The 72,089-nt window shown below is 37.6% G+C and overlaps 3 protein-coding genes across 4 annotated transcripts; 1 reads left to right on the top strand and 2 right to left on the bottom strand.

The window, feature by feature from the left end:
• Positions 1-17,167: 17,167 nt before the first annotated feature.
• LOC145767176 (lys-63-specific deubiquitinase BRCC36-like) lies at positions 17,168-23,491 on the top strand. The gene is made up of 8 exons (XM_082578949.1): positions 17,168-17,310; positions 17,789-17,905; positions 18,195-18,282; positions 18,504-18,592; positions 21,414-21,472; positions 21,653-21,784; positions 22,099-22,346; positions 23,193-23,491. Exons 1-7 carry the CDS (start codon positions 17,191-17,193, stop codon positions 22,334-22,336), a joined length of 843 nt encoding a protein of 280 aa, XP_082435075.1. The 5' UTR covers positions 17,168-17,190; the 3' UTR covers positions 22,337-22,346; positions 23,193-23,491.
• A 10,649-nt stretch (positions 23,492-34,140) lies between these two features.
• LOC145767249 (claudin-1-like) lies at positions 34,141-48,992 on the bottom strand. Of its 2 annotated transcripts, none has more exons than XM_082579039.1 (4): positions 48,921-48,992; positions 38,971-39,135; positions 37,005-37,250; positions 34,141-35,161 (listed from the first exon to the last, which is right to left on the bottom strand). In XM_082579039.1, exons 1-4 carry the CDS (start codon positions 48,982-48,984, stop codon positions 34,935-34,937), a joined length of 702 nt encoding a protein of 233 aa, XP_082435165.1. In that variant the 5' UTR covers positions 48,985-48,992; the 3' UTR covers positions 34,141-34,934. The 2 variants fall into 2 exon arrangements, with proteins under 2 accessions (XP_082435165.1, XP_082435164.1); XM_082579038.1 differs by lacking the exon at positions 48,921-48,992 and adding an exon at positions 39,904-40,047.
• Positions 48,993-52,613: 3,621 nt separating this feature from the next.
• On the bottom strand, positions 52,614-68,283 carry LOC145766347 (sodium- and chloride-dependent neutral and basic amino acid transporter B(0+)-like). The gene is made up of 13 exons (XM_082578042.1): positions 68,160-68,283; positions 64,817-64,973; positions 63,347-63,478; positions 62,942-63,106; positions 61,890-62,000; positions 59,961-60,072; positions 57,730-57,862; positions 57,086-57,226; positions 56,170-56,398; positions 54,638-54,882; positions 53,977-54,186; positions 53,277-53,444; positions 52,614-53,166 (listed from the first exon to the last, which is right to left on the bottom strand). Exons 1-13 carry the CDS (start codon positions 68,181-68,183, stop codon positions 52,996-52,998), a joined length of 1,998 nt encoding a protein of 665 aa, XP_082434168.1. The 5' UTR covers positions 68,184-68,283; the 3' UTR covers positions 52,614-52,995.
• Positions 68,284-72,089: the final 3,806 nt, after the last annotated feature.

Below are 72,089 nucleotides of genomic sequence, written 5' to 3'. Positions count from 1 at the left end.
ACATTGGTTCTGTTCACAAGAATTGCAATGTCTCAACGGACAAAATTGTCTCAGAACACAGCCCGCTAGCAAAAGAGGCGTTGAAGGCTTATCAACGTACCCTCACTTCCAAGTAGGCCTAGCCTAAGTCTGGTAAAATGCCGTACGTTTTCCTGCTGAAGTGTGGTCAAACTATGTTTCTGATTTCAACTTTGTTTTAGCTTAGCCTTGTTGCTAACAAATATTTTTTAGTCTGTGCCGAACCATCATTTTCTGCCCCGAAGCGCAAACTGTTTTTTTGAACAGGACAAACTCAGAGAAACAAGACAATTTATGTAACATTCACGAATTTTACAGTAATATAATAACTCGACGAGAGAGAAGAGAGAGAAACCTTTTATTTCGTCTGTTGCGACAATAGTACGGTACAATTATAAACAATACGAATAAAATAGTACCATAGCTATCTAAATACCACAACAGACAGGAAGCAGCGTAAGACTATATCAGTCATCGAGTCAGCTGCTTCCCAGTTCTTAATGTGACAAATGTCAAGCATCGGCAAATTACGTTGAAATAAGATAGGCTGATGTTCAGTAATATTAATAAAAGAAAAAAAAAATCATGTGCTGCTGCGATCCTTAAGTGAAGTCCTGTGGTTTTATTCAAATATAAACTTTATTCCGGGTGATTAAAAACAGGAAAAACTTTTGAAATCAATAAACTCTTGTAGCAAGGGCGTTTAAACTTCAGTGCAACCAAGAAAAGTTCAAGCCAATAAATAGTTCAAGGCTACGAGTAAAAACATTACCAACGACCAACGTATAACTGTAACTTATAGATTTATAGAATGTATCTTGTATAACTTAATAGTAGGCTATAATGATAACAACTTTTTAGAAGATTGATTAGGCTACATGTCGCGGCTGATTCGGTTAATGATTTCGTGTCTACTTCCACTTTTTAGGAAAGTAACAAACCCGAAAACAGCAACATGCAACATCCAAATCCAATCTGGCATTCATTGATTTATCGAAATCACCAACGAAACCACTAAAGAAGTTACCACCGCCTGATTCAAACAACATGGATGATGCCTACCAGGATTTATCGATGCAAAACATGAATAGCCTACCCTGCCGCCTTCATATCTGGCTCTTGAGTGTTTAAATAACATTAGACATAAATTTTTTGCTATTATTGTGGTCTCCCTGTGTACAGACTGTAGGCTACTAATTTTATTACCGTACTATACTCTACCAGTTAGCCTACAATTACAGTGTAACCAGACGCAGTAAGTTATAATATGATGAAGATGATATTTAACAGTGCATTTATGTAAATATAAATTTGCAAGTTATAATGCCAAAGTTTGAAGTACAGATGCCAAGCAAAATTTGTCTCCCCCGAACATTTTGACTATTTTTGACCAAAAATAGCCCTTTTTGGTAGTCATTTTTGAACCAACAACGTCAAAATTTTTCCTCAAAATTGGCATGATCAGTGGCGTACGCAGGGGGGGGGCCATTATGCCCCCCCCCCCCCCCCGTTAAAAATGTTTTAGTAGTTAACGACGTAGATTAAGGCGTTTAATATGTTTTGCATTGCTCTGTCAAAGCAATTACTGTAACAATGTTGTTTTATAGACTAAGCCAATACGAAATACATAGCCCAATCCACCTACCCCACCCCAGGTATGCCAATGTAGCATAGTGTTTTGTAAGCTTATTATAGTGATTAGTCAAAGATAAATGGATAAAGTCTAAACTAGGGATATCAATGGCCAGTGGCATAGCCAAGGGGGGGTTGGGCCTTGGGGGTTGAAACCCCACTTTGGCACGCGTGTGACGTCACGACATTCAGAATGATGCTTTCAGTCTCTTTATGCTTGGGAATGATTGTTTCAGTCTAAGAAAAACTTGCCTAATTTTAAACAAAACTGCATTAAAAGAGCGAGTTTTGCCAATACCAAACATCTCAGCCAGGAATTAACAACAAGAAAACATAGAGACTTAGCTTTATTTCCGAAAAATGCCGAAGAAAACATGATCTTATCCTTTTGCTATGCCACCTGACAGCACCATTTTACAGAAATATTCATACCCACATTTTTGTTGAAAATGCTCTCAGAATGCACCAAATTCAAAGTAATTTTTCAAAATTTTCTGAGGGAGGCCCCCCAGACCCCCCGCCGCTGGGTGTCGTCTTAAGAGAAAATGCCGTCGGGCTTCGCCCGCCGGGCGTCGAAACCCCCCCTTGAGAAAATCCTGCGTACGCCACTGGGCATGATGTTAAATAATATTGCTTTTACTTCGTAATCAGCTAAATTATTGTTAAAGTGAATTCAATTAGCCGCAATTTATTGAAAAATTTGTCCAAAATGTACAAAAGTTGCAATATATCGCTCATAAAGTTGTTGGATTGGGGGGTGGGCCCCCTATAGCTATGCCCTTACACACTGCTCAATATTTAAAAAAACTGTAAGTTACTGTGCACGCCATTCTTAATATTTTTATGTAGCCCCATGTCTTGCGCACTGGTCGAATCATGCAAGAGCGCTGCAGCACATTTAAATTACCGAACCGCAATGAAATTACGTGCGAAGTAATGTTTTCTACTGCAACGCCTAACGGTCGTCGGTCGCGTTGTTAAAAAAAACAGGAAAAATTTCATTGTTTTCAAGAAACAAAATTTAGTTTTGGATAGAAAGTTCAGTTCAGTTGTTTTTATTTCTGACCATCATATCAAAATTTTACGCATTTAAGTTAAAAATTGTTTTGTGCCATGATACGTAGCCTAGATTAAAAATAAATGATGGAATGATGATGGAAGACCTTCTTCCATCCCATCATCCAAATCTTCCATTCCATCCTTGGATCTTCCATCCCAAAATATGCCTCCCATCCCATGCCTTGCTCCTATGGCACGTTAAATCAAGTCACAGCTTATGTTATACTAGTGGTTCTCAAACTGGGGTCCGCGGTCCTTTTGGGGTCCGCGAGACAATTTTCTAGGACCGCGAAGCACTTTCCAAAAAAATAACACAATCCCGAAGAAAAAATTTTTGTGGAAGGTAAAAATTTTCAGGCAACTTGTTTTCCAAACCAAACTTAAAAGATATATTTTAGTAGCCTAAGCTGGCTTGGCATCCCTCACACAGTTTTTTAAGCCTGGCCTTTTGTTTGCTTGTGATAGCCTTTGTTTCGTTTCTATCCATCGCCTTTGTGACATCAAGGAGTGCAAAGTAGTGACGTGCTCCTACAACACTCGTGTTTACCAGATCAAGAACAGAATTACGAAATATACTTGACTAAAAGGAAGTAGCCTACGGTAGGCGAAGTTGATTAAGGCTGGTTATTTTTATTGATTTAAGGTTTGAATTGAATGCTTTTCCGAACTTTTAGCTTTTTTAGCCTTATTCAGATATCAAAAAATGTCGTAGTAACCTATGAGAAAATCAAAAAATGCACCTACACAACAAGTTGTCACAGTAGCCTCCGCAAAAATCAGTGATGTCACGCATGATAGCGCTACCAACATCAGTGATGTCATATGTCACGCATGATTGCGTCGACCAGTGGATTATGTTAAAGCAGGGTTAAAGTGCCTACCGTGGTCCGTGGGATCATAGATACTGTGGTCAAGATTAGCGCAGTTATTGAGCTGTTATGCTATTTCCAAAAGAAGCTCAGCGAGGCAGGACAGCATTGCAATTGCAAAGTTAAGGTTTCAGTAAGCGTTTTCCTTACGTTTTTGTGAATAATTTTCAAACGCGCAATTTCCAGCGTTTGATATTGACAACCGCGCAATTTCTAGCCTTTGATGTTGACAGCCGCGCAAATGCAGCAGCTGAAAGTCTTCTCCCCCGCGCGATGTTCAAACTTTCCAATCTGGTTGTCGTTTTTAGCAATAGTTGCAACGTTCATCTAATATAAGTGAAAGTAGAAGCAATAACAAACAGGTTGATTTATTGCTTCACTGACGTTTCGCGTACCATGACAATGCGCATCCTCAGAGCGAATATTTGAATATCTTGTATGTTATTCTCTCTGAGGATGCGCATTGCCATGGTACGCGAAACGTCAGTGAAGCAATAAATCAACTTGTTTGTTGATGTTTTTACTTTCACTTTCATCAAATGAACGTTGCAACTAGTGCTAGAAACAAATGGGAGGTTTGTCGAGCATTGGAAACAAAAATTTAAGGTAAGTTAAATTTTTCAAAACTGGCAGAAAATTGGCAAACACTGTCTAAAAAGCAAAATTTAATTGATTTATGTATTTCGATAACGCCATATAAATCGATACAAATTAATACATTGTGTGATATTATGCCGAATCATGGCGCAACAAAAGATGGCAACAATAAATGCCAACGATCATCAAGAATAAAAAAAGGTTTGTGGAAAAACACCCTGAAAGAGGATGTATTCTTCTTTCCGGTGAGACGTTGTTGCTCAAGTCAAGTCAAGTCAATTTATTTTGTTTTAACAGCGCCATATATTAACATATAATCAGAGTAAAATGTAATTGTCAAAACAATGCATTGTACAACTGTTGGTTAGATTATGGCGCAATCAGGATGGTAGCGAAAGACCATAAGCAGTCATCTAGTCAGCCACCACCCCATCACAGTAAATCTAACTACACATTCATACACACTAGTGTGCAGAGGCAGGCACACTACTTCATTGAATAAAAAGGGTTCGCCACTGAGATTGAAAAACAACTACTGTTGGTTTGAATCTGCATTCTCAGACTGAGTAAGCCGAGGATGAAGATTTAAACCAACGACCAAGAATTGACCAACCACCAATAATTAGTGATTGTGTGCTATAATAGGCTACAGCACTTGCGAAAGTTTTCCTGAAATAACGAGGAAAAACGTGGATACCACCACCGAATTGCAACAATTTTTTCAAATTTTATAGCAAGACATAAAAAACCAAGTTAGTGCCCAATAGATAGATAAATTTACGCTGGTTGAAAGTAGCCTACTGGTTTTAGGCATTCACTGCATTCAGTTTAACCTCTAGGTATCTTGTTGCGTGTTTTAATTCTGATTCTTGCTGCTTTACTTTATTCATTTTATCAGTATGTTTTTGTGTTGTGCCATCTTTGCTGAACAGGTTGTGTTAACCTGTTTTAGCCACCTTGATAAAGTCAGTCGTGCTGACTGACGAAACGTCGGAAATACAAAAGCTAGTTATCATCTTTAACATCAGGAGGTAACCTAGTAAATAGTCACCAGAAGAACGCAAATTACTTTTATTATCAAATGCCAGGTGAACAGTCTCTCTCTGTTTTTGCTTCGTCCATTGTTGCCAATTTCTTTTTGCCATGCATTCCATTTGGTGCCTCATAAGAAGAAGACGTTCTTTTATTTTGCATCATAAATGAAATTTAAGAACGACATGGTCAGCGGTTTCTTTCTCCACACCGCATTCGCGGGCCAATAAACGCTTGAAACCCTACGTAAAATGCATATTATAATCGAAGTGGCCAGCTCCTGCTCGAATTGTGTTTAGTTTGACCCAAGTGGGCCGGGCAGCGAAAAATTTTTTCCCACCAGATTTCTGTCTCATTTACATATTTTGGTAAAAGTTTGTATTAAAACCGTGTGGATGCAACATTTTCTCGTTGGCACGGTTGGTTCAGTGGTTTCATCCTCTGCCTACTGATCGGGACTCTCTCCTCGGACTACTACCTTAACGTGGTGAGAGAGTTTCCGCACTTCAATGACCTCTAGAGCTGTACTGGCGGGAGCTAACTACTCCCAGAAGGGTCACCCATGCCAGGTTGGTCAAAAGGTAGAGGTCAGACAAAACGTAGTCCAAAGTCCCCAACGGCGGAACAGGCGGATGAAGCCAGCCAGGCTCAACGACTGTGAAGGCGGATGAAGGCTGCAGCATGCCACCAGCTCCAATCGTCTTGGTTTGCCTTGCCATTGGATAAAGCTGATGGCCTTGTCAAGTTTATGTGTGCTTGTTGAGTGTGCGCCAGCAAGTCCACGCTAATCAATTCACGCACAGGCGTCTTCGCAAGACACTCTGCGAAGGCCATCATCCTCGAAAACGAGGGATAGCCATCATCATCACTGATCGGGAGAACGGGGGTTCGACGCCCGTCGTAGTCAAACTTTTTTTTTCTTTAAATAAATTTTGCGGAGCACAAGAGCTTTTCAAAAGAGTAGGGTTAGGGAAAGCTTATATTTTATTATCATTGCACAATTTCATTGGCAAATAGTTATTTCGCAATCTGAATCAACCAATCTCTCAAAACACTTTCGAAAAATCCTACTTTTAGAGTGACTAGAATCAATGAGACAAAAATCTCGTGGGAAAAAAATTTCGCGGCCGGGCAAGCCAACACAAGAGGGTGTAGAATGGTTATTAACTTGTCAGATGGCGTCTGGCAACACGATAGTTAAAAATTATTTTTTAGTTAGCAGCTGAGTGCTGAAGCCAGAGGAACGTAGGAAAATACATTCCTTTTCACTGACATTCAATGTCAAATTTGGCCGCGAAATAATTACGGATGGTAGAAATAGGAGATTGCTCGCTTAAAAAGTAGGTGGAAAACTGGGGAGTCATAGTGTTATGATAAAATTTGATGCACCTACAGCTTGAGATCTTCCGCCTCAGATGCAGGGTACGGTACATCCAGATTGGAAAGTTTGAACATCGCGCGGGGGAGAAGACTTTCAGCTGCTGCATTTGCGCGGCTGTCAACATCAAAGGCTAGAAATTGCGCGGTTGTCAATATCAAACGCTGGAAATTGCGCGTTTGAAAATTATTCACAAAAACGTAAGGAAAACGCTTACTGAAACCTTAACTTTGCAATTGCAATGCTGTCCTGCCTCGCTGAGCTTCTTTTGGAAATAGCATAACAGCTCAATAACTGCGCTAATCTTGACCACAGTATCTATGATCCCACGGACCACGGTAGGCACTTTAACCCTGCTTTAACATAATCCACTGGTCGACGCAATCATGCGTGACATATGACATCACTGATGTTGGTAGCGCTATCATGCGTGACATCACTGATTTTTGCGGAGGCTACTGTGACAACTTGTTGTGTAGGTGCATTTTTTGATTTTCTCATAGGTTACTACGACATTTTTTGATATCTGAATAAGGCTAAAAAAGCTAAAAGTTCGGAAAAGCATTCCATTCAAACCTTAAATCAATAAAAATAACCAGCCTTAATCAACTTCGCCTACCGTAGGCTACTTCCTTTTAGTCAAGTATATTTCGTAATTCTGTTCTTGATCTGGTAAACACGAGTGTTGTAGGAGCACGTCACTACTTTGCACTCCTTGATGTCACAAAGGCGATGGATAGAAACGAAACAAAGGCTATCACAAGCAAACAAAAGGCCAGGCTTAAAAAACTGTGTGAGGGATGCCAAGCCAGCTTAGGCTACTAAAATATATCTTTTAAGTTTGGTTTGGAAAACAAGTTGCCTGAAAATTTTTACCTTCCACAAAAATTTTTTCTTCGGGATTGTGTTATTTTTTTGGAAAGTGCTTCGCGGTCCTAGAAAATTGTCTCGCGGACCCCAAAAGGACCGCGGACCCCAGTTTGAGAACCACTAGTATAACATAAGCTGTGACTTGATTTAACGTGCCATAGGAGCAAGGCATGGGATGGGAGGCATATTTTGGGATGGAAGATCCAAGGATGGAATGGAAGATTTGGATGATGGGATAGAAGAAGGTCTTCCATCATCATTCCATCATTTATTTTTAATCTAGGCTACGTATCATGGCACAAAACAATTTTTAACTTAAATGCGTAAAATTTTGATATGATGGTCAGAAATAAAAACAACTGAACTGAACTTTCTATCCAAAACTAAATTTTGTTTCTTGAAAACAATGAAATTTTTCCTGTTTTTTTTAACAACGCGACCGACGACCGTTAGGCGTTGCAGTAGAAAACATTACTTCGCACGTAATTTCATTGCGGTTCGGTAATTTAAATGTGCTGCAGCGCTCTTGCATGATTCGACCAGTGCGCAAGACATGGGGCTACATAAAAATATTAAGAATGGCGTGCACAGTAACTTACAGTTTTTTTAAATATTGAGCAGTGTGTAAGGGCATAGCTATAGGGGGCCCACCCCCCAATCCAACAACTTTATGAGCGATATATTGCAACTTTTGTACATTTTGGACAAATTTTTCAATAAATTGCGGCTAATTGAATTCACTTTAACAATAATTTAGCTGATTACGAAGTAAAAGCAATATTATTTAACATCATGCCCAGTGGCGTACGCAGGATTTTCTCAAGGGGGGGTTTCGACGCCCGGCGGGCGAAGCCCGACGGCATTTTCTCTTAAGACGACACCCAGCGGCGGGGGGTCTGGGGGGCCTCCCTCAGAAAATTTTGAAAAATTACTTTGAATTTGGTGCATTCTGAGAGCATTTTCAACAAAAATGTGGGTATGAATATTTCTGTAAAATGGTGCTGTCAGGTGGCATAGCAAAAGGATAAGATCATGTTTTCTTCGGCATTTTTCGGAAATAAAGCTAAGTCTCTATGTTTTCTTGTTGTTAATTCCTGGCTGAGATGTTTGGTATTGGCAAAACTCGCTCTTTTAATGCAGTTTTGTTTAAAATTAGGCAAGTTTTTCTTAGACTGAAACAATCATTCCCAAGCATAAAGAGACTGAAAGCATCATTCTGAATGTCGTGACGTCACACGCGTGCCAAAGTGGGGTTTCAACCCCCAAGGCCCAACCCCCCCTTGGCTATGCCACTGGCCATTGATATCCCTAGTTTAGACTTTATCCATTTATCTTTGACTAATCACTATAATAAGCTTACAAAACACTATGCTACATTGGCATACCTGGGGTGGGGTAGGTGGATTGGGCTATGTATTTCGTATTGGCTTAGTCTATAAAACAACATTGTTACAGTAATTGCTTTGACAGAGCAATGCAAAACATATTAAACGCCTTAATCTACGTCGTTAACTACTAAAACATTTTTAACAGGGGGGGGGGGGCATAATGGCCCCCCCCTGCGTACGCCACTGATCATGCCAATTTTGAGGAAAAATTTTGACGTTGTTGGTTCAAAAATGACTACCAAAAAGGGCTATTTTTGGTCAAAAATAGTCAAAATGTTCGGGGGAGACAAATTTTGCTTGGCATCTGTACTTCAAACTTTGGCATTATAACTTGCAAATTTATATTTACATAAATGCACTGTTAAATATCATCTTCATCATATTATAACTTACTGCGTCTGGTTACACTGTAATTGTAGGCTAACTGGTAGAGTATAGTACGGTAATAAAATTAGTAGCCTACAGTCTGTACACAGGGAGACCACAATAATAGCAAAAAATTTATGTCTATAATGTTATTTAAACACTCAAGAGCCAGATATGAAGGCGGCAGGGTAGGCTATTCATGTTTTGCATCGATAAATCCTGGTAGGCATCATCCATGTTGTTTGAATCAGGCGGTGGTAACTTCTTTAGTGGTTTCGTTGGTGATTTCGATAAATCAATGAATGCCAGATTGGATTTGGATGTTGCATGTTGCTGTTTTCGGGTTTGTTACTTTCCTAAAAAGTGGAAGTAGACACGAAATCATTAACCGAATCAGCCGCGACATGTAATCAATCTTCTAAAAAGTTGTTATCATTATAGCCTACTATTAAGTTATACAAGATACATTCTATAAATCTATAAGTTACAGTTATACGTTGGTCGTTGGTAATGTTTTTACTCGTAGCCTTGAACTATTTATTGGCTTGAACTTTTCTTGGTTGCACTGAAGTTTAAACGCCCTTGCTACAAGAGTTTATTGATTTCAAAAGTTTTTCCTGTTTTTAATCACCCGGAATAAAGTTTATATTTGAATAAAACCACAGGACTTCACTTAAGGATCGCAGCAGCACATGATTTTTTTTTTCTTTTATTAATATTACTGAACATCAGCCTATCTTATTTCAACGTAATTTGCCGATGCTTGACATTTGTCACATTAAGAACTGGGAAGCAGCTGACTCGATGACTGATATAGTCTTACGCTGCTTCCTGTCTGTTGTGGTATTTAGATAGCTATGGTACTATTTTATTCGTATTGTTTATAATTGTACCGTACTATTGTCGCAACAGACGAAATAAAAGGTTTCTCTCTCTTCTCTCTCGTCGAGTTATTATATTACTGTAAAATTCGTGAATGTTACATAAATTGTCTTGTTTCTCTGAGTTTGTCCTGTTCAAAAAAACAGTTTGCGCTTCGGGGCAGAAAATGATGGTTCGGCACAGACTAAAAAATATTTGTTAGCAACAAGGCTAAGCTAAAACAAAGTTGAAATCAGAAACATAGTTTGACCACACTTCAGCAGGAAAACGTACGGCATTTTACCAGACTTAGGCTAGGCCTACTTGGAAGTGAGGGTACGTTGATAAGCCTTCAACGCCTCTTTTGCTAGCGGGCTGTGTTCTGAGACAATTTTGTCCGTTGAGACATTGCAATTCTTGTGAACAGAACCAATGTGTGCTTTTGATGTTGAAGTATTGAATCTTCCAAACCAAAATTTACTTTTGTTTTGCTCAAAGCAAACTAAGCAAAAGGACATCAACGTTTTTTCATGTCCGCTTTTCGTTCTTTTTTTACTTACTCCTCCACAAATATCCTGTTTTGATCGCCGTTTAAGAATAAGTATTAAGTACGTCAAAAAAATATGAAAATCATTAAATAACGACACCAGTTTGTCAATGAGTAGCCATCATAGGCGTAAATCCCGGAGAGAGGAGAATTATTCCCCCTAACAGTTTGGCGGGGGGATGCAAATATTCCCCAAAATTTTCTCTTTGTCAGCAACGTCTTCACAATGATCTGAGACTGGTGAAAAACTTCAAGATACTAGGCCTATTCATGATACTGACTCAGTCTGTGTAGCCTACAGTATCTATGCTGTAGGCCTAGGCTATAGGCCTACACATACACAGCCTAGCTAGCTCTATTATTATGACAGCATAATAGGTTAGCATAGGCTAGGCTATAACTAACTTTTCTAAACCGGAAGGATACCACTAGCCTAAGCTTATCATGCCTAACTGTAGCCTACGTCGAAGCTCAGTGAACTTTGTCATTGCTATACTCAAGTTCAACTGTAAATCAACGGATTAGCCTACCTAATTTTAACTAAAAGAATTGAGAACTAACTCACTCACTGCACTCACGTCCAATTCCCAAAGTGGCGAAAATAGAAATCAAGCGACAGAAAGGCGAGAATGGGAAAGGGAGTGAGAGGGGGTTCCTGGTGGCGAGTGACGACGGAAACCAGCTGATCATCGTTATTCCAATCATTTTTAGAACTTTTGAAAGGGAATGTTAATAATATTTTCTTTAAAAGTGCTAAAAACAACAATTCCCTTTTTAAGACAAAATTTCCTTGTAAAATTGTTAAAAATCCTTCCGATCTTCATTTCCTTTTTTTATCCTTCGAAGCGTTGAAAAATCCCAATTTCGGGATAAAATTCTTCAAAGTGGAAGCACTGCGAGGGTGGGCAATTTTTGTTGTTACGTCACATAAGGTGAAACAATGGAACATAAATTGTTGATTTTCTCAATTCAACAAAAACTCACGAGTGGTTTTTGCATAAAACGATAGAATTGTTGCGATTATTTAGTTGCATTCTCGCGACTGGCCGAAGCGATTTTGCGCGGCTGAGGTTGTGATTTTTAGTGAATTGCGCGGCTGCGTTTGTGATTTTTCGTGAATTGCGCAGCTGACACCGCGGCTGGAAATTGAACTGCGCGGGGGATTTATCCCCCGCGCAGGCCAAACTTTCCAATGTGGCGGTACATGACCTGTACAAAGTTTCTATTGCCAAAATAAATGTATGGAAATACGTGATATGTTATTCACAAGTCATGATCATGCATAGACTTCATGTTACAGTGGTAACGGTACTAGGTAGCTTCACACCGTTACCGTAAGATTCTGCCTGCCAATGTTCTAGCAAGTAAAATATAGCATTTCATTTGATGAGAATGAATTTATGTAAAGGCAAAGAAAACATTTTGCAGTTGACAGTTTCTCATTGACAACTCCAGTGCTCTGACCAAATTGTTGAATTCTGGTAATGAGATTTCGTGGTGGTCACATGGTCTGGGTTCAAAGCAGTCAGACAAAGAAGCATGAGAATCTGATGCAATGTTTGAGTCACTATCACTCTGTTCAGTCACTGGATATACAGGAATGGATAAGTCAGGGTCATCAGCATAATGCTGCACAGGTCGTATTGCAGTGGGAACATGATACGGTATTCAATAGCAGCCCGATTTGCCTTATTCAATAGCCTACTTGGGCAGTTTGGGTGGCGCCGATATCGTCCCTTGCCGATATCGTCCCCTCATTTATCGGTATGCGCAATTATTTACGCCGCCAGAAAAAGCGTCAAATGCGGCGGGCTGTTGGATTTCAACTCGAGCGTTAATGCCGATATTGTCTCTCAACGAGATTCGCAATTATTTACGCCGCCAAATAAAGCTTTATATGCGGCGGGCTGTTGGATTTCAGCTGGAGCGTTAATGCTCATGTGTACCAACGACGACGTTTCCTTTTGTCGGTGATTTTTTTCAGATACTTGCTAGGCTGGGTTAAGATCATTTTATTTGCGATGAGAGCACAGTATACGCTTACTGCACCACTAAGTATAGGCTATAAACTTGTTTACTTTCATTTAATTGTGTGTCTGAAAATACGCTATCGTGTAATAAACCAAATACAAAGAAGTATGCTTTGAATGATGATCAAGACATGAAAATAGCCCAGCCTAGTCTAAGCTACCGGTAGCCTACTAGGCCTAAGTCTGGCCTGGGCTATATCCCTGATAGCGTGTACGCTACAAACAATCTTTTCTGTAAAGCCACACCAAATTCACAAATCAAACATCCAAATAGGCTACACTAAATTTCTCTTTTCAAATTATAACAAATCCAGTTTTATATTAAAAAAAAAAAATCCTAAACTACAGGCCTACAGAAAAATCAAGCTAATTAGCCTACTTTTGCTTGGTGTTGGTCTGGATTTAGGTAAGATAAAAAGCAGACTAGTTTTGGCATAAAAGATTAAGTATTGTTGTTTAAATGTGCAAATTGGTGCCAATGAAATGGCCCTTCAGGTAGGCTATTAAGTGCTTCTCCAAATAAAAACACTGTCACGCAGTTGGTGGTTTGGCTTTTTGATAGTCACACTACGTTGCCCAGACAATACAAACGGTCACCCATAGCGCAGTGAAATTCGGAAACCACAGTTTGAAGCAGTGGCGGCCAGTGGTGTAGCTACCCATTGGATCTTGTTGCTAAATCCAGGGGCGGCATGTTGCTGGAGGGTGGCAAAATGTGATAATGTTTTAAACGAACAAAGACAGTCACCTTAATTTATTCTCAGACTTAAACGGCCTAAGTTAACACTGATCTAAGTGCAGCCAAAAAATTACACAAGTTATGCCTCTAATCTAAACTACTTTGCAACTTTTTTAGATTGTGACTCAATGAAAATGATAAATAAATTGAATTGAATTATGTGATATTTGTGACTGTATAATGATAGGACTCATGCTGTTGAAGTCATAATAGAATGTCGGTTGTAACTTGTGAGCTATAACAATGCTCTGTCAATTTAGCTTCGGTAGTTAAGTTTAGATAAGTTACCATCTGTCTGTGGTAGATTAATGGGATTCCTTCATCTTCATGTGTGACCTCACCGTTGCCGTTTATATCGCAAGCTGTGAAAGAAGTTTTTTAAAACCTAAGTTGATGAAATCTTACTTGAGATCGACTATGGGAGAAAGCAGGCTATCTGCGCTAGCAATAGGGCTACTGTCCATTGAAAGTGATTTAGTCGAGACATTATCTTTTATCTTTTGACGATATAATTTGTGGATTCGCTTCAATGAGAGCTAGACGTATTGAACTTTGAACTTTAAATAAAATTTAACAAACACTGCTTTAATTCTTCTATGCATTGAGGAGCAACACATTCTGCGATGGATACAGCGCTATATAAAAACAAATATTATTATTATTATGTGGAATTTTAATCAGCTCTTACGACGGTGTTAAAGGAGGGCGGCATTTCTACAACAGGCGTAAGCAAAGGCCAAGGGATCCAGATTCTAAACTTTTCGAATTGTTAGTCGAACACTTGCCAGACGACTTTCTTTTGAACCAACAATGACGTTGACTCGTTGAGGGATGGCATAACAAAGTGAAGCGGAAATGCCGACCCGCAAGCACATCGTTTTATTTGTTGGTTTCTATTTTGCACCACAAATCCTTGAAAATTCCCTAAGGTTTAGAATCACTTGATCAAGGAAAACTAAAGAGGCGGCAGAGAAAAGTATACAAGCACTTGCACAAGCGTGTATTCCACTACTGGAATCAGTACAAACGTGGTGAAAAAAGTGCAAAACAGCTTTTATCTGCTTGGCATTTCCTGAAGGTGAGGGGTTATTTCATCAAGATCTTGCTCCATGCCATACATCCAAGCAAATGAAGAGAGTTTTTCATCAACTTAAGATAAACGTTCTAGATTGGCCTGGAAACTCTCCTGACCTCAACCCTATAAAAAACCTTAGGTCAATTTTGAAATCTCTTTTGCAAAACTCGATTGAACCACAAAAACCAAACTCATAAAGGCCATTATTCAAGTATGGTATAGAGACCCAGAAATTCAAAAAAAAAAATGCAAAAAGCTTGTTGAATCGATGCCAAAGCGTGTGAAAGAGGTGCTGAAGAATCAAGGGGTCCACGTCTATTAGGCGCTGACAGTTAGGCGCTGGTCTAATAGGCGCGCACACTGTGGCGTCTGGATATTTAGGTGCGGAGCACTGTGGCGCCCGGTCATTTAGGTGCTATTCCTAGTAAAGTCTGCAGATTGTATCAATGTATCAGCTTGGCAGGTAGGGGCGTAGGGCAATGCTTTTCAAACAAAATATTATATGGAACAAAAAAATATGTTGTTTTGTTAATGCGTGTGCGTTCGGAATGGCCCGTTTCGGTGAGTCCGATTCGGTGAGTCCGATCCCTTAAAGGCAATTTTTTTAATTTTTTTTTTTAATTATTGGGTACCGTAGCCTAATATCATTGTCGTTTTAGGGTTAGGGTTAAGGGTTAGAGGTTAGGAACTCACTGAATCGGACTCACCGAATAGTAGCAGACCCGTGTGCGTTGTTGGTCATGGCTTCAGTGAGTGAAGTTGCTTAAACCGGCAATGCTTTTTCACACAAAATGTTAAATTGAACAGAAAAATATGTCATGGCTTCCGTGAGTGAAGCTGCTTAAACCGGCAATGCGTTTTCACACAAAATATTATATTAAACAGAAAAATATATGGGTGAAGCTGCTTGAACCGGCAATGATTTTTACACAAAATATTATATTATTACCGTAGCCAAAAAAGGACAGGCAAAGACTATGGATCTGCCATGATTTACGACGTAGGAATACTTCCGTAAAACAACAATATATTTTTCTGTTCAATATAACATTTTATGTGAAAAGCATTGCCGGTTTAAGCAGCTTCACTCACGGAAGCCATGATATAATTTTCTGGCAAGCTGCCAAGCTGTTACAATCTACAGACTTTACTAGGAATAGCACCTAAATGACCGGGCGCCACAGTGCTCCGCACCTAAATATCCAGACGCCACAGTGTGCTCGCCTATTAGACCAGCGCCTAATTGTCAGCGCCTAAAAGAATTGCTCCCGAATCAAGGTGGTCACACAAGTTATTAACACCGGGTTTTGAAATGTATTAGGTAAAATAAATAATAAAAACGTTGAATAACTAAAATTGTATGATTTTTCCTGCTTGAGTCAATCAAAATGGACACGACTGTACCAGCACGTTAACGAACGGGAAAAGGTGGCAAAACCTTGAAAGGTTTAAAACGTGCCAAAAAGTTGACGTTTTTTGGCTGTTTCTGTGCTTTTTACTCTTATAGCCTAGCTAGGCCTACTAGGATAGATATATGTGCTTTCAGTTCAGTGGGTAACGTTGGACTTCTCAAAATAAATGTTCACGAAAACAAACTTAGTGGTGACTAGAGGAACATGATTGATTGATTGATTTTATTTCGTTGTAGGTAAATATAGTGCAATAAATACAGCAATAAAAAAGGAATTTCCAGCAACGGGAATCTGCGAAGAGACCATGGGTCTTCGAGTCAAGCAGATACCCCATGAAACATATATTCCTCGGACGAAAGAGCAGTGCAAAATTCATTTGTAGTCAGCACGCAGCACAAGGCAAGGCTATATTGAAATAAACGCTAAGTTTTTAATGTTGCCAGATAGCCTAACATCAAATCAACTTGTTCGATCCTACTCCTGTTTCGAAAAAAATTCTAATCACACTTTCATTTGGCTTTTCATTGCAGCCCGACTTCAAAAATACGCCTGGTATCTCAAGCGCCAGTGTTTTCTCTTCGCTTTCTTCCTTGCTTAGAACTATTTGAAAGCTATACATTTGAATACAATGAAGGGAATTTCTAATATGGGGGATTTTTACCTACATTGACTGCATTGTTAAATAGGCAAAAAGCTGAGCTTCTGGCAACACTGCTCTCAAGGGACGATATCGACATGGGGACGACATCGACCTGGGACGATGTGTTCAGGGGACGATATCGGTGGCATTCGGGCAGTTTGGTGAGGCAAAAGCAACAGTCAGATGCATGATTAAAGGGTTCACGCTACACCATGGAGATGGGGACGGCAAGCAAACTTCTCTTCTGTCCTACTTTCATTGCAGCTAGCTTTGATGAACTAACTGCACTGTAAATGATGTGAGGAGCCCAGTTTCTAGGTCTTCACTGCAGGAAAAAATCATCATTACACAGTTAGAATGGCCCATATACACTGGCATCACCTTGCATTTCAGCTTTACTTAATGTAGTGCAGTGTATCAAACAAAAATTCAATTTTTCACAAAACCTGTACACAGGAGCATCTTTTAATGGCCATATTCACGAACACTCAGCGACCTCAAATTAGCTAGAAACGGCGCTTCTCTCCCCAGTGACATTTCAGTGTTCACACTGTGTTATAATATAATTAAATTTATGACGAGTGTTGTTGTACTAATAAGAAAACATTCAGCATTGCTGGCTGGTCATCTATTTTTCATTCTTTGCAGGCAAAGTTTATATACTTTTGATATAAAGAATGACACCCGTTGCGTATGTATCACTTAATGCTGATGCTTATCTTGCCTGCTTAACACATGCATTGTCAAATGAAACTGAAGAAGTTATGGGTCTTTGCATAGGACAAACTACAGAAAAGGTGAAACTGCATACTGTGATAACTAGAACTAATCCTAGTTGATGTAGTTTGATTTGTGTTTGCATTTTAACTTTTTGTGTCAATTATACAAACTCTTCATACTGTGGGCTAATAGTTTTATTCAGTCCTGTTTGGTTTCTTACAAGATTAAAATGCTTTGATCCAGAAATAGTTATGCCAACAATGTCAATTTTCCTAAAAAATTGTTCACTAACAAGATCCAGCAGCACTGGAATAAAACTTAAACAGATTTCAAAGACTGTTCTTCAGTTAGAAACCTTGGGGATGAATAATGTAGACCACAACACTTCAACAATAATTGAAAACTTTACTCAATCAAACTCTGTAATTGAGTTTGCATCAGCTGTTCAAAGCCTCTACATACAAGTGTGCAAAACTTTCAGGTTAAGCTTGCAAAGAGGCTTTCTCAGTCCGAAGATGGAGATTTTTACAATCAATTGTTGAACTTATATTTCAGGACATTGGGTGTGAAATTCATATACAGTCAGTCATGCTTCTACGAAGGATGGATAAGCGAAAAGACAGAGTTGAAATTTCTGTTGAACAACTGTCAAATGCATCTACCGTAGCAGAAATATCCTTTTTTGTCACTTAGCATAAATTCAAAGTTTAAAATTAGCTAAACCATAATTTGTTACAATATGAAGAGCCTTTTACCAATTAATTGTAGACTGGCTTTTTAAAAAAAAACTTATGCATGTTTGATATGCTTTTGTTGTGTTTGTGCTAAAATGATGTGATACACACCTCACTCAGCGCTAGATACAAAATTTGAAAAAGTTTGTACATACACATCACACATACCTCGAGTTACAAAAAACTAAGCCTGTTTTCCCATGCTTCTTTAACCATCTGCTTTTTACAATCTTGCAAAGCGTACCGGGCGTCCTCTTCGAATTGTTGGCTGGTACCACTCCCATCCTCACATCACTGTGTGGCCATCTCATGTTGGTGTGTATGTTTTCATTTAAATCCTGTACTGTTTAGCAGTTAGCATATTTGAGACTACTCATGTGATATTTTGTTTGTCACTTTTTTATGTGTCTTTTGTAATATATACTAGTTATGTAGCTAAGCTGGTTTAGTCTATACAAATGTAGAAGCTGGTTGTAAAACCATTGCAGCACGGTACTCTTTTACTGCGACTACAAAACATTTTCTACTTGTTCCAGATGTGCAAACCCAAGCCATGTATCAAATGATGGATCAAACTTTTGTTGGCCTTATTTTTTCCTGTTTTAATCAAAGCAAATCTGGCGTGGTAAGCTTGGCCGAGTTCTTTATGACTTTCAGAGCTAATTGTTACAGATTTAAGTCTGGCATGTTGCAAGAGAAACACTGAACATGCTTATGCAGTTACGAGTGGATGCTTCATCGACGGTATTTGTTTAAACAGGATATATATACGTTTTGTATAGTGATTTACAGTTAAATTTACAAAAAAATGACTCAAAACATGAATTCAGGAATATGCTGCAATATCGAATAGGAAAAAATAGGCTTTAATAAACTCGACTGGGCAATGCGCATCAGGGTTGCCATATTAGCGTTTTCAATGCCAAATTCGAGAAATTTGGTGTTTTAATGCGTTTGACAGACAATTTTGGGTTTTTGCATTTTTTTGGCGTTTTTGGAAGTTTTAATGGAGTCCTTTATTGAAAATTAAAAAAGTATATTTTATGCTTGCAGAATACTATTTATAAAAAATCAAGTTTGAAATGGCAATCCTATCTTCCCTCACCCTATTACATTTTGGGCTGATTTTTTCGACACCATCATAATCATAGGCGCCGACTTTTCAAAAAACCTTGGGGGGCGAGAAAGGTGATGACGTCAGAACGAGAACGCTATTTTACTCAATTAAAATAGCCTTTGATTAAGCTTACTGTCTTGTTTACATTGACACCTAGATCGCAAACCGAATTTATTAGAATTGCTGCTTGAAACGATTAGTTTTACTTTTACGCATGCAGTATGCCTAGTCGCAAAAATTTTGATATTGTTAGCTCATAATTGGAACAGTTGGAAAACAAGCCGATTCATTTCCTTTTCGTGCGAGTGAATAACCATCAAGACAGTGAAGCTATCGAAATAAAACGCAAAAAAATCATAATCTCAAGCAGAGTGGAAACCCGCTATCAGTTTTATTACCTCGTTTCGCTCGTTTTGCTAATTACTTACCTTCAAAGCGTTAACAACGGCGAAGTGTTTTCTCTTTTGTTTTTTATCGAAAGTCTTAATAAGTTAGTCTTTTATCGAATGACCGTATATACTCGAGATGTTAGTAAGTGATTTTTACCTCAAAGACAGGTTGGTTCAACTTATACACGGGACAAGCTGTTGTCTCCAGCTCTGCAGTTTACAAAATGAACGCATTTTTGCTGCAGAAAAATCATTGCCGACGTAGATTACGGAGTAAAAGGCCGAAGTAAAAGTTTTGAATACCTGTATTGGCAGTGGTTCAAACTTAATTTTCATATTCAATGATTTCTTGTCGATTTTAAACTTTATGCACTTGTTGAGCATTGAGCAATATATGCAAAGCTTACGAGACAAACCGGCAGAAAGAGCTGTTTAAAAAGATCAATTTTTTTATTATTGCGTGTAGGATATACAGTAATTGTTCTTATTACGTAACATTCCATGATCGTTGAAGTCGATGTCTAACCTTAGCGACCGCATAAAACAATGATGTCAGGTTGGCTAGGTGATAATAGCGGTAAGAGACGACGTTAATGCAGGCAATATCTGCGACCAAGACCATAAAACACCTTTTCTTTTATCGGTTTTCGATTTAATTCTCACACATTGTGAACAAAAAATGCGTTCTGTTAAATCATATAATTGATCTCACAGCGGGAAGACCTCGTTGAAAATAGCGTGTCTAATTTAGCTGGTTTACTTGATATTGCCCTGAATAGTTACGTGACTATTCCAGCAGCGTAAGTTACTCTAAGATCTACTTTGAAATGTCCTCCAAGTATGTTAATGCCAATACTTAGATGAACCATCGAATGGTAGTGTCTGAAGCTATTCGACTTATACACTGGAGAAGGAAATATCACCGATTTTCAGCTCAAAAGTAGGGTTTCGACCTATACTCGAGTACTATAGGCTACTACACGATAGCGCAGGAGTGTATATTGATGAGTGTATGGCAATGAATGAGATGTATATATTTACACAATATTTACATCAATACAGTGTTTATTGAAGCAAAACACGGATGACAGTTTTGAAAAATGCATTTTTTCTTTAAGCTGTATTCACGTAATTGTTCGTTGCGTCGATGTTTCAACTCGATAAAGTTTACTAAAATCGATTTCATATTTGAAATCACCAAAAATCCAACGGACGTTTGGATAACTCGTGAAATAAGAGTAAGCATGCAACCTCGCATTTGCTTTTTCGCTACCACGCGTTTTGACTTTGAAGTTGCTCCTCACGCGCGGGAAGATAAGCAGTGTGTGACTGTGAGCGTGCATGCCGTGCGCATTTCAGTAGTAACGTTCCAGAGAAAGCCATGCGATCAGCTGCTGTTTTGCGGGCGAGAGCAACGTAGGCTGTTTTTCGCTTTCGGCATTCTTTAAGTCCGATTAAATGATCAAAATCTCTTTCGTATAGTATTTTATCTTTGAAACACCACTTGTAATAGCGATTTTTGTTGCCCCTCAATCATAAATTCACGGGAGGCGCCGCCCCCCGGCCCCCCCGGAAGTCGGCGCGTATGATCATAATGATCATATGCTGATTGCTTATCTGATTTAATTGGTATTTAACTGATTTTCTTGGTATGCCTGTGTTAATATAATTGACAGTAACTGGTGACAGCAAAGATGCATGGCAATTTTATTGTTACAGACAAAATGTTGGCAGTATTTTGAGGTGCATTTAGCATTTTTTGAAATTCGAGTGTGGCAGCCTTGAATTACGCATGCGCATTATGACAGCAGTATATCGTTAAATTATTGTTTGTTTTTTTGTGAATACTAGTATATATATACAGTAGCCTATTGTCTTTTTGTGTTTAGTTTGTGCAGTTGCCAATAACAATATGACCACTATCTTAATTGCTGTTTCAGCACACCGTAGAAATGACGTGTTTTCAATCAAGAACCAACCAAGAATGGGACCCTCCTCAGTATGTTATCACGCTAACACTTTACTTTTGCATGTGTTGTCAAAGTTGACTGTTAAATATAAGCGTTGAGTATCGTCGCTGCAGTTATACTCCAACATCTTCAAAATCCGGTTTTTAAACAATCCGAAATAAAACACGTGGAAGTTATTTCTGTGATCAGATAATCTTCTCTTTTCCAAGGTACGAAAGAGTTGAGATTCCTATGTTTATTCAAAAGACAAAAACTTTGAGCGAGGCGAATCTTCAGACACTGACAAACTTGCCAAATATCTTGATAGAAGAAGAAACACAAGCGTATGATGCTGTTGTCAGGTATTTGCGTGATATTAATTGTGAGAGCGTGGCTAGTAAAATCATCGTTTTTTTTTACACGGACAATTGATTTGCTTGGCAAGTTTGTGAAGTTTGCATGACATCTTCTGAAGACATTTACCATGGAACGTGTTTCGCATGTTGTTATTTTGTAGAATTTATCGAAATCTACTTGGATACACTTGCATTGTAACTTGATAGTTTGTGGATTATTTTTATTTCTTCTGTGTTGAAGGAATTGTTGTAATATTACTGGTTATATATTTCCTTTGGTTAAGTTTTCCGTAAAGTTGTACCGAAATGTAACCTTTTAGTTCCTGCGGTGACCACATCCTGACCAGCATACACAACGCGGCCGTGCATGCCCAGACGATTTGCAACATCACAGAAACCATATCAGTTCCTCTGCTCCATGTGCTTGAGACCACAGTGGACTCGCATAAGCAGAAGCTTGTGCAAGTCAAAGCAGAAAACGAGAGAATCAAACAAGAAATCGAAGCAATGAAGCACCAAGCAGCGCTAGAGAGCACTAAAACAGAATGTGACGTTTAACGATATCTGTGTGAGTGAGCAGTTTCTTACGTTTTTGTTTTTTTTATGCAGCACTGTATCATGCGTTGTGTTGGTCACAGCGCTACAATACAGAAACTGAGCTGATTTTGACTTGTTCTGGAAACTTTAAATGCACACCGGCAGAAAAAATCGGCCGAAACTTTGCAAGCGAAATACCACTTTATGACATTTTTGAAATGATGTGATAAAATTTTGATCTGGCATAATCTTTTTGAAACCGGTGCGGAACTTGCACGTTGACTAACGCATTTTGTAATAATTCGCTGTTCTTGGTAATATCTGAACCTCTGCGCTGAGGTTTCAACCCTTGCAAAAAATTTACGACTTTGTTCATGTTATAATTCCACATCTACATGATTAAAAAAGATTTCTTATATTCAAGATAAAAATTCGTCACAAAACCTTTAATAAAAGAATTATTCTCGCATAGATAGTGTTATATAGTAGCATTAAGTTAAGTAATAGGTAGGTAAAGGTCCCATACTCAGATACTGCGCTTTGGGGAATGAGAAGATAAGGTTCTCATTATACTAAGCCTTCGGCACTACGGAGAGTAGGGTGGCCAGTTCCTTTTTCTCGGCCGCCTTTACTTCAGCAACTACTCCTACCCAATTTATTACACCCTGGGTAGAGGTGAGCGGTGTTTTTCAACAACCAGCTGAAGCCAGGAGTCGAACCAGGTTTGCATAATTGGAAAGCCAACGCCTTATCCGTTGCGCCATCCCACTGCTAGTAATATAATAGCATTAAGTTATAGTTTGTTATATAATAGTATTTTTATTGATGTGTTTCAAAAAATTCCAATACTTCAATCTGTGTCTCTTTTTTTTAACAGAAATTCATCCTTATCCATGCACTTTTTTCAATGCCGAGTGTTTAAGATGTGTTCATGCCACGTTATCGATGTTGGATTTTCCGAAAGCAGTTTATTGGACTTGTGGAAGCTGCCCTGTTTGATGCAGCTTATAGCTTGATGTTTTTCATTTCCCATCAACTAATTATGTTCACTGATAACACACATTAAAGAAATGATGAACGAGGTTTCGGCGTTAAGTGTTGCTGTTTTAGTGCTATTGAATGTGGTAACTATTGGCCTATATTTCTTAATAAACATAACCCTTCTTTTCGATTGAACGACTAGTTGTGGAAAATGACTCGTAGGTGGTGTACTGTAGTGTACACTTACTTCATTTAGAACGTGAATACGACGCGAATAAGATTTGCTGAAGCATGGTTTGATACCCTGGGTCAAAACCCCGTGTTCAGGTTGATAGAAAACGTCATGTGTAGAAAATAAATTGGACTTGAACACTCTTAACTTCTTTTTTTTTCTGGTCTGCGGTCATGTGCTGCATGCAGAATAGGGTGTTTCATTTGCTCCCTTTATTTGAATTTTGATCTGTCCCTAAGTTAATTCTGTTCCATTTTGGGGAAAAAATAACCTTACAATAATTTTTAATGTCATGGCCTCCCCTTTACCCAGGTTAAACAATAAACAAGTTTAAAAAATACCATGAATCTTGTCCAACTAAATCACCGAGCCTTGTTGATGGCCCAAGGTGTTGTGGAAATGTTGGCTTTCCAAACCCAGATCCATGTCGCTGTTTTGGGATGGCTGAGTCAGTGCCGGTCTTAGGGTATTTCGGGCCCTGTGCGGAATATGTTTTGCGGGCCCCAATGACAGTGATCCAATTCAGTAGCGTAGATAGGTATTTTGAAAGGGGAGAAGGGGTTTTGACGGCAGGCAAAGCCTGAGGGCGACACCCAACGGTGGGGGGTCTGGGGAGCCTCCCCCAGAAAATTTTGAAAAATTACTTTGATTTTGGTGCATTCTGAGAGCATGTTCCACAAAAATTTGGGTATGAGTATTACTGTAAATTGGTGCTGTCCAGTGGCATAGCAAAAGGATAAGATCATGTTTTCTTTGGCATTGTAACCCCCGAACCCCCACTTGGCTACGCTACTGATCCAATTTGTTTTAAGAAAATCGGTTTACTTTTACTTGGTTGCATAAGTATGGATAGAATGCATGAATGAAAATACATCAAAAACACAATGCTCAACTTCCAAGAAATGTGTGCATATTGTCTTTTGGGAATATTTAAGCATGAACTGTAACAATGCAAAAGAAACAAACCCAACCAAATGTACCTGTGCAACAAGGACTCCTTATTATGCTTAAATTGTCGGAATCTATCTGAACTCAGAAGTAGGTAGATTGAAGTTGTCTGAAATGCTTGCAAAATGTCCACCAGGTTCACTTTAGAAAAAGTTTTTACTAAAACTGCTGGCTGTCAAACCCAAAGTAACCCTGCAACTGAAGATGGGCAATATTCTCTGCAAGAGTCATTTTCTATATAATGCAGTGACAGAGCAGCATTTATTTAAATTGTTTGCCTCATTCCTGTAAATGCAAGTTAAAACATAATCAAACAGGCTAAAAATGGATTCGTATATCATGAAACTAAGCCACAACAGGCAACAAGGGGAAATTTTGAAGACGAGTGAAGGCAGGGGCGTTGACAGGGGGGTCTAGGTGGTACTTTTGGACCCGGGCCCGGAATATTTAGGGGGCCCGGATTTAAAAGATTCCCCGCGACTTCAAACATTATCAAGATCTTACTATAATCAGATCTAAAGGAATTGCGACCAGAGGTTAAAACAGCCACTTCAGCCATCAGATGGTAAAGTACCGGGCCCCCTTCCAGGTATAGCCTAGTGATTTCCCTAACCACGATTTTTTTTTTCAAAAACACGAAATATTTTTCTTCACCCACTCTTTAATTCTGAATATAATATATATTTTTTGGTGGTAATCACTTCTAGCTACATGCATCTACAATTCATAGCCGTAGAAGATGGGGGGGCAGTCGCTCCCCCGCTGAAAAAAAATGTCGCAAATTTGGGCAAAAATGTCCAGTTATTTGGGCAAATCAATCTTACCACAATGTTTCGACGTCTCACCTGTTTAGAAACTTTACATAATTGTTGTAATTTATGAGATACATTTATATTTTCCAATGAATGTAAATGTATTATCACCGACTTTGAAAACTGTTGCATGCGGTATTGCAATCTGGGCAGAATGATAAGTTTCGATTTGACAACTGCAAAATAGAACTGTAAAAAAGCACAGTTGGGAAACAGAGGTAAGCTTATTACTGATATTCACTAACATGTAGGCTGCATTTCTTCATGAGTAAAAGTTAAAAGCCTACTGGTTACTGGTAACTTTATGCGATTGTTTGTTTTTTCTCAATATCCTACTTATGTAGTTGATTATATAAATCATTTGGGAAAAAATGTCTAGTTATTTGGACAAATCAATTCTTACCATAAGTTTTCAACATTCTACCAGTTTAGTAACTTTATAGTTTTGCATTTTGTATAAAAAACATTTTGCTTTGAATGTAAAACAGAGTATCGACAATTTTGAAAACTTTTATGTTTGGTATTAAAATTTGGGCAGAATGTTAAGTTTCAATTCAGTATTTGCAGAAAATAATGCTTCGACAAGCTGAGATAAGCTTATTACAGATGTTCATTAGAATATCATCACACTAGCCTACATTTCTTCATTGGTAGAATTTTGAAACCTTGCTGGGTTCTGGTGAGCTTATGAAGTTTTTGTTTTTTCTCTATATCCTACTAATGTAGTTGTTTGTAAAAATATTTGGGTAAAAATATCCAATTATTGGATAAGTCAATTTTACTATGAGTTATGCTATGCTCGCAAAACTTGACTTAAATACTACAAAGATAGCTTATCATTTGTAGATATATATACTGTATATACAAAATAAGCATTTGTTATAAACTTTAATAATCAACAGTTGTGAGGCCACATATACACCACTTTTGTGTGCATTGATCCCGGCCACTAACTATAGTTATGTACAAAGTGAAAAAATATATTAAATGAAAACAACTTGTGAATTTTCCTGTATTTAATTTCATGTTTTTGTGAGCTATGGTTTAACTGTTTTCAGCATTGAATTTTTTTGTATAAACTGCTGTTTGTCTTTGCCAGTCCCAAGGTTGATATGCTCAGCTATTTACTATCTATAACACAGTATTAGAGCAACAACAATCAAATATAAAGACACATGTTATGTTATTTTGTCATCCAATTTATGCAGTTAATATATCAGGCAATGTAAACAGTGCTATTGTTGTGTTATGTTTTGGTAATGTCTGTATTTTGTGGCAACAATTGAGTTTGAAGTTATTATCTGGGAGTGATTTTTCTTCAATGCTTGTGATTTGAGTAGGCCTAGCTGCTTCATTGTGAAGTAAGATTATCTTTGTAATGATCTTCTGAAAAAACATTGACTTTGACTATTTCATTGTAATATAATATCAATATTTTTGGTATCAAAATTAGTTTTGTTCAAAGGTGGAAGTTTGATGCACACAGCATGGTAAACTGTCCAATTCTTTTCAGGCTGTAGGATTTGAAGCAGCATGGACATTAAGTACTGTTACTGGTTTGATAAGTAAACGGATTGTCATTTTAGTTTTTTTCAATGCAAATGTACAAATATTGAATCTTTGAATTGAAAAGATTGAGCTACTTTTGGTCAAGCCTTTTATTGAAGTTGGGCTGGAGATTTTCATATAATCTGGTGACATGAATATTCAGCAATTATTGTTATCCAGTTATTGGTGAAGTCTCAGTTCAAATTTTTTTGAATCCAGTTAGGCTTAATATTGAATATTTTTTATGATACACAAGAATGTTTTAATTTGATGGTTTATTTAAATGGGACACAGACAGGTCTATGAAAGTAGATTAAAGTAAGTTCAGCCTTGTTGTATATACTTTTTTTTTTTGCTTGTGTTTCGTACATGGCCAAGTTGATGACTCTCAGAGATTGTGAGTAATTTAGTATTTTTGAAAATATATACGCCAAGACAAAATTTGGGCAAATTATGTTTGCCCCCCCCCAAATGTTTTACTCTCCTAGGGCTACTTTACAAAGAATTAATTTTAGCCGAAAACTCCAACAATTTTAAACATACTGACGAAGATCGTGATTGAGAGCAAGGATTTTGCGGTTTATGGAGAAATCCCTAATGCGTAATTGCACAGTCGGGGAAATTCGTGGATACAACAAATCTTTGAGAATATATAAATGACATTCCTCTTAATTTTCTACTTTGAACGACATGTGTCATCTTCATTTTAACAGTACATCAACAAACGTTTCTACGCAACCTGATATTATTATATTCATAACATTGTGGATGAAGGGGGCCCGAAAACAAATGGGTACCGGGCCCGAGAAATCCTGTCAACGGCCCTGAGTGAAGGTGTTATTATTGAAGACTTCATGAATCAAGTACATAAACCATGCATCTTAATACTTTGCGGTGAAATACCTCATGTTATACAAACTTTGAAAAATAAATACAGCTACTCGATCGAAGGGAAAAAGCATATTGAGATGTATTGTATATCTCAATAAGTTAAATAATAGTTACATTTTGTACGCAGACTAGCTCTTCGAGCAAAGACTTGGCGTTCAGGTCATTTGGGTAAAAATTAGCCAGCACATCACACTTAGAGGAAATCAAGCATTTCTGTTATTAATTTAACATTATAGGAAGCAGCTGGAGTTTGAATAAGGCAAAGCTGACCTCAAAATTTAGTAGAGTAAATCTATTACCACCAGTTCAGTTTATTTTTGTTTTGTTGGCGAAAAAGAAAGACACAAAAAGCAAAAACACAATAAACACAAATAATTCGCACAACAAGGATGGCAGCGAAAGACCAAAAGGTCACCAAAGTCAGCTGCCACCCAAACATTTAAACAAAAGACCCAAAATTAAGAACATTAACACATACGGTATATAATATATAGCATAATACCAGCACTTTAATTTGTAAAAATTAACAATGGAATTAACAATACATTAACAATGGAATAACACAGGGCAACATAAAAAAAACATTGTGTAGAGAAATAAGCGGATGATACGTTTCAGAAGTGATCATTGTACAAATTCTTTAATAAACATTTATATTTAAATTGAAAAACATTGTAAGACTTCTCTTTTATTTCTTTTGGTACTTGATTCCATAGTTTCACTCCATTAAAACATAGCATCTTCTTACCAGAGTTTGACGTTGTAGAAGGCAAATATAAATCATTTTTTTGGTTATGACGGGTTTTATAATGGTGAATTTCATTTACAAAAATAAAGCAGCCAGCAAAGGCCCGGGGCAGCATTTTGTGCACATATTTGTACATAAATTTTGCAGTTTCTAATTTAATAATATCGTCAATTCTGAGCACATTAAATTGGTGATAAAGAACAGTTGTATTTGTTGACCTTGGCAAAAATTAGCAGGATCGAATGAACTTGTTTTGTAACACTTGTAGTCGAGCAAGCAATGTTGAGTTTGCTCGTCCCCAATTTATAATCGAGTATTGGATCTTGGATTGAAACAAAGCATAATATAAAGCCCGTAATACTGTTAAAGGGGCAATGTATCTCAGCTTAAATGCTATGTCGCAGACCTTTGCAAGCTGCTTTCTAAGATTAATAATATGACTATCCCAGTAGTGACATCATTTAAGATGTTGTCAAAGAAGTAGACTCACTGGTGTCATTACTGCAACTAGTATATTTTAAAAACTTAGAAATTGAAGAATACTTTGCATAATTGCTCTACAACTCTTATTTTAAATCTTTTTTTTCTTTGCTCCACTTTTACAATGATTAGGTATAGCTAATGGATAAATCACTAATGGTACTCTATTGTTGAGCTCAACAACCTTTGCTGGTACAAAAAGTACATTGATATATCATCAATAAATCAAAGGATTATATTACTATTCAGTGAAAAAAATCCAAACAATGAATAAGTGTAAAATGTAGCCTACTGCACAAACTGTATCTAAGTACAGTAACAAGTGTATTAAGATTTAAAAATTGTTTAGGTTGGGTACTACAGAGTAATCAACTTGAAACAATTTGAAGATCCGGGCCCCTTCAATGTTATTTTTGAAGCTATGGAATAACAATGACATTTCAGTACTGGAAGTAGCATAGGTGTCTAAATACAGTTGCTACAAGATTGAAATTTTTGGTTTATGTTGTCACTGAGCAATGTTACACATTTGGTAGCCTAGATGGCGTTTTGAAAAAAACTGGGCCCCTCAATAGTAGATTTAAAAATTACATGCATAGGGCCAGGCGCGGATCTAGGAGTTTTTTTCGGGGGGGCCAGAAAATTTGAAAATCAATTAAACAGAAAGAAAAAGATAAAACAGATATTAACAATGATACTACGACAGTAGCGTAGCCAGGAATTTTGAAAGGGGGGGGTTTTACGGCCGGCGGGCGAAGCCCGTCGGCGTCTTCGCCAAATGCGACACCCAGCGGCGGGGGTCTGGGGGGCAGCCCCCAGAAAATTTTGAAAAATTGCTTTGAATTTGGTGCATTCTGGGAGCATTTTCAACAAAAATGTGGGTATAAATATTCCTGTAAAATGGTGATAAGATCATGTTTTCTTCGGATTTTTCGGTAATAAACCTAAGTCTCTATGTTTTCTTGTTGCTAATTCCTGGCTGAGATATTTAAATGTTTGGTATTGGCAAAACTCGCTCTTTTAATGCAGTTTCGTTTAAAATTAGGAAAACTTTATTTTAGAGAAACAGAGACTGAAAGCATTATTCTCAATATCGTGATGTCACACGCGTGCCAAAGGGGGAGGGGGTTGTAACCCCCCTCCTCCCCTTGGCTACGCCACTATACTACGACATATACGATATGCCATAAAATAAAATATACATTAAAAGAAACAGCCATTTCATCAATTGTGAATGTTTGAAAAATACATTTTGCTTGAATAAAAATTGCTAAGCATGCAAAGTAAACTTGAAATCTGGTTTAAAACCCTGTATGCAGTGTCCATGACCAATTGGATGTTTGTATGTTTGCAAGCATAGACGGCAATTGATTGAAATTATAATGAAGGCTAAAAACTATAAAACAGCCATTCAAGGTTTCAGATTGTTTCAACTGACGTCATTTGGTTCAGCGTTGGTTTCAGCTGAGTCAGCTCCAACAAATGTTGCTATTAAAATGCATTTACAGTTGTATAACGGAATAAAGGAGTCTGATCGATGGATGATTTTAACCATAATAATAACAAAAAATTACCCCCCCCCCCTCCCAGATAAGTAAAGTCTGCCGTGGGACTAATATCAGTTGTGTAGACGCATATCAAACGATTTGATGCGGATACATAGAATTTCAACAATAATTCCTCGCAACATTTCGGGGGGGGCCCGGGCCCCCTGGGCCCCCCCCATAAATCCGCGCCTGCATAGGGCATAATAATGATAGTATTTAATACTGGAAGTAACATGCATTTAAATTTATAAAATATTAAGCAATTTGATACATGGCGTTTAAAAAATCCGGTCTCTTTAAATGTTTAGTTTTAAAACTACATAGGCTATATATGGCATAATAGCGATGGTTTTGTATTGAAAGTAACATGTATTCTATTTAAACGCGATTGCCACAAAATGAAATTCTGTTGTCACACTGCAATGTTAACTATTTGGCACATGGTGAAATGTCGTGGGTGGCCTAAAAGCATGTAAGCTTTTAAAGGTGGCCCGACGCGACAATCTCAGTACTTGCCTCACCCTAAAGCCGCAACTGACTTCAAGGATACCGGTAGGCCTACTTGCTTATGAATCGAATTAAATTTTTTCCTTCGGAAATAACAAAAATTACTGCATTTTCTGAGTAAATTGCGGGCCCCCTAATTTGCGGGCCCTGTGCGATCGCACGGTTCGCACACCCCAAAGACCGGCACTGGCTGAGTGTGTATCAGTGCATTGTAGCATTCGATCAGCAATAAACCTCTTTTCTTTAACAGGAGTGTTTTCACTGAATAGAGAAAGAGGAATCATTTCCTCTGTCAAGTACCAAAGGTGTCTCTTTAATGCTTTCAGAGCACTGGTTGCAATACAGTCATTAATGTTGTTATAACTGTAAGTGAACAGCATCTTGCAAAACTTCAAATCATTCCATGGAGCATCAGTGGGTGATGAACATGTCAACCACCACTGAGAATACACAAGAGTGACGAAGTTGACAAAGCCTCTTATCTTTGAGGTTTGTTGAGTGGTAGTAACAGTGCCAGGTAGAAGCTCTCCAATGTACTTTTCCAGAAGACATATCTTATGGGTTAAATCAGCTTTGCCATCCATCTGGCTTTATGCAAAGCTCCAGACTTTTTGAAGGTTATTGGGTTTTGTAGTAAATTTTCCAGGAAAATACGACAGAGTTCAATGAGCTCTAAATAATCACCCCTTTGGAAAGTATGCTGAGCAGAAAAAAGTTTTAGGACTTTCTGCTTTTGCTCTAAAGTTTTTACATTGCACAAATGCACATTACCACTGGTCATGTTTAATCGTTTATACCTGCAAGTGGTTCAGTGATGTTTTTGTGTGGCAATAGTTCAAAATGCTTCTTGTAGCGAAGGAACAGTGTAAGGTCAGGAGACTTGGTAATTTCAAACTTTAGATCATTAAAATATGGTGTCTACAGGCAGACCACAACAAGGGACGCTGCAGACTATCTTGAATCCTGATACATGCTTGTTACGGACAATTTTCATATCAAACGTCATATAAAACCGTTCAGGTCTACTGAATCTTAGCGTGTTACGTAATGGGATATTTCTAAAAAATGAGCAGATTGCAGAATCGTCGCAAGACGTGTAAAACATTGCAGCTGCAGCATAACATCACATCATCGTTAAATCTTTAATTACTTGAACAGGTGTAAGCCAAACTTGAACACTCAGGTGCTTGAATAACTTAACATTGCTTATCATTATTACGTCACAGTAACTGCTTACTTGCGTTTGAAATATCGTAATTTATTCTCGTCATTTTAAAATTGTTGCTTGAAGAAGTTGGTCGCATAAAATTTAACTGTTTTGCTTAGTGCTTGCCAGCTGGACAAAATTTCCGTCTTTTAACCAAGTAATTTGCATTGTGGTGACAAGTTTAGTGGTGTATCGCGTTGCACCCAATTTCGACAGCCAGTGGCTATTTTTACAGAAATACAATTCTCGAATAGACGTTTCCAGAAGAGTGTTTCTTTCGGTCATTAGGCTACATACAGACGAACGGATCCGGGAATCTTATGTTACAATTTTCCCACGAAGAGATTATGGTTTACCGCTGTGACCAATGCTGCTGAATACATCAAGTTGGGCTTGGGCTATGGTATACCAAATACATGGACCGTGAAACTTGAGTTTTCACTTGTACTCGAGTTGGATCTTAGAATACGGGCCTTAGTATGCTATCCATGCCCTACTTAATGAGCGTTAGGTGTTGCTTTGTTACTATTCGTGATTCCATGTCCCACTTGTGTTGTCGTCATTGAATTTTTATCCTCCAGGACGGAAAACATTATTGAAGCACAGTACATAGGCAATTTTTGCAGCACTCGCTTTGGAGTTGCCTATAATACACTGTTTCCAGTGACTTACATTAGTATGACTTGAATTTGGAACTACCAATCCATTACTGGATGGAGGCAATCATTTTGACCTTTCTTGCCCAAGAAAACAGCAACACAGAGGTTTCAGTAGCTGGAATTAATGTAAACACTCTTTGGTACGAAGACCGATGTGCTAAGCACAACACACCACGTTGCTGCCTGCTTTATGGAGGTTTTTGATAATATTGTGTCAATGTAGTTAATGTGGGTGTTGTGTCAATAGCCACTTATGTTTTGTTGTTCACACCGTATGTTTGGCTATTCATGCTAACTGCTTTTCTTATGTTGCGCAAAAAAAATAATTTTTTTTTGCTCAGATTGTTATTTTGGCAGCATTTTTTAATTAAAGTGGGATATGCCAATAAATTTGATACCCAACAACCCATGTTTATCTAGTGGTTTTTGAGTTATGGCGATTGGAGTAGGCAGAAATTTTGGGGTTGCGGTGGGGGGGGGGGGGTAAACGGGAGGCCATGACATTAAAAATTATTGTAAGGTTATTTTTTTTCAAAATGGAACAGAATTAACTTAGGGACAGATCAAAATTCAAATAAAGGGAGCAAATGAAACACCCTAATGCAGAGGTAGGCATGCGCTACTTTGAAAGTAGCGCGCTATTGTCTTGAACCGACACTAAAAAACTTATTCAACGAACTTGAAAACAAATGATATCGTTGGCATACACTACCATCAACGTCGTTATAGAAAACACGTTCCAGGTGAAATGTATTATGCATCTTTCGAAAACACAAGCCCGTCTTTTCCAACCAAGAAAAGTCTCTCCAACGCAACACTGAAAGGAATAAGGGTGTTACACTTAATGAACAGACGTTTTAATTGGCTAGTCGGAAAGCTGAAGGACTTGCTTCTGTCCGAAAAAGTCTCCACAAGCGACGTTATTTTATGAGAAGGTTCCATGACACCAAAACATCTATCCTCGGAGAGTCGGAGTCGTGACTGGTGTTGGTGTTACTTTTGTCGGTATCAACGCTGTTTGACGTTTCCTCAATAGTTGAATTATTTGGTAGGCACAAACGTTAAGGGCATCTAGAATCATGCCGGGTCCAAACATACCCTCTGCACCCCCCTTGTCAACGCTACTGGCTCTACTTTACGCTGAAATAGGTCATTCCACTGTCAATATATTTGTGTCAGCAATGTGTTTCATTGGAATATAGCATTGATTTCGTAGTATTTAGGACGTTAAAGCATTGTTCCTGCATCATTAATCCACTGCTAAAACTCTGCGGGATCAATAGCCTAACTTACTAGCGATTTGTCTAATAGATTGAGTGAAGAGAGCGAAACAATTTTGATAAAACGAAGAAAATTCACATGTTTTTTTATTTCCAGAAGAGCACGTGACCACCAAGTGCTCTTCTGGATTAACCGTCATCAGAATATAGGAATCGCACAGTTACAGCATAAATTTAATGCGCAGTAGCCTATGGCACATCACACATAGCTCAGTAGGTTCACTTGCCTACGTCATTGTCTTGAATTTAAAAAAAAACCTGTAGGGTAATATTTTACAAATACAAAAAGCAATTGCGATACTTTTACCGTTTAGTTAGGTACCAATGAGATCCTTGCGCCCCAAACCAGAACATTTCTAAGAAAATCGCGTTGTATCTAAGACTATGAGGTAATGTTTCAAGTTTTTGGGTCCCTTGAAAAAGTTGTGGGCCCTAAAATCATCCCGGGTCTAAAAGTACCCTCTAGATCCCCCAGTTAACGCTACTGCTCGAACAAGTTCTATCATACGCAGAATGCCATATTGACCACATAGGTTACAGTGACGCATATGCGGATAGGCCTAGCTAGGAATATTAGACTTAGTGTCTAGGTATCCCTGGCCTAGCTCTATAGACTACAGTTTTGTTGACAAGTGTGCGAGATCATAAAAGTTTTCAATAATATAGCCTAGTAGTCGCATAAGTGGCTGAACTCCGCCACTGGGGTATACTTGACAAAGTTGAAATATATCAATGTGAAAGCGAGTGCAGATTGTGGCTAGATAGTCTCTCCAAATAAATCACACAAATCCGCTTGCTCGGGGGTCATTATGACTTTCAGGTCGACTTGACTTTGAGCTATAACGATTGCTACTGTTGTTTGATGAAGACCAACGACGATCGTCGTGGTGACGTCTGTCGTGTCGGCTTCTATCATGACGATGTGATGATTGGCGATGATAGTCTGATCGACCACTGTTGTTGTATTCCGATACTATTGGCTTGTAAGCTTGAACGTTGTTGGTATCTGAAACAATGAAAATGATTTTAAGCAGCAGCCTGTGGCAGCTAACTTATAATCATTTCAAAATTTTCATCTTTTATTATTTGGTGTGGCGGTAGCCTATCAGTTTTAGTTTAGCTTAATAAGAACTAGCCTACTCTCTACTACATACAAATTAGTAGGCTACCCGTAGCATAACCTATAGCCAGAGATGAGCGTGATCTTGATCTTAAAGATCGCTTTTTTTTGGTGATCTTGATCTAAGATCACTTTTCCCGGCAACAAGACTTCAACAATCGGAAACTTCACTTTGTCAATCTCGGTGACCGGGCCTGCGTCAGTGACTCAAAGCCTCTACAAGTATGCGAAACTGCCAGGATTAAGCTCTGCAAGAAGCTTTCCCAGTCCGAGGATAAAGATTCAATCAATCAATCACTTTTTTTGAAGTTTTTTTTGAAGTTTTTTGAATTGAAGTTTACTTACTAGATAGAGACATTCTTTTTAGAACTCGTACTGTAGCCTACAAAGTAGCTAATGGCAACTACTAACATTAAGCCACTGTTAATATGATATGTGTCCAACAAAAAGCGATTTAAAGTCTCCATCTAATCTGGTCAGTGTTGCCATTTCAAAATTGAAAAAGTTTTCTGTGTTGGTCATAATAAAGAAGTCAACTTCCGTGTACTTATGTTGACGTATAATAAAAATGATTTAACTTTGCTCACAATTTCCATGTGTGAATTTTAAAGAAATGTTTGCTTTCTTTGACCCAATTGTAGATGTTTCAAAAGTCTAGAATGGCGGTGTTAAAAAATCTGGACTCTAGCCGATTTTGGTCATGCAAAGTGGTTTATTGCAGCAAATCAACCAGACCAAGACTTGTTTAGGATCTGATTATGGAGCGGTTTGTCTGACCGCAAACCTCTGAACTTTTTTGATAGCAGACAATGGTATCAAGGTTGTCAGATAGATAAATGGTGCAATAAACATTAATATAATAGAGTGAAAGTTAAAACTACGTAGTAGGCTAACACGTATTAAAATTCCCACATGAACCAGACAAAAATTTGGTAAAAATGATGCAGTTTTAAAGTTTCTTTTTATTTATTTATTATAAATAAAAAGTATAAAACTAATTGCAAATTTTGCGACTTTTGCAGTAGGCCTACTATTGTAATTAACCTCGGCCTTGGGTGTGACGTTGCCATTATACGCAAACTACGTCAACAATTGATAGGCCTAATAGCAACAGTCACTAACTTATTACAATTATTCTTAGGCCAGCGATCGAGTAGTTAAAAATAAAAGTTAGCAATACCAACTATACACCTTTACCCAGGTTGCTTGAAGTAATTATTTTTTGCAACATCACTGATCAAAAACTTCATTTTTTTTCAAGTACACAAAAAGTGATCTTAAAAGTGATCTTGATCTTCAAGATCACGATCTTGATTTTCAAGATCACATAGTTTGGTGATCTTGATCTTCAAGATCTTGATCTTCAAGATCACCTATTCTCGGTGATCTTGATTTTGATCTTCAAGATCACCAATACTGGTGATCTTATCCATCTCTGCCTATAGCCTACTCATTGGAAAACAAAATTACGTTTTTACTGTAGAAGCTTTCTTCTAAAATTTATGCGTTCTCAATCATAGCCGTAGGAGATGGAGTGCAGGAGGTGGTCGCTCCCCGGCTACAAAAAAAAGATCGCAAATTTGGTTAAAAATGTCCAGTTATTTGGAAAAATTGTAAAAAATTGCGGCGGTTTTAAAACTACAACTGCAAAGACAAAACTTGACAAAATTTTGTTTGCACTCCCAAAATGTTTTAACCTCCTAAGGCTATGCTCTCAGTGATGACTCACGAGGTAAAGCATAGTTTGTAGCTTTTGTAGGTTGATAAGCATATGCTTGTTTGTCTACAGGTTTGCTGAAGCAAGTGCAACAAGTCATCAAGCAACCACAAATGAGTGAAAAAAGCATGGAAATCCACCCAACGTAAAGGCACGCTCCCAATGTGTATTTCATTTCCTTCGTTTGGTAATAAATGGAGTAATATTCTCTCACCACTTCAGCGGCGTACCATGAAACAGTAATTCCGGTTAACACACCTGAAAACATTTAACATTGTTGTCAATTATCTATCGTTGCAAATGACCAAACTGCAGTAAATATCACCTGATCAGATAACAAGAAATACACTCATAAACCACGTCTGTCGCTTTCTCGAGGTCAAGGCTGGTTCCTTGAAGCTGAGTGGATCAATTGTGACATATTGTTTTCAGCTGGATCACGAAAGAGGATCTATTCAACCGAATCCGGTTAAATTAGGCGAGCTGCTACTGTACTGTACTAGAGACACGGAATTCTATTCGAAAACAGTTATTCCTGATTGATGTCTCATTAGCTGCATTATTAGGCTATAGGGGAAGGCAAGATGGGGAAAGGAATTTTTCATGAGAGGCAATTGTCCCCCTTCTTAGTTGCGCCACTACTTGTAGGTCTCAATCAGGGGTGTAGGCGTGTAGCCAGCACAAAATTTGGGGGTGGGGGTTGGGGCAAATAAGTATTATAACACATGTAAGTGAGCCGGGCAACGAGTCGGTAAAAGCAAAGCACCCACAGGGGATCTACGGTGCCTCCCCAAGAAAACACTGAAAAAAAATAACTTAAAATTGCGCTTTCTGAAAATACTTTCACTCTTAATCAATAGTAGGCCTAAAACTTTGTCGAATTATGTTGTAACAAAAAGTAAAGTGTTTATTTAAAATATTTCAGAAGTGGGCAATTGCCCCTTTACCTTCCCTGACTAAGCCCCTTACTTCAATCCAGATGACTGGCAAGCTACACGCATAGCAGATTTCGCATTGGATCTTCGCTTCTCGCGGTCACAAGGGTCGAATGGCTATAAATTCCATTCTTGTCGGTCTTTCAGTAGCCTATTATTTTTTTCAAAGTTAACTTTGCGACCTATCTCACGTCTTTTTGAAATCTATAGATTGCAACTTATGCCATCTTTCTTGCACTGTTTAATATTTCTCCAATCTCCATGTCCATACCATGTCCAATAGAGGAGCCTTCTTTCTCTTAAAGTATAATCAATGTCAGCAAGACCCAGTCGATATGTCGGTTAGTCGATCCAGAAACACACTTTATGGAACTATATTCAGAATTTCAGACTTGACATCACATATTTGTCTAATCATAGTTCTATCATTGCGCTGTAGACCATAAATACTTGGTCTATTCGAAGTCCAGGCGTCAATGAGGCAGAGCATGGTATATTCGGTACTCAAGTGTTATACACTTGTAAGACAATTGGCGTATTCTTAAAAACCGGAAACAGTTATCGGAATACTCTCCAAGCCGCTTTTACACGCGATGCTGTTGCGTAATCGCATCCTCCAGCTGCAGAAAGTATGTCTCCAAGATAACGAAATTTCTCCTGACCAACTTAAATATATTTTGACGTTCTTTCGTCGATCGGTGGGGTTTTGTTAGTGTTTACTCTCAAGTCTTTCTTTTCCAACGTTTCTTTCCAAGTCAAAAGTCTTCTGCAGGTCGTCAGCTACAACGATAAAATCGTCTGCATACAGTACAGTTCCTTCCAAGAAACACCCGCAAGGAAATCTCGTGACTAAGTTTCCAGAACAATAATGAAGAGCAAAGGGCTTAATACTAAACCTTGGTGTAAGCCTACTTTTACTGTAACTTCATATCAAGTTCGTGCTATAGCGGTCACCAACACTGATACATTTTTTTTGCATTGGCGTAACGTACAGTAGCCTACATGTGTTGAATCAGTCGCACAATCCACTCTTTTGGCCTCACCTGCAGCAATATGCAATATTCCTCCGCATATTACGATCCAGCGCTTAGCTTTGCCATCTTCTTCCAAGGCAGACGTGCATCTCATTCCAAGCGCAGAACAAATCACTCCAGCAACAGAGCATACGAATCCAATAATCATCAGCGCTCGGAAGGCATTAAGATAAGCTGAAAAATAACAAAGTTTATGTAATTATAGCGCCAAGCCACATTTGATGAAAATAAATAAATATTTTTAGTTGTAAGTTGCAGCATCTTGTCATCGCTCTGCTGGCAAGATTTATTGGTATTGTTAGCCTATGCTAAAATGGGGGTAGATCAAACATTGAAGCATTTTTAAAGGTCGCTTGTTGTATTTTGATTGACCTTCTTCAACCATTAGTTTAAAGGCCTCATGGTTAGTAGCTAATTTTCCCCTCCTATATAACACAAAGCATTATCTGTAACCTAGCAGCTCTTACTCACACAGCCTAACCATCAGTTTTCACAATGTTAACCTTTAGTTTATCACATTACCAAAACTACTTTTCGCTGTACAAAACAACAGAAAACGGTGAAAAAGTCACTTTTTCATCACTGCTTTGCTGTGATCTTTTGTAAATCATTGATTGAGGTTAATCTCGACCAAAAAACATTTAACTTAAAAAGATTTAATTTGAAAGGGAAAAAGTAGGACAGTGATTAAAAGGTCCCATTGGTTTAAAAGATCCCTTATCCCTATAGTCGATGTGACAGTTGATAATCCACAGTAGCCTGCATTTGATTGTGAGCTGGTAAATCTTGTCAACGCTCCGATATTGAGCAATGTCCCAAAGTTTTCTTGGTGGCTTACTTGATTTTTCTATAAAACTGTATTTCTGATAGATAACTGCTTTTATGTTTAATATTCACCTAAGGCTTTTCTAGTTTACAGTAAAGATTCTCCAGCCTACTTACGGTAAATGAAATAGTCTTTGCCTGACTGATCTCCAGCAGTGCCGTCAGTTGTTCCCATTATAGTGTAGAGTTGGTAGCATTGACTGTACATTTGGCTTCCTTGTTTAACGCAACTTAAAAATAACCCTTCAAACCGCCAAACGTTTACCACGAGAGAGACAGTGTTCCAACGAGCTGTCGTTCTCCAATAAGGGGCACCAACAAGAAAAGCAGTCAACAGCGTTGTCAAAATACCGATGACTAGCACTGCTCGACGGATTCCAACAGGGCCAGGACCGTGTGGCTTTTCGACGTGGTCATTATCGTCAATATTATTGTCACCTTTGTAATAATTGTTTTGAGGTGCTTTGTTTTCATACATCTTTTTTGAGCCAGTTTCAAAACTTTAGTTGCATTTTTCTTGCCAAACTTTGTTTCTTCTTTCTTATTAGGGTAGCCTATTTATAGAAATACTACAGGACTTGCAGAATATCCTAACGTATACGACTCAAAACAATGAGTTTACAGAACACATGATTAGTTCAATTTCTATTAGGAAAATTGTTGTAATGCATCAGTAGACTATAGCCTAACTAAGCCACCTATTGGCTCATTGTTGTACAGTAGTAGGCTAAATGCAACATGAAACAAGCTGTTTTAATAAACTGGTTATATTAAACGTCACAAAATTATTACTACTATCACACTCTATTTCGTTTCTTTTCTTTCCTTTTTTGGGTCAAGAACCGCTTATTTTTAATTTTCCTGTCAGTTGTGTGACACATTTGCTACAAAACAGTTGGCCTGCATATATTGTACAATTGGCTACACCTAGGCTATATCTTTTATGACAATAAAGTAGTTTTTGTGTTGAATCAAGCTTGTATTAAACTATCATATTGCTAATCTTTTAAACTTTTAATTAAGCTTTGAGCCAGGTTTATTGTGTTGTTGAAAAGGAGCGATCTTCCTGGCGTCATCGCTGCCTGACTACACTCACTATAGAACAGCGAGCATTGTGCTTCGCTAACCATACCTGTGTAGCCTCCACACTAGCCATCAAGACTTTTCCAAAAACATGTTTCTCGGCAGTAACAAGAATTAACAGCGATACACACATGTTTCGCCCACAAGGCTGGGCTCATCAGTATCGCACCACTAATTCATGCCACATAGTTCTCAACCGCTGCTCTTGTCAGTCAATTGAATCCTTAACTGTCAATTCTTGCTACACTTGACTGCCGAGAAACACAAACTTATTGTGTTCGGTCTACCACTAAATGAGAGATATTTTGGAAGAACTGCAAAGTAGGCTTTTTTAAAACTTGTAATCACTTGTAATCCCACTGCGAGGCCAGTGCACAGAATATGTCATCAGCTCTTGTACGTAACTGAAATCTTCAAAACAATTGCTTGACAACGATTGCCACCTGTGCTACCCAGCAACTGCGTTGACTAAAACCACGCAAACTTTTGTTCAGTTTGCTTTTAGCGCCTTGTGGCTGGTTATTTTACAGCTTCTGTGATGGACCGTATGTAGGTAATTGCGCATTTAACGTGAAGCCTACAGGACTTACAGCATTTACGGAAAATAAAAAGTGGCCACTATTTGATTTATACAATTTCCCCTTTTATTTTTACATCTATTGCTGCAGGTTACATAGGCTTTGTTTTGAAAAATTCTTCTTTCATCAGCTATCAACAGAAAGCTAATAGAAAAACCGACCGCCAATCTTGCGTTTATAGCCTATTTATAATAGGATGCACGGTAATGTTTTTGATTTTGTGTCATATTTACGATATAACAACATAATATTACCCCGACTTTTGCATCAAATTTAGTTTTGGCGTGCAGAAAGTGATTTATCAATTCCTGCAGAAAGATTTTAAAAATGTAAAAAATGTTTCTCACAAAAGCTTGAAGAAAATAATATTGTGCATTCAGAATCCGATTGTAAACTATGCTAAAGTTTAGGAGCTCAGGTTAAATAAATGAGAAACGTAAAGAAAGTTTTTATCAATGACTTGAACAAGTTTAATAAATTCAAATCATTTCTAGCGCGGTTGTATGAAAATATCATTTTTTCGAAAACAGTGCAAGCAGTTTGGTTGGTTGGTTTTGAATCTCTATCCATTCGACTGGCAGCCTCTAGTAGGGTGCATCATTTCCTCCTTATTTTGGAAATTCAACTTGTACCATTGAGAAATTCTGACCATTCCAGGTCAGATGTAACCAACAAAAATATAGGGGTCAACGACCCCCTTACCACCACATCTTACCCCTCTGAATTTAGTTTAGTAAAATCGCTATAACTTAAAAACTAAACAAGATAATCACACAGTGTTTGGTACTAAATACCGAAAATAACCTTACTGAAAACTGGATTAACAACTAAGTGCGTGATTTTTTTTTATAATTTGGACAATTGGGCATGTTACACTCGCTTCTTTTCATCACCTAAAGAGTATTCTTCACGTTTTTCTGTGTATAATTGGATGATGGTGATGAGCTTAGCTAACTTCATTTCTCGCTAAGACAGTCATTACCAACAACAATGATGATTTTAGTTTTTCTTATTGTAGTAATATATTCTATATGTTTTTTTTGTGGATTAAGAGGTTTTTTTTACAGACTCTTAAAGAAAGTGATGGAGTAAGTAATGAAAAAAAGAAGTAGTCCATACCAGAAGTGCTGGTAAAAGCTGGTGGTGTCAATCTACGAGGGTGCATAAACGAAAGTGAGAGTAAGATCAGATCATTCAGATGACGTATTTGTAAAATACCACCCAGTGTATTCCTAGGGTAAGTACAGTACTGTGACCTTTTATATTTGATCTCGTCGTTGATGCTGTGACTGAAGGAGTAAGGGATGGCATATTGAGTGAAATTTTACATGCAAATGATCTAGTCTTAACAAATATAAAATGAAGGGACTAGAAACAACTGTAGGAAATAGAAAGAAGCATTCGAGATTAAGGGTATGAAAGTAAATTTTGAAAAACCACCCAAAAGTGATAGTAAGGGGAGCAGAAGAAACTGTTGTTACAAATAAGTGGATCCATGTACAACAAGTGGTAAAATTGTGATGCGAAGTAAAACGTGGGCGCGTAGAAGATGTAATAAGACCTACAACAAGATTAGCAAGTGTTTTTTGTAGGAAATGTAATAAAGAACAGGATTTAGTGGATAATAACTATTAAGGTTGGGGTGTATGGGGGTTTGTGTGAAAGGTAGCACCTCTAGTTCTTCCATTTTCTCATATGAGAGTAATGGTAACATTGGTCCTTCATATAAACCCCAAGTCTCATTTATGGCTCCACGAAGTTGGTAATGCACACCAACGGCCACACCCTGGTAACGGCATAATGCTGGCTAAACTAAATGAGGCGCTGGTTAGAACAGCTTTAACATGGTAGAGAAGTCAATCCCTTTAAGTGCATAAAGTCTAGAATGGCTGAAAAGGCAGAAGAACCATAAATAGTCAATGGCTTGGAAGACATGATAGCAAAACGATGTGACCCGTTTAGGCACACTTTCGACGTTTAGAGTACAGTGGCTGGTCACCTTGGAAAAGATTGGAGCCTTACCAAGTATATATTCCATAGTAAACAATGCTAGCTATTAAAACGAAAATGAGTCATGGAGACTGCAGGGCCCCCTGCTGTGAAGTCCCCTAAAAGCTACAGGGAAGGAGGAACCTCTTTTATGTGCACAGCTCCTCTTGATGATGGCTTATGCCCAAATCCCTCTGGAAGGCATAAGTCTGATGGTAGACTGCTAAATACTAGAAAAAGGGCACTCAAAATAGGAACATGGAATGTAAGAACCCTTTATAAAGCAGGTCGATACGAAAATTTAAAACAAGAGATGTCGGTCATGAACTTTGATTTAATTGGGATAAGTGAAACTAGATGGATAGGTGATGGTAAAGTGACAGAAGATAGATTTGTTTTTGTATATTCAGGAGGAGAACAGCATATGTACGGCGTCGGTATGATAATGAAAAAAGAAATAGCTAACTCAGTCATTGGATATTGGTCAATTTCTAACAGAGTTATGATGATTAAATTGTCTGCAGCACCATTTAATGTAAATATATTACAAATCTATGCACCAACCCAAGAACATACCGATGAAGAGATTGAGTTGTTTTATGAGTCAATAAAGGATGTACTTAAATATACTAAAAGTGGAGAAGTTAATATAGTAGGCCTAATGGGCGATTTTAATGCAATAGTGGGTGATCATCATGAATATCCCACAGCTGGTCGTTATGGATTTGGCAATTTAAATGAACGTGGAAGAAGGTTGCTGGAATTTTGTAAACTTAATGATTTAGTAATAGCGAACACTCTTTTTCAACATCCTACTAGGCGGTTGTATACATGGCAAAGTCCAGGTTATTAATTTCGGAATCAAATTGACTATGTTATGATAAACCAGAGGTTCAGAAATGCAGTAAGACAAGTTAAAACGTATCCAGGATGTGACATAATGTCTGACCACAATCCAGTTGTTATGAAAATCCAAATAAAGCTAAAAAGAGTGAAAAGAACAAATATGTCAGAACATATGGACATGAACATGCTTAAAAATGAACAATATCGAGAGAAATTCAGTATTGCAGTAAACAATAAATTTGAATTATTACAGCAAACAGAAATTCCTCAAGTAATTACACAAGAAACCATAGATAGAAGTTGGAATGAAATTAAAGAAACCTTAAATGATGCAGCTGCCAATATTTTACCATCAAAGAGGAAAAACATTAAACAGCCTTGGATTACTGAGAAGATACTTGACTTAATGCAACAGAGAAAGAAAAACAAATTCAATAATCACAAGAAATATAAAGCTTTAAATAAGGAAATATCCCAATTATGCAAAGATGTTCCAGACAATTGTTCACCTAATCAAACGTCATATAAAAACCGTTCAGGTCTACTGAATCTTAGCGTATTACGTCATGGAATTTTTCCTAAAAATGAGCCAAAATTGCACCATCGTTCCTAAGACTTGTGTCAAACCTGTTTAAACATGAAACATTGGATCATCACCTTTGAACACCTGTTTGAATTGCGTGACAATGTCTTTCACTATTGCGTCACAGTTACTGTTTACGTGAGTTTGAGATATCGCAAATTATTCTAGTCATTTTAAAATTGTTGCTTGAAGAGGTTGGTCGCATGTTTAACTGGTTTGCTTAGTGCTTGTCAGCTGGACGAAAATTTCCGTCTTTTATCCAAGTAATCTGTTCTGCAGTGATAAGTTTTTAGTGGTGTATCGCGTTGTACTCCATTTTCGACAGCTTTGAGGCTATTTTTACAGAAATACAATTCTCGAATAGACGTTTTCTGAAGAGTGTTTTTTTTCGGTCATTACATACAGACGAACGGATTTGGGAATCTTATGTTACAATTTTCCCACGAAGAGATTATGGTTTACCGCTGTGACCAAAAGATGCTAAACAAAGGTGGTGGGAAAATCAATGCAGTGAAATAAAACATCTAGAAGCATCTCATAAGTCACTTGAATTACACAATAAAGTTAAACAGCTAACATGTTTGAAGAAAGTTGAACAAGCAAACAGCTGCATCATGGATAGTGGAGGAAAAATGTTATTTCAGGAAGAGGATATAAAGAGTAGATGGGAAGAGTATGTAACAGAATTATATGATAATGATAGAACATGTATGCCTGAAATTACCAATAATGAAGGAGAAGAAATATTGATATCTGAAGTTGAGAAAGCCATTCAAGATCTGAAATGTAATAAAGCTGCAGGAAAGGATAACATTTACCCAGAAATGCTAAAAGCACTCAATGGCATAAGTTTAAAACGCATACACAAATTATGTAATGAAATATATATGACTGGATTTATACCTAAAGAAATGAATGAAACTGTTTTTGTCAGACTACCAAAGAAATCCAAAGCAAAGAACTGCAGTGACTTTAGAACATTAAGTTTGATCAGTCATGTACTGAAAATTTTTTTGAGAATAATTTTACTAAAAAATCGAAAATCTATTGAAAATGAGATTAGCATGACTCAAAGTGGATTTATAACTGGTAAAAGAACACGAGAGGGTATACTTAACTTCAGAACAATTTGTGAGAGTTACAATGCAGTAAATAAAGATGTATATGCATGTTTTATTGATTATGAGAAAGCATTTGATAGAGTTAACCATGAGAAACTGATTCATTGTTTGTCCAATATTGGTATGAATGGCAAAGACTTACGTTTTATTATCAATTTGTACTGGAATCAAAAAGCATTTATTCGCATGGAAAAAGATTTGTCTAAAGGAATTGATATCAAGCGTGGAGTACGCCAAGGATGTGTACTTTCTCCATGTCTTTTTAATTTATATACAGAAATGATTTTTCGATCCATTGATGATATGAGAGGAGTAAAAGTTGGTGGCTTGAATATAACAAATTTACGCTATGCTGATGATACTGTTCTGTTGGCTGAATCACAAGAAGATCTTCAAGAAATATTGGACAATGTTAACTCAATTGGTAAAGAATTTAAATGAAAATTAACGCTAAAAAGACCAAATCAATGATAATCTCAAAATCACCAGACACTTCAGTACTCCAAATTATAATTGACAACGAAATTATCCAAAAAGTAAAATCTTTTTCATATCTTGGTCATTTAATAACTGAAGATGGGAGGTGTGACCATGAAATTCTTAGACGGATAGAAATTGCAAGAACTACACTTGGAAAAATGAAAAATATTTTAACCAATCAACGTTTAAATTTATCAACTCGTCTCAGGATCTTAAAATGCTATATCTGGTCGACCCTATTATACAATTCTGAAACTTGGACAATGTCACAAAAAATGGAGAAACGGATCGATGCCTTCGAGCTCTGGACATACAGGCAAATGTTAAAAATTTCATGGAAACAAAAGATCGCTAACGATGAAGTACTCTCCAAATTCAATTCAAGCAAAATGCTCTTACAAACAGTCAAAAGAAGAAAATTGAAGTATTTCGGACACACAATAAGGCAAAATTCATTACAAAGATCATTAATAGAAGGGAAGATAAACGGTAAAAGAAGTAAAGGCAGACCAAGAATGATTTGGACAACAAACATCACAAAATGGACAAAATTAACTTATGAATGAGCAGTACGCACAGGCACAGCTCATGGTCGAGAACAATGGCGCATTGTATCCAACCCTCCATACGAGGAAGAAACAAAATGATGATGAACCATTAAGGTTTCTGCCATTTTCGCAGAAAGGCTTGAGATTCGTAAGTGGGTGGGATTGGTGGGAAGAGGAAACGGAAACCTCCAAAAATAAAATAGAAAACAAATGAAAAATGAGGCAGAGAAGATCGGTAAAAGGCGAGATGCGATGAAAAAGGATGAGAGATAATCGCTGCAAAGAAAGCCCTAGCACTACCTTAAGGAATGTGAACATAATAATAGTAAAGACAAAAAAGAATAACAGAAACAAAAGTCAATAATACATACATAAAATACGAAAAACCAAAACCCTCATTGCTGTTTTTAATTATTTCGAGAGGAATAAATTGGTTAAAGACTGGATATCAATCATCAAAATATACAGAAAAAACTTGAAAAATCGTCTTCAGGCAATGAAAAAAAAGGCGAATTTGACATACCAATTGCCCAAATTGCAGTTTGCAATTATTTTAGCTTATTATTTTGGTATGGCAAAGCTACAATTTCGTTATTAACTTTTGTCCTTGCTTTCTATAGCTTTTCTTGCACCTTTTGTTTATAAAGTAAGTTATGTAGAACAATTTTTGAAACATTTTTTTTTGCATATTTGAACTAAATCTAGTAGTTGCAATAAATTTAGCACCAAACACTAGGTGGTTATCCTGTTTAGTTTTTAAGTTATAGCGATTTCATTAAACTAAATTCAGGGATTTGAAGAGGTGGTGGTAGGGGGGTCTGTTAACTCTTATAATTTTTTTAGGCTGAATTTAACCTGGAATGGTCAGCGTTTCTCAATGGCACAAGTTGAATTTCCAAAATGAAGGGAAAATGATACACCCAGTAGGGTGTATCATTATAGTAATACAGTGGTATATGATTCTATCACCTTCTTGCTCATGCAATCTTGCAATCTTCTATTTGGCCCCCTTTTCTTTCTTTTCTTAATTACCCATTTTTGAACAGGTCTACTTTTACGCTATAATCTTCCTCTTTCCTTGAAACGTGTCCTTTTCACGGGAGCAGTCAATGCTTCTCTAAGTTTTCACGCATGCTTCCAACATTCTTCTCTTGCCTGCACACTTTCCATATTGGTCAGCTAAACCCTTGAATAAATGCCTTCCTGACAAACTGCTTGTAATTTTGAACTTGTCGATCGAAAATCGGTTAGTACGAAGTTTGTCACTGAATAAGTAATCGGAAATTCTAATCATTTAATTATAATTGGTGCATAACAGTAAAAATAGGCCAAAAATTAAACTTATTAATCGGTCAATTTGATTCATTTGTAAGTGATCCACTTTTTGAGCATCCTATGTACAAAGTGTTCAGAATTTCTGTTAACAAGAGAAAAATAGAAACTTAAAAAGAAAAACTTGCTTTGAAAAGTTTTTGTTTCCCCGAAAATCGATGACACTTATTTTCTGTAGAATTACGTTGTGGTAAGTAAGGGCTAAAGTAGACAAGGTTCGCATAAAATAAAACACTTTAGATTATTTTCTGAAAGGAAATTTGTTTCAATTCCGTTTTTGAAAACCAAGATTTACACTATTTTTTAAATATTGGTTTAATGTACCTATCGTTCTTTCACACACACCTTAAGCCGCATTCCCATGCCTCATGACGTCCGTAAACCTCAATTTAAGAGCTCTAAAATAGAGATCAACAAAACGGGAAACGGATTTGTCCATAGGCCTACTCCGGGTCTGCCTGTGTCACGACAATCTTAAAAAATCTGTAACGGGATCATCTTTAGAAAAAATTGTATTGCTACATAGCGACAGGTCTACAAAGAAAATTGAAGTTTATAAGTTGAATTAACTTACGATATACTCCTTCTCCTACTGCAATCATCGTGTAGCCACCTCCAGCTGAGTATCCTCCAAACATCGGGAGTTGATAACATTGATTAGTTCCTTGAGATGGAGTAGTGTGGACGCATGAAAGGAAGAGGCCCTCAAAAGCCCAGATGTTAGAAATAACAGAAGCTGTGCCCCAACTTGATGTGACCCTCCAATAAGGAGCAGCCACCATAAATGCAAACAGCAGCATAATGATCAATGTTACAATAAAGCAAAATCTTCGAATTGTTTCAGGCATTGGCCCTTCGCCTTTAATTGCCATTTTTTGAGAAGTTTTGAACAATTACAAGTTTCTACAATATTTGTCTTAAACTTGGCTTTCCACTGCATTGAAGATTAGGGGGTTATAGCCATCACTTAATCGTTCTTTCTATAATAGTAGGCTAGGCTATACCTTTTTATAGGCTTTGCTTATTGAAAGACAATTTTTTGAAAAATGTTTCATTATTTAAAACATGTCTTTATAGATTTGCAAAAAAAACTGGCTTATCGGCTGACTTCTAGGCCTAATCATTAACTTCACAGCATATCACAACCGTCTACTGATTACCGGCTGGAAAATATTATTGGAAGGAACCTTTTAAGAAAAAGACAAATTTATCTATAAGCAATTATTCATCTCAATAAAATTACTTCTAAGCTAATTAAGTGCTCAATCTGCTACAGCATATGTTGATCAGTGACTATGACATCTTTTTAAACATAGGCTACAGTAAGCGCCATGTAGACGGTTCATTATTCTCACAGATTGACTACCTGGTTTATAATAGCTTACTGCCTGGCAACAATGCTTGTTTGCTGTGCTACCACGTCACTAGAGATTCTGTATAAACTTTTATATATAAGACAAGTGGCATAAATAAATCTGTCATTCATTAGTCACATTCCAATTAATATACAAAGCAAAATAGCTGTTTTGCAAAAATTCACAGAAAACTGCAGCTAGCCTACGTCATATTGAAGAAAAGTCATTTTTTAACAGTTTCAAAGTTCATCACACGCAAACTTTTACAGCCTATACGTTCGTTAATTGATTTCAATGCAAATAAAATCTCGTGTAGGCTACCATAATAAAACGTTTTTGTGGATTCCATCCTTCTACAGTGGGCTATACGGTGACAATGTAGCCTGCTTTCAATAGAGCGATCTTAAACTTTATCATTTGTCTTTCAAAGTCGATATGTAGCCTAAGTTAATAATCTTAGACCCGAGGTGAAAAATGACTAATTTCCGCTATACTGGTAGGGAAAGTGTGGGACCAATTGAACAAAATTAGTTTAATCAATTTTTACAAAATATTTTGGTCTAAATTAATGTCTTTTCACTGTTTATTACGTTGATATCTAAGCTATTAGCTACAGGCTTACGCTATCATAAAAATAACAGCTCTATAGTGACTTACAAAAAAAATTGTTTGTATTTTGAACAACATTGCCAAAGTGTCCGAATGGTCTCCATGGGTGGAGATCATTGAGACATCGGATGGGGACCATCAGGACATGACATTTGTTAGTATAAATAAGTATTAGAAAACAGGAAACAATGTGTAACACAAAACAGACATGCAAACAAAGTTGTTTTGCTCAATAAAAATTTTAGTGGTTTTTAAATGTCATCGAGCATGAAATGACTCGTTAGTAGTAAACATAAATAAATTTCAGCACATATGAAGACTGGCGTGAAATTAAAAAAACTCCATGTGCCGTTGCCGCTTTGTTGCCGCGATTAGTGATAGTTGTGGCAGAATATTTAGGCTACGACATTGTCAATCTTAGTGGATGCTGCATCCGAGTTCTTAAAATATGAAAACCGCTTTCGCTCTTTTCTGATCTTTTTATGAAATTTACTGAGTTTCAGTCACCTTCTTCGTTCAGGCCAGCTACATCAACTGGTTGTTGAAAGTACGGTGAAAAAAAAGAGATGGAAGGAAGAAGGAGACGAACTTGAAGAAATGATGTAACCTAATAGGCTACAGTGGGTGCCGCGACAGCCTGGTTGGAAACCACCGATCTAGTAGGCCTACATAAACATAAGTTCTAACGCTATCTTGATCATTATCCAACACAAAAAGTTTATTTTAGTCTAAGATCACCAAAATAAAAGTGATCGTCAAGATCACGCCCATCTCTGGTTACATGTAAATAAAAGTTAAATCCTTAGTAATCCCGTTCGGTCTAATTCAAATTAATTATTTTGCTGACCACTTAAAACTTTAATTCTACTTAGCAAATTCATTAGGCGTTTGGTGCTTCATTCTAGCCTAAACCAATTGAACTTCACTTACTGTAAATAAGTTCAGACGATCCGTTTACTCTGTAGCCGAATCCCATTTGCATGCATTGTATATTTCTCGCTTGGAAGACACAAGACAGCCACAGTCCTTCGAATGCGTAAACGTCAGCATACATTTCTCCTGATTCTTGCGCACTTGTGTTTCTCCAAAATGGAGAAGCGAGGCAGAAACAAATAGATAAAAGCGAAATCAATCCCAATCCACCGAATAAATATCTGATTCCGATACCTAGTCCGGCATCTGCCATTCTACTTCCACTTCTGTTGAACAGATAAGATTTTCTTCTGACCTCAGGCTTACGAACCTTGACGACCTCAAAAATATCCTAATAAAAACTGGTGATTGATTTGCTACTTATAATCATACTGAACAGCAATTTGATTCAATTTTTCTTTACTTTTAGCTATAGCTACAGTACACAAAAGCTGTTATTTTGTGTGCACATCTGAAACAGATTTACTTCCAGTTTTATTACACCATATTTCTTCATTCTTTAGCCAGAGTGCTTTAACCATGTCAGTTGCCGTGAACAATGCAAAGCTTCTTGATTACGCCTTCAGTGTAGGAGGCCAAGAAGAGGTCTTCTTGATCCTACTATAAATACTCGCAGAATTGTTTCAAAGGTACAGTAGCCCAACCCAAGTAGCATACCTGACAGGTCATAATTTTCGATATGGGAGGTTTCGTAAAAACGAGAACATCGTGAAAGATTACATTTTGACGAATTGCTTTTTTCTATGCAAACTCATGGGTTGTCACATCTTTCAGCAGTAGCCAATGGTATTTAGGATGTAAATTTATAAGAACACCGTCTAAAACGCAAACAAGCGGGGGAGCGTTTTATTTTATTTTTCTCTTGTATTTTAAATAGCAAAATCTTCATTTCCGTAGGGTGGCAATTGACTATTAGACCGTATGGTCGTCTCGTCTCCGTCGTCGGTATGGAAACTTGTGTAACTTTTGCATTGTGTATATTACAGTAGCTTACTTGCATATTTCAAACATGCACTATGTTCCTGTTACTGACAAATAAACCATTGATTGATTGTACGCCATCTTAATTTTTTGGGTCACGCTACGCCACTGACCTCAGGTCACGCTATGCCACTGACTTACTGCAGACCGCAGTCATCAATCAGACTGTCAGTGAATGTTCAATTATCTGCACAAATGTAGGCTATCGCAAGAAAACCGGGATCACAGGGTAGGGACTAGCCTGAAAATTCATTCTCACGGTCCATCGGACAGTAGGCGCAACACATCAGTTGTCATAAAAGTGAGTTGTATCTTTTTAATGTACTGCTTCCAACAAACGTACTAAAAAGAAAGTTTTATTTATTATCATAAGCAAACTTTTAGAGGTATATCGAAATATAATCAACTCATTTATGTTTGGCACTCGAATTAACGATTACTCAGTATTTTACATTAAACACTCAATTTTTACATTGCACTTCGTAATCAAAATGGAATGACGCTTGTCTTGCGTTGTCAGAGCAAGAGACTTGAGAGCTTGCTCTATGGTGATAAGAATACGCAATCGTCGAGAGCAAATAATCTGCAGTTGAGTAAACCTATAATGTTGTTTTCACAAACCAAAAATATGTTAGTCTGGTTATTATCGTCATAAAAAAATGTTACAGTTACGCAACGTTATTCTTCTTTATACTGTATATGATTGGTAAGTTTAAACAAGCTGCAGATAGGTCAACTTTTGCAATTCAGTTGCACAAAGAATTTGTATCATTACATCTTTGTGGTTTCCTCATTGTCGATTTCGTACACAGGATTAATCTCTCCTTTCTCTGTTGAGTTCTTTTTCAGTTGCAACGCCTCGTATGGTTCTTGCATGTCCTGGTATCGTTCGCCTCTGAACTGTTTCAAGTATGGTCCCCAGTCTGCCTCTGGTGATGATGCCTTTAAATGAATATTACTTAAATAAATTTATTCATATCAAACATGAATAGCATTGTCATATTTTGACAACACCAGCAGATTGGCCATTCATGTGTACAAAAAATACAAACCTGAAAGATATTTCCACTGTTTTTCACCATTGCAACTATTGCCATAAGAGGAATAAACAGAAGAACAAAAGCCACAGCGCACCATCCAATGACATTTGCCCACACAGGATACGCAACTCCTCCATAGCTGGGAGGCGTGAATGTGACCAACGACCATATCAAAATAGCCTGAAATTATTAATAGTCAACCGTTACGCCACCTATATTAAGTTGAAGTTTCAATAACAGTAGCGGCAGGAGAGGTCCAGGAGATACTTTTAAACTCGAGCCCGATATGAGTTTAGGGTCCCGTAATCTTTCCAAGAGGCTGGTAACTTTAAGAAACCACTACGCATTCTTTGGTTATAGAAATAGTGTGTTACTTTTAAAGCGTTATTCTTCTTAGAAGTGTCTTGATTTTGAAGGAAAAGCATCTTATCCTTACAGGGCCTAAATTATCCTTTCAACGGCCCTAGTCAACAATATTTAAAAATTGCTTGGCCTAATCTTGTTTTATCGAGTAACTTTTCAAAGAAACTGTAGCTTAAACGTTTAACCTCGGAAACTAGAAAAAATAGGGCGATTTTAATTTGCTAAGATGGTTTGCAAGAGCTATCATGTTTAATCGTTATTTTGACTTGCGACCCATTTAAAGCAACAAAAACAATCCAGCAGTCTAGTTGCATGTAGCAAGGATATATGAAGAAAATAATACTCCTACCATCAACAACAGCGGAGTTATGAAAAACCAACATGCTCTCCAATACAACCAGAATGCCCAATGTCGTTTTCCTATCATCATTTCAATATCTTCAATAAAACGATTTCCGCCATAAACCCAAGAAACTGCTATCACTTCCAACACAGCAACAATGATCAGACCCCAGTCAGCGGTATAAGAATCAATTAAAATCAACCAGTAGATGCCGCTCTAAACAACAAAATAATTAATTAACTATCGAATAGCTTTCATCAAAGTTGTTTTCCATTAGCTTAATTTGCAATGATAGGCAAAAGTTACCAGCCGGGGTGAAGCGAACAACCCTCAATGGCAATTTACCCTATATTGTAGATATTTCGCAAGTCGAAAGTATGACATTTGTATAGAGAGTGTGGCCAGTGGAATAAGCCTTCAGTTATAACTTACACCGATATTGATCGGTAAAGCATGTTTTTCCACAGTGTTTTTCACTTGACAGACAAGATAGACATTTTTTTCAGATTTTCAAAGGCACATGATCACGTGCAACCGCTAGATTAGACATTGGACATTGCATACTCTCAAGGTTGATATTGTCCCGTTTAGTACAAGAATTGTGTAGTGTGTAAGACACACGGCAATCATCCGTTAATGAGTCTATAACAGTTTCACAAATACTCACTTCAGCAACACAGGGAAGACCTAAAAGAAAGAACAATATGCAGGAAGTTAATGTGAGAATAGCTCTTCGGCTTCTTAACTGCCTTGGAAACATATCCATTGCTGCTGTCAAGATAGCTTCTATTCCTGTGAATTGGCTATCTAGTCCCAACGTAAACAGCATCAGAAAAAACAATAACGCCCAGGCAGGGGATGCCGGTAGATTTGCAATGGCCTCTGGGTAAGCAACAAATGCAAGCCCAAAACCTACAAAAAAAGCATTAATCAACTTTGTCATAAGAATAACCAAAAAAACAATCAACAGTTATTGTTACACAAAGTAGTTTTTAATTCACGAGTTAGTATAGGCTGCTTCAAGCTAGAAGAAAGAGCATCAATTATGGTAATTTCACTTATTTTCACATGTTTTCTCATATAAGTTATATATATAGGCTAGTTAAAAAGTAATAGTCAACTCAACTACGTTTAATCTGAGGAGCCGCTCAATCGGAGCGTTTTTCATTCATTCCATATCCACTTTTCTGTATAATTTGTCCCGTTTAAAACGAGACCACCAATTTAATCGAACCCAATTCGTCTTGATCCCGGTTGTGGTTTAATTAAACGAGATTGACTGTACAATAGTTTCATTAAAATCAAGTATTTTTTATGAGTGGTAAAAAAAACTTGCTTGGTCAGCGTCTTTAGACTCCGTACAACTCAAAATTTCGTTCGGCATGTAATATTTCGCCTTGCGTTATCATTCATCTCTCATTCTCAACCGTAGTCAACCAATGATTTTAACTTTGTTTTAATTTAAAATGCTTATCGAATTCAATATTGGCGAGAACATTCTTTAATACGCATATACAGCAAGAATTTTTATTTTTCTTTGCAGCATTTCTGTTTGCTATAGCTGTGTGTAATCGGTTTCTCTTAAAGGCATACTAAATGAAATTTTCAAACGGGAATTAAGCATTAAAATGCATAAACTGAACATTCAAGAATACATTTCAAAAAAAATTACCGAAAAAAAATTGTTTTCAATGGCGCTGGCAAGGCCCAAAGTCCAATGTTTCATTTATTTTCATTTTTTTTCAAAATGACCCAACACAGCTCGAGAATACGTCACAAAAGACAGCAATAACAAAAGCCACGTTACAACATCAGATGTTTTAACATCAGATCTGAGGTTTTGAGCAAACTGTCTGATGTTTTGACGTTGAAATCTGATGTTTTGATGTACATACATACATAGCCTACAGTTAAATCGCTGGCAGTAACAACTGTTACGTGATCAGCTGATTGCTCGTCTTTTATTACGTAGTCGTAGACTGTACAGTCGCACGCTTCGCTGCTCAGGCCCATTCTGGTTTTGAAAGCTCTGACAAAAGTACGCGCGGAATGCAGATCAGACCGCAATGGGGCAAAATTTTATTGAAAATCGTTTTATGGTAGCATGTTAAACACAAAAAACGTGGAAAATCGCCAAGTCAGGTTTTTCCTTTAGTATCCCTTTAAAGTAGAAGCTTTATCCCATTTCACACTACTTACCATCAGACACAACATCTTCGACTCTCCGCCCCAGTTTTTTAGCCATGTACCCCACAACTGTAAAAATAGACAAACCAGCAAAGATGGAAGTGGCGCAGTTTACAAGGCACACAATCATGGAATCCAGAAAACAATTGTTTTCAAATTTGTTGTAGGACGACAGAGCAATAAGTCCACCCCATGCAGCACTCAATGAAAAGAAAATTTGAGTTGCGGCTTTTTTCCAAACCTGGAAATAACGACAAATGCAATAAACCCATTATGTTAATAGTTAGCTTTGTTTGACCTGCAACCATTTGCTATCCTCTTAGCAATATCATTTGTTTGTTTATAACTGACATGTGAAAAATATTTCGCACTTCTCCAAAGCGGCTCTCTCTTTTTCCGATTTTGCTTCAAAGAAGCCAGGCCTTCATCCCGAGAGATCAGGGTCGACCAGTTGTCTGCAGTGACTCCTTCATATCTCTCTGTTTCTCTTGGCATCTTTAATTTTCAAATTACTTTTCAGTTGTTGCAAATCAGCAAATACCAATTCCAGCAATATGTTGTCATACAGGACTGCCATAGCCAGGGCCGGATTTAGCTGATGGGGGGCCCGGGGCACTTTTAGATCGGGGGGGGGGCCGTGCGAAAAAAAATTTCGCGCCGGCGGCGCGAAAAAACACCTCTACGTCTACAGTAGCATTAATCCAGCACTGCACTGCACAGCATTTTGCAGAAACTTCAAAGGCTGAAAGAGAAAAAATAATAACAAAAAATCACATTTTTCCACGTAGATTGTAGAGGGGCTTCAAAAGTTGGGGGGACTGGGGCACCTGCACCGTCTGCCTCCCCTAAATCTGGGCCTGGCCATAGCAAGTGAGTAATTTCAGTAAGCACGTGAGTAAGTGGGAAATTAAGTAACAACTTTGCTTACGTCAGCATCTTTAAGCTTTTCGATTTGTGATTCGTTGCCGATGTAATACTGAATACCATCAATGGCACCATCCAGTGTCGCTCCTCGTACCAGAAGTATCAATAGTACAACATATGGAAAGAGCGCAGTGAAGTAAACAACCTGCAGAAGATTGTATAAAAGACGCTTATACTTGATATTGAATAAACAATAACAAGACAAAGAGCATAAACTAAAAGAGCGCTGATACGCTTTATCTCGTAGAAGAAACTCATATAGGTTTGGATGTTAGTTGAAATCGAGATCTATTAGTTATGTTACAATTTGGGGAGAGAGGTAACTTTTTTAAACTATATGCAATGTCTGTTTATTAATTATGTCTACTGTAATATTCTTACTGTTGCAGTAAAGCGTGATACATTGTTTGTTCAGAATTGTGGTAAATCAGAATTTTATCAGATGTAGGCTACTGAAGAAAGAAAACATTCAGACGTTTAGTAAATCAGATGGGACCGACTTTTAGATTACTTCATGATCTTAAAGGAGACACAAAAACTGTGCTTCTGCAAGCAACTCGGCTAAGCTAACACAACAAATATCAAAAAATTCAAAACGAAATCTCTTGCCATTTTAAAATAAGGAGAAAAAAAATCAAGTAAAAATACCTTTCCAGAAGACTTAATACCGCGAATCATGCTGAAATATAAGACAATCCAAGCCACTAATAGAGATAGCGCCATCGGGGTGACTATAGACCCTGTCTCGTCTATATTGGCCGAGCGATGTAATGCATAGTATCTGGAATAAACACAGCTTGTTAAAATCAATAATTGACATCAAAAGTTGGTGAAAAATGTGTGGTCTTTGAGAAGATAATAAATAAAAAAGTCGTTGAACAGCAAGAGATAACTTAGGTTCCAACTGATGTTAGGTTAAAGCAGAGGTGTCTAAACTTTTCCCCAGACGGGCCAAATTTGATTATGTGAAAGAGCCCACGGGCCAACAATATCTGATAATCTTGTTTTGCTCGAAAAAAGGTGCATTATATAGTAACGTTGTGTTATTTAATATCATTTTCATACAACAAAGCAATATGCGGGTTCAAGTATTTTGTGATATATAACTAAAGTTACATACCACCAGATGTGATAAGTTAGGATATAAGTTATGTGCTAGTGCTTTTCCGATATAAATTGAAAGATCCAGAAATTTTGTGAAACAGCTGTGTTAATATGAAGAATGAAACTGACATCTTGGTTTCAATGATCAGGTCAAGTTTGGTTCGAGGTTAGTGGTGGGCAAGCATAAATATGTTGAGCCGAACAAGTCCAATGTTTAATCTTTTGCAAACGTTCACATTTCTGGATTTTTTTTCTTCAGCTGCTGGTATAGAAACACAAGCGAAATATGTTGCTACCGCTTCGGTACTCCGCGTCGCGGTGTAGCTCAAATAGCTGCAGGTGATCTGGAGCCTCATCAGCGTTCACGAAGAAGGTCCTTTTTAATTACGGCAAATTCCAGAAAGCGGTTGTTGAATTTGCTAGCAAGGAAAAAATAAACGCTCGCATATCAGTTAATATATAGGCCTACTCTTCGGGACAACAACAGTTCGCAATTATGACGCTATGATTTCGTTGACGAGGTCCATTCCGGGTATTCTTGGCCTATGGTGTGTAGCACTCCGATGGGTTTCCTGTAGGCAGAGCACATGGCATTGATGTTGCTTGCAGATTTCAGCAAGGATGGATGATTTTGCTGAATAAAACCCTTCGATATTGGCTGAGATCTCCATTAGAGCAAACCCTACGCTAGAGTAGGCACGGTTGTCGTGTGACGTTGTCCCATTAGGTCAAGACGATGTCGCCACCAATGTGCGGGTTCAACTATGGCAGGAGGGACTGGCAGCCGGACCGACATTGGCCAATATGGAGCTCACACCCGTGGAGGGCCTTCCTCCCGGAAAGCGTGAACCGTGGAAGTATTGGCGATGCCTCAAACGCTTAATAACTGGTATTGGAAGGTATAAAACTTTGATGAGACACTGGGGGTATTCCATGGAGAGCACAAGTTGCAAATGCGGACAGGAGCAAACGATGCAACATCTACTCGAATGCCCTGACCTAAAAGCAAGGTGCTCTGCACAGGATTTGGCCGAGTTCAACGATAGAGCAAGAGCTTGCGTGATGCTCTGGGCTACGGCCGTGTGACACACGATGAAGAAGATTATGACGCTATAATGATTTTAACTTTTCTTGCCGGCTTTTCTCTTTGCTGTGAGAAAATGCTGTCTTAATTATTTTTTTTAATAATGCAAGTTAAATTGGGTTGATTTCAGTGTGTCTGCGGGCCAAATATAACAAATTGTGAAACAAGCGCAGGCCATACAAAAATGTATAGCGGGTCGGATTTGGTCCGCGGGCCGGACTTTGGACGCCCCTGTTAAAATATGAGTTGAAGTAATGATTAACGTGGTCCATTACTTCAACTCATACCTGGTCCATCATACATTTCTAGCACTAGTTGCGACGTTCATCTGGTGAAAGTAAAAGCCGAGACATTGCTTTCACTTTCATCAGATGAACGTTGCAACTAGTGCTAAAAACGATAATTATCCTGATGAACACCCACACTTTTCAGTATTCTGGTCCACATATTTCAAGCTTAAAGTCCAAAAAAATAGATCCGTCACTAGAAAACTAGATGGATGTGTCTGTAAGACGTCAGTTTCGTAAAGAGTTTGATGTGACTTTTATTGCCTGCCATCGGCGCATCGTTTAAGCATTTATTATGACGTCACATTGGTAAGTAATACCCAGTGTTTGTTGCAAGCATAAAAGTGGCATAGCACATTCTAGGCACAAATAATCTCGGAGGAAATATTTCAAGCTTTACTTACTCCCAATACTCTTCACTTGCGCTTGTACTTCTAAAACTTCGCTCATTTTGGCACACGCTCATCGTATCGACACCAAGATATTCTGCTATCCTCATACCAACTTCCGATGATACTGGCATCACACAAATGGTACAAATTAATTATAACTTTTGTTTAATATTATATTTACGTATCCATCGCAGATATGCGTTGCGCCTCAACGCTTTACAAAGCAGACAGTATCAGTGCAGCTGCAGCCGTACCCATATAGAGAAGCAGCCGAGTAGGCTACATTATTATTATGAATCTATTCTTTTTGCTGAGTGTGAAGCCGAAACAAGATTCAGCACCACTTTTTAAATGTTTTTGATATGACACGACAACATATCGAACCAACTTGCAGCGCATTTTTGATGGTTTGGCAACCTTAGCTAAAAGTGTAGGCTACGTGAAAAAAATTTCCACAACATTTCTGTAGCCTGCGTCAAAATACAATGGCGTTGGAATGCTTCACTAACATTTAGAAATACAACACTTACGACTTATCGAATTTATCAATCTTACGACAACCGTTGATCAAAATTTTAAAAGCCGACTAACCACAGTCGGAGTCGTGGAGTTGAAAAAGATTTTGGCATGTAGGCCTACAGAGTCAGAGTCGTTAAAAAAAAGACCGAGGCACACTCCGGCTTGATACAAAATGATGAACAATAAAAATTTTTGTTTGCAATCTTTTTTCAAAATATTTTTTTCTTGTTCTCTGTAGGCTATTGCGCTCTTAAACTTTACCAGAAAATAGCAGCGTTTATTTTTGCCAGTTTTTGGAAAAGTCACCGTTTCAATTTCGATCACAACTTAATTGAAATTAAATTTTAAAACATGAAAAGACAAAAACTTAAAAATATTGGTAACCCTCAAAAACCTGGCAACACTGAAGTCGGAGTCGGCCAGTTATCAATCGAAGTCGGAGTCGTGTAATTTTCGCGCGATCCCACAGCCCTGTACTAACTATGGCTTAAGTTTTAACTCAAAAACTTAAATATATATGCGCTACACTTCAATTTTCATCATAGCCGTACAAGCCAGGGGGGCAGCTGCCCCCCTGTTGTTTCAAAACATCGCGAATTCGGGCAAAATTTTGCAATTATTAGGGCAAAAATTGCTATATGAAAAGCTACAAAATTGCATAAATTAAGAAAAACTACAAATTAATATATTTTACCTATCAAACTAAGTACAGCCTCTTATTTGCACAAGAAATGTGCCGCAAAATTTTCATTTGGCACACCCGTATTGATGTATTGTAGGCTATTGCATGGTGATCAAACTGTAGTACGAAATGCATTTAACTAACTGCATCATGCCAATTTGGGCAGCCACCAAAATACGTTTCTAATACTTTTGTGGAACTGCCCAAATCAAAACGCAAAATTTGCTATATAGCTAATTTTATTAATTTTGACAAATGCATCGTGTTGATTTGGGCAGCTGAAAACATGAAATTATCTGATGAAACTGATTAGTGATTAGTCTGTTTATGCAACTGCCCAAATTAGTGAGAGGCAGTTTCCCCAAAATGAACCATGAACAAATTCATTAATTTTTCCCATTTACATAACTGTATCGTTTAAGATGAATTCAGTTGTTCTATCTTGATTACTTTGGTAAGAAATTCTAGCTAGCTGGTGATCTTGTTATGTTAGTTTTTCACTGTTATCATGCACCGCATACATTATATTTGGGAAATTTCTATAAAAGCGTGCAGATTTGGGAAAATTTACGTTCTGCCCCCCCAAAATAGTTTGGTCTCGTACGGCTATGATTTTCATAAAAGAAAAACTTGAACACCATCCGTTTCTCATCTGTAAAATCACGCAATTTCAGCAGGTCACTTCAATTAGTTTTAGCAAACGTTTGCAAGTACTACAGTAGGTAGCATAGGCTACTTACCACCGATTGCGACATTCTGAGGATTTACTTCTATGGACCTTTCAGACAAATACTGAGATACATTAAAATTTTCCAGCTGTGACGGTGCCAGAACTAGATCACAGACACTTTCTAAACAAAAGCAAAATAATAACAAAAGCATAAAAATAATGAAACTTTGCATGAACAAAAATTACTTTCCGCTCACTATAGCAGATTTATACGAATGTAGGTAACAATCCACACGAAAAATGTCCATAGTCTACTGAAAACATCCCAACTGCAAAATATCTTTATTTTTGGAGAAAAGAAATATTTTCCAAATAGATATTTTCCAGTCTGGAATTTTTTCTGTATGGATTTTTACAGTTTGGATTTTTACCGACTACCATTCATACGATTGGCAGCTTACTGCATGGTGACTGGCAGTCGAAACAGTATTGATTCATCACTTCAAAAACTAAGCACACATGTCGCTTTGTAATTTTAAGCAATTATTATAAAACGCGTGGGTAACGTAGACAAATAAATCCTAGAAAATAATATTTAAAATCATTTGGAAAGTCGTAACGTATGAAAACTTCTTAGATGGGCTACATCAGTATCAAGTGTATCATAAAACTTTCCATCACCTATTCTCCTCACTTTTCACATGAAACAAATGCCATATCCTCAAAGCGACCAATTAATAAGTTGTCACCAAGTCATACGAAAGATAACTGCTTAGTTTTTCAATAAATATATTCTCGACTAAAAACGGCGGTGAAATGTTAACATTAACATGTAAGCTGCCTTTTTTTTTAGATCATTTGGCATTCTAGTTCGATCCAAAAACAGATTAAAGCATTCTTTCTGTTTTCAAAATAATTGAACTAGTAATCTCGAACGCAAGAAACGACTGTTCTTCTAGTCCAAAGTAGTAAAGTTCCGACTGCTAGTTTACTAATTTTTATTTTTCAAGTTTTCAGCCTTACTTCAAAGGCAGCGATTAACAAATGAAGTTTAAATCTTATTATTGACCCATTAGCCTACCAGCATGACGTTTAATAGCAAGTAGCAATAAGGATATTTACTAAAAGTGGTGCTGCAAGTCGTTTGGTTATTCCAGTAATTGTCACAGCTTGTCCATGGTAAATTCCCAGTAAATGATGAGAAAAAGTAAAAGACTGTATATCCGAGGATGATGTTGTAATAGATGGTTACTATGATGTTGAGAACAACCATAGTATAGCCAAGACCTGAAAAAGAATAAGATTGACACAGAATTGGTGTGACTCACAGTAAGCCTTTTCAAAATAAGACTTTTGACAAGAAATATTAGCAAAAGGATGTTGCAGTTTGCGTACCTTCAACGTGTTTGAAAACTACTGCTAATGATTCTTAATATTTGTTCAACAAACACGTTGACTCATCTGAAATTTGATAATCTTTAAACTGTACGGCTAAAAGAGAAAAAACACAATTTCTAACTGACAAACCTTTCCAAATTGGGCTGAATTTAAACAACGAAATCGGACCTAGACTTGAAAACTGTCCCAAAGCACATTCCAGAAAGAAAATCGGAAGTCCAGCAAACACTAGCATAATGACATACGGAATTAGAAAGGCACCTGAAATTGAAATAGATTTTGATCAAAACGCCAAGGGACACCAATATCAAAACTTAGTGTATTTTTCTGGTTACTCTAGTTTAGACTGGAACAAGCCAGTAGAATAGTCACACGTCGCAAAGTTTGGGTTTCAATTAATTAGCGTGGGAATGGAATGGCAAAAAGTTCCAAATACGACAGACTGGAACCATAGTATCTGAGGAATGGAGGAATATACCACCATGGCTACTGATGGTCGCATACAGCCTAGATCGAATGTATTCCAAGGAAATGTTTAGTAGCCTATAACAAGTAATCTGCAATAGGTTACAGACAGTCCTGTGTTATAGAAAGCAGCAAGCTATAGACTATTCAGGGCCGTTGTGACGATGGTTTAGGCCCGATACCAATGAAATTATCGGGCCCCCAATCAAGGCACTTTTAAGAAAAAAGCACTATATTCAAAGAATACGGGGTGGTTTCTTCAAGCTCCTGTGGCTGCTTGGAATGTTTACGGGGCTCTAAAATTATCCCGGGCCAGGGTCCAAAAGTACCTCCCGGACCCCCTGTCAACGCTATACAGTAGGTAGGATATATTACAGTAAGGTAAGCTAGGATTCTCCCCCAAGCAGATTTATAGCGATATTACCACATAGTTTTTCATGACAAAAGTAGTGTCTGAAACATTGTGTCTCAAAAGTAGTGTCTCAAATTATGACAAATATAATCTTGTTTTGGTCACTTTTAGACATTTTTATAAACAATAATTCAAGATAGGTACACACTTTGTGTGTAACCAAATTAAAATTGGAATGGGGTTTTGGTTGAAAATTTAAGTTAGCCTACCATTTCCAAAAAAAATTATTTACGACCACAGAAGGATTTTTGAATGTTTGCATAACATGGAGAGTGCCTTTCAGCAGGCTAGAACTTCAAAAATATATCTGAGTTGTTCCATTTTCACTTCATAGCTTATCTCGATTAACACTGGAATTTATCAATTCAATTGTTAATTAACTAGGCAGGCTATTTGAGTGAGTAGTGTTTACTTTGAAATATTGCATCATTTTGTTGTTTATGTGTGAAATTGCAAGACGAAGAACGCTGCACGAACTAAACATGAGTGGGCTCCGAGACAGAGATAGCCCTCAGTCGGGGGTTAGGAAGCAGTAAATAAAATAAGGCCTTGCAGGATTTAAGCTATTAAATCGGGCTTCTGTAGTAATTTTTTTTTATTTTTTAAACAGTAAAAAAAACATTAAACAGACTAAAATGAGTGGGCCCCTGATCGGGGGGCGGTTAACACGGCCTTGATTAGTAGGCTACACGATTGTAACAGCTTCACATGCAAACTTGTACCTCCTCCATTTTCAAAAGCAAGGTATGGAAACCTCCAAACGTTTCCAAGTCCAACGGCGTAACCAATACAAGAAAGCATGTAGTCTGCTTTGCTATCCCAGTTTCCTCGATCTTGATTTTCATCTTTAGAAGATATACCGGACGACTTTTGATGATCCTAAACAATGCAGCTTATAGCCTGATGCTGCGAGTTCGCTGTGGTAATATATAGCAAATTGCACTAGCTTTCGGAACACAGTTCCTTAGTCATGTCATCATGTGCTATGACGAAGGGATTGATCTATTTTAACAAATCATGAGTGACTTATAGACCTACGCTTACAGTAGAGTAGTCCTAGGCTGTTTCCATTGTATAAAACCGTCCAGTATTGCTATAGCCTACTGCCGCAATAAAGGGGCAGCAAATAAAAATACAGAAGAGTTATTTTTAATCAAAAGCCGCTTATATGAAGCAAAATTAGGAAACTACTTTGCAATAGCCTACGGTGAAAATTCAAAATATTGTTAAGTAGGCTAGAATAGACTCGCAGCAGTCAGACATCACCCTTTTCTCACCGCTTTGCATTGACGTTGGTAAGTAGCCTATGCACACAAGTTGGTTCATTGCATGATGGATTGATGGTTCATTGTAGAATCCGACCAGATAGTTTGTCAATTGCAAACTGTTTGTATTTGCCGCCTTCAATTGCGAAGTTTTCAAGATATATAACTCCTATTTTATCATATGGTTTTATAAGTCTGCTCTGCAACTACAAGGCAAACTCAAAAAGCTCAGAGTTGCAAAACTGATTGTGCAACAATCAGGGGCGCCGGAACGATTTTTGACTGGGGGGGCAGGATTATGAAAAAAGGGCACTTTTGTTGCTGAAAGGCCAATTTTTTTTTTGAAGTTTTAAGATACAGTAAGATATAGCGATAATGCTTTTCTATCAGCTCACTATCGAGTAATGAGCAATGCAACGGAAGGGCATCATAGTAGGCTACATTATAATCATGTAACCTTAGGTCTACCATATGTCCTCTTTTTAGAGGATTTGTCCTCTTTTTTCAAGAAAAATTAATAGTCCTCCGAGGACACTTAGAAATGCTCAAATTTTCAACAGGATTTTATTGTTGTGCGAATTTTCGGCGATGGCTTGTATGTGGTTTCCAAAACAATTTTCTGCACCGATGTAATATTCAAAGATAATTCAAAAAATTAGCGTAGCCTATCTTGATGATCCCTTGTTGTAAACAATCAGACGTCTACACTCTGCAGCCTACTGTATTCTAACATATCAAACACCATTGTTTCGCGGTTATCGGAAATTTGTGACTTTGAATTTGGAATTTTATAAGGAAATTTGTTACGAAATAAGAAATTCAAGAAATCAAAAAAATGAGTGGGCTACATAGGCTAAATCACGAGGAAATACATTAAAAATGTGACCTAAAAACAGAAAAATGCAAAAGAGTTTGTCGTATTTATAATTTACCGCCCTCTGCATACTTTTACAAACAAATAATCTTTTTACTCAGATTTTATTAAATTGATTCAACGCTTGTAGATGCTATGATTACCGTACCAAGTTTGGCTCGTTGGTCAAGTGAAGCAAGTAGGAACGAATTTACAAAAGTGCACCATGAATAACATAGCTTACGGTAGGCTACTGCAAAAAGAAATCGTGGCATAGATACTTTCAGTTGATGCAGATGCAAATAAAACGCATTTTATGTACGATTCTTGTTTTAACCTCAATGGTGCATGGGAATAAACAGCCTTTTAGTTATCTCAGTCCGTTTTCAGAATCTCATCTATTGAGTAGCATACAATTTCAATCATATTTCATGCCAACAATTTTGTAATTTCAGAGCTGATCCTTTCTCACTGAAAAATTTAAGGCATTGTTATCTAGAGGTGGTGCCTGATTTGTCATATTTTGTAAATTTTTGCGATCGTTGCTGTCTGACTTAAATTTTCTAAAAATCAGCTGACTTGTAATAATATGAAAGCTTTTTGTTGCCTTGAGGAAGCAGTCAAACATGAGAAAAACAATATTAAAAAGCGTTCAAGCAGACTGTTAAAAAGTCTTTGTATGCAAGCCCTTTTACCAGTCTGAGTGAAATCTTATAAGTCAAATTGTCTTCGTTTTTCCAACCTTTGTGATGTTGAAACTCATTGTGTCACTTGGGAAAGAGAGCAAAAGATGTTAAAATATGATTTTTAAATATTTTACTCAGTCAGCAATTACAATTACTCAGACAGTAACCAAAAGTTGGAAAAATCTGGAAACGTGTTGCAGAATGTAGGCTAACAAATCAGGCTATATAAGGGGGCTGCAAAAAGTTCATAGACCTAATCTGGCATATAAATTTATCTTGTTTTTTTGCTGTAACTTTTGCTGCATAAGTTTAAAATTATCCAAAAGATGTAAAAGATTGTCCAAACGTAAAATTTTACTTGCTGGCGAAACGTGTCCTCTTTTTGGGCTATGAAAATATGGTAGGCCTATGTAACCTACTATGATACAGAATTTTGTGTCGTGAATATTATTTTGAGGCAAAAACGAAAGATTATAATTAGACTAAAAGCGAATAACAGAAATTGTTATATTGCAAAATATGTAGTAGCTGACATGGCCTTAAAAGGGCACCATTGCCCCCCTGCCCTCCCATCCAGAGAAATATTGAGGGCAGGGGGGCATTCGCCCCCCCTGCCCCCCCGCTTCCGGCGCCCCTGGCAACAATTTAGAAATTCGTAAACAGAACATAGAAACCCCGTCTTATCAAAAGGTTTTGCAGCTGCAAAAACAATTAACAATCATGGCAGCAAAAAAAATCGGTAGGCTATAGTTCCATTTATTTCAGAATGGCTATGATACAAAAAAAAAATACGAAGGCATTTGTTCTTCAATTTTGAATTACAGTTCATTTGACTGTTTCGTTTCGAACTAAACCTATTTTGTTTTCGCGAGCAATTTGAACTGAAAGTCGTGAAAAGAATCTAATTCACAAAACAACCTGAAGGTGAATCGTGGCGTTAAAAGTTATTCTCACAATTTTTGTCTCTACTCTCTGAACCATAGACTGCTCTGAACACACTTAGGCTACTGTACAGTTAACGCAAACAATTATTTTTATTTCAATATTATCATTTCCATCCATTCATTGTGAGGAGAGTCCAAGACAAAAATGTTTTTATTTATCTTTTTGAAGAAAAAAAATTATTTTTTTTGAATTGCGTTTTTTACTACAGTAGAACAAAATGTTATTTCGACCAGCTCTATAACAAATTCATGACAAACAAATTCTGTATGGAAACCAAATGGGTTTTAAAATATAATTTTTGTTATAATTAGCCTACCTTGCTTCCGTTTTCTTGATTCATGTCGTTCTTGGTAATCGTGGTACTGTATGATAAATGAGGAATCTTTTTTTCAGAATTTCACATAAATTTACTTAAATTGTAAATGATAGAAATGTTGATATTGTCGTTGTTGTCGTGTTGCTCCCTACGCTGACAATGTCACAGCGTTTTAAATTGAAATCGAAGATAGCCTATAGTTTGCTCAAAATCAATCTGACTTAAAACCAAGAAATCCAATGCACTGGTTGGTGTATTGCTAGCAATTATAATCTATAAATACAGCACTAAACTACGTACTTTTGTGTTGCCTGTCTGATCAATAATATTTGATAGGCTATTGATTTGACGAAGTGTTAAAATTCAGCTGATGTTTGAGTTTGCAGCAAAACTTTCTCTACGACTGCCTAGTTGCACTTTGTCGAGCCAACGCCTCAAGCCGGCTTCAGCAAAAATCAAATGTTTTCTTGCCTTTTTCGTTTATTTCACATCGTGGTAGAGGAGTTTTAATTTCAACCTTACTAGGTCTTAAAAGCAGAAAGAAATTTTCTCTATACAACGTCATTTGATGTTACTTATCAAAAGAAAAAAGAGTCATTTAAGGTCTTTCATAGAGCTGTTTTGCCCAGGGCTAAGTTGAAGCATTTGTCTGAAATGCGTTTGTTTTCCATCAAAAACTTGCAATTGAAACAACTGGTTAACCACAGAATTAGATTGATTAACCAAACCACTTCTTATTTTGGTGTTCAATCATATTTTCAAATCTGACAACGACTAGATAGCCTATGCAGCTAAAAACGTTCGATTGTTTTCTTTTCTTTTATAGCCTATTAGCTACAATCGTATGGAAATTGGTGGTGAGATGGCGTAGCGGATAAGGCGTTGGCTTTCCAATAATGCAAACCTGGTTCGACTCCCGGCTAAGCTGGTTGTTGAAAACATCGCACACGCAATAAATTGGGTCGGCATAATAAGGCGGCCAAGAGAAAGGAACTGGCCACCCTACTCTTCTTAATGCCGATGGCTTGGTAGACCTGCAATGAGAGCCTAATTTAATAATAGCCTACCCGACACTTGTTTGAATGAGAGAGTGCAGACTCGACGATCTCATACGCTTTCAGGGCTACGGTCTTCTGCACTCTCTCATTGGACCACCTATAACAATACTTAATCAGACTACTGCAGTGGTGTCATTAATTTTTTTTTTTTGGAGGTGTTGATGGTGATATGAACATAAGAGCTGCTGGACCTCAAAAGTCTCAACGACCAAATAAGAGGAGCAGATCTATTTTTGAATGTTTGCTCAGCAATAGATGACATGGAACCACAGTGGAGCAATGTTAGTGGGATAATTACAGATGGTGCGTCTGCTTTGGCAGATTAACAAAATGGATTGTCCATACGTAGCCTATCAGTAAAAAGTCAGTGACGAAGGAGGCGCCGCTGTTAAACTCCATTGCATCGTTCATCAGCAAGTTCTTTTCGCCAAACATCTACCAATTGATCATGTCATGAAACCAGTGGTAAAGGCAATTGATTTCATCCAGTTTGAAGCTTTAAACCACCGCCAGTTTCAGCAGTTCCTGCATGACATTGAAACTGAATATGGAGATGTGCTAACTGCCAGTTAGTAACTGCTATATCACAAGGATAATATTTAATTAAAAAGGGTCGGTCAATGACAGAGCTATCAGAATCAGATAATGCGTGGATAGCAGACTTGGTTTTTTTGGTGGGCATAACAAAGCATCTGAATGCACTGAACGTTAGTCTTCAAAAGACATTTGTCACAAACGGAGCCCTGCACAACATTTTTTCCAGCGTTGCGGGATGTCATTGCAGGCAAGAGGTGTGTTGAGACAACAAAATATGCAGCAGTCCAGGTTGCTAGCAAATTCAACGACTGCTTTCAGGATTTTGCTGCAATGCTCTTCACTTCTCCTTTCTGCACGGATGCTGATGAGGCTCCAGCTCACCTGCAGAATTGAGCTGCACTGCGACGCTGAGTGCCGACTTCGACATCAGCATCTATCGCTCGTGGCTTTTTACAAGCAGCTGGATAAAAAAAAGTTTCTACAAATGCAAACGTTTGAAAAGAAAATAGAAAATGTTGAGCTTGTTTGGACTCAACATATTTATGTGAGCAGACGTTCTCGGTTATCAACTTAAACAAGAACACCTTGATAATAAAACTGAGCGACTCTCATCTACGTGATATTTTCGTTTGTTTGTCACTAATCTCGAACCAGACTTGACCGTATATTGAAATCAAAACGTCAGTTTCATCCTTCACATTAACACAGCTATGATTTATAAAGTTTCTTCATGTTGCAGTTTCTGATGGAAATGCATGTAACTCATATAGCCTAACTTATCATATACGTGATATAAATACAACAAAGTGGTTAAGCCTGTATATTGATTTGTTTTATGAAAATGGCATTAAATCACAATATCACTGTATATTTTTTGTGCAAAATAAGATCATCAGAGATTGGTTGCCCGCGGGCACTTCCGCTTTATCAAATTTGGCCCACCTGGGACACCCTTGGTGTAAGCTATTTTTTTTTTGCAAAATTTTCTCGCCCGTTTTGCTCAATCACATTAAAACGCCAAAGGTAAACGCGTGTATTCAGTCAGGAACGGAAAGAGAGGTGAAAAATTTAGTCACGGATTAGCCTTCTCCAGTCCTTTGCTGCTTGTTGTCTTATACAATTTAGTTTTTTTTTGTAATGATTTTTTGTATTGTAGCCTAAGCCTACTATTCTCACAACAGACAAAATAACAGTTTTTCTCTCTGAAGGTTCTATTTTTCTAAGTAAGATGCATACGATTAGCAAATACCCTCAGTCCTCTTCGTGTCCACCTTAGCAAAGGTTTCAAACATCAAGTGGCTATCTGCTCTGTTGGTGCTCAAGAAACTGCAAGATTAAGCAGCGTTGGTTTACCTCTCGGAGAGTGTAGGGGAGACTGGGGATAAGTGGGACAAAATTTTAAGAGTTCAGAAAAACGCAAATTACGATTTTTTTGCTTCCCGAGATTTTATTACTAGCGCTTGTATTTCGTGGAGTTTGATGCCCTTGATCAATCTTGGATTGCATGAAATCATAGGTTTAAAAAAAAATGAATGGTTTGAATTTGAAAGCAGTGAGTCAAATGGATATATATGGGACACGTGTAGGAGAACTGGGACACGTTGTTAGGAGAAGTGGGACACCTTGAGGTGAAATGGGCAGTACAAAGAATGCACACAAATTTTGCTGTTGAAACTTGTCTTTTGGTTTTATTACAATAATAACAAACTCAAATAACGAAAATGATGTTAACAGTCAACAACACACTATAGAAATGCAATGTTTCAAACATGTTTGTGAAAAAATATCTTCGATCTTTTAGCAAATATCAAGATCTCCAAACTTGACGGCGAATATTATGCTGTCCTTGGTAGCCTACGAAGTGTTGTTTCTTTCGAAGATGACTTTGGAAGAATGGAGAAATATAGGCCTAATAATATCAAGTGGAGAAATAGGATGAGAGTCAGGGACTTGCAGATGAACAAATTTGTTGTTGAATTTACTAGTTTTCCTTAAAAAGTTAACCATCACCTCTTCAGTAGATGTTTCCTCAACTTGAGCCATATGTAATTCAGGATTGGGAGCCTTCTCTATTTTAAATTCTACAAGAACATATCACCCCATTTGCAAGGCATTTGGATCCACACCTCCTAAATAAATTGGATCTAAAGATTCATCTTCACAAGTTCGTCATCTTTGCTATCCGCCATGATCATCACAACGTTGTCATCATCTGAGCATTCATCACGAGCAACGTGTTTCTTCTTTTGCAGACGTTTAAGCGACACTGCAGAGCTAGACTTTTTCTGGTGTCTTTTCTCAAGATCTAACCCTACGATGAGAACTAGCACTACTA

The sequence above is a fragment of the Aplidium turbinatum genome, chromosome 3 (assembly GCF_918807975.1).
Source record: "Aplidium turbinatum chromosome 3, kaAplTurb1.1, whole genome shotgun sequence".
Taxonomy (NCBI): Eukaryota; Metazoa; Chordata; class Ascidiacea; order Aplousobranchia; family Polyclinidae; genus Aplidium; species Aplidium turbinatum.
Note: the sequence above shows the minus strand (reverse complement) of the source record. Positions and strands in the feature narration are given on the sequence as shown.

Excerpts from the sequence above, each read along its gene's own strand:
- LOC145767176 (XM_082578949.1), top strand. The coding sequence starts at position 17,191 with ATGACACCCGTTGCGTATGTATCACTTAATGCTGATGCTTATCTTGCC. Across the intron at positions 17,311-17,788 it reads TAGGACAAACTACAGAAAAG|GACATTGGGTGTGAAATTCA; the intron begins GTGAAACTGCAT and ends CTTATATTTCAG. Across the intron at positions 21,785-22,098 it reads GCGTATGATGCTGTTGTCAG|TTCCTGCGGTGACCACATCC; the intron begins GTATTTGCGTGA and ends GTAACCTTTTAG.
- LOC145767249 (XM_082579038.1), bottom strand. The coding sequence starts at position 39,994 with ATGTACAGTCAATGCTACCAACTCTACACTATAATGGGAACAACTGAC. Across the intron at positions 37,251-38,970 it reads AATATTGCATATTGCTGCAG|GTGTGTTAACCGGAATTACT; the intron begins GTGAGGCCAAAA and ends AAATGTTTTCAG. Across the intron at positions 35,162-37,004 it reads TACAAACTATGCTTTACCTC|ATACCAACAACGTTCAAGCT; the intron begins GTGAGTCATCAC and ends TCATTGTTTCAG.
- LOC145766347 (XM_082578042.1), bottom strand. The coding sequence starts at position 68,183 with ATGAATCAAGAAAACGGAAGCAAG. Across the intron at positions 63,107-63,346 it reads ATTCAGCCCAATTTGGAAAG|GTCTTGGCTATACTATGGTT; the intron begins GTTTGTCAGTTA and ends ATTCTTTTTCAG. Across the intron at positions 62,001-62,941 it reads GACTTGCAGCACCACTTTTA|AAAGTGTCTGTGATCTAGTT; the intron begins GTAAATATCCTT and ends GCTTTTGTTTAG.